This window comes from Amia ocellicauda, chromosome 14 (assembly GCF_036373705.1).
Source record: "Amia ocellicauda isolate fAmiCal2 chromosome 14, fAmiCal2.hap1, whole genome shotgun sequence".
Classification (NCBI taxonomy): domain Eukaryota; kingdom Metazoa; phylum Chordata; class Actinopteri; order Amiiformes; family Amiidae; genus Amia; species Amia ocellicauda.
The window spans coordinates 5,221,441-5,291,526 of NC_089863.1; the positions used below are offsets into that span (position 1 = coordinate 5,221,441).

The 70,086-nt window shown below is 48.8% G+C and overlaps 5 protein-coding genes across 11 annotated transcripts in view; 2 read left to right on the plus strand and 3 right to left on the minus strand.

Annotated features, from left to right (window-relative positions):
- Nucleotides 1–309: 309 nt before the first annotated feature.
- LOC136768084 (uncharacterized) lies at nt 310–17,890 on the minus strand. The gene is made up of 44 exons (XM_066722138.1): nt 17,840–17,890; nt 16,283–16,335; nt 16,004–16,093; nt 15,711–15,835; nt 15,403–15,546; nt 15,237–15,314; nt 14,994–15,164; nt 14,782–14,878; nt 14,326–14,549; nt 13,851–14,004; nt 13,546–13,754; nt 13,346–13,463; nt 13,070–13,251; nt 12,875–12,992; nt 12,526–12,695; nt 12,144–12,244; nt 11,917–12,047; nt 11,675–11,725; nt 11,200–11,389; nt 10,967–11,096; nt 10,676–10,760; nt 10,399–10,473; nt 10,196–10,310; nt 6,028–6,035; nt 5,821–5,938; nt 5,622–5,680; nt 5,395–5,484; nt 5,146–5,273; nt 4,744–4,887; nt 4,515–4,589; nt 4,091–4,261; nt 3,756–3,852; nt 3,433–3,656; nt 2,912–3,065; nt 2,371–2,579; nt 2,180–2,294; nt 1,810–2,015; nt 1,548–1,665; nt 1,277–1,446; nt 1,048–1,145; nt 843–958; nt 633–681; nt 519–557; nt 310–432 (listed from the first exon to the last, which is right to left on the minus strand). Exons 1-42 carry the CDS (start codon nt 17,860–17,862, stop codon nt 665–667), a joined length of 5,151 nt encoding a protein of 1,716 aa, XP_066578235.1. The 5' UTR covers nt 17,863–17,890; the 3' UTR covers nt 310–432; nt 519–557; nt 633–664.
- A 1,393-nt stretch (nt 17,891–19,283) lies between these two features.
- Nucleotides 19,284–23,022, plus strand: LOC136768408 (uncharacterized). Its single transcript, XM_066722610.1, has 8 exons — nt 19,284–19,425; nt 19,965–20,036; nt 20,373–20,444; nt 20,935–21,056; nt 21,538–21,595; nt 21,751–21,925; nt 22,448–22,645; nt 22,731–23,022. Exons 1-8 carry the CDS (start codon nt 19,411–19,413, stop codon nt 22,874–22,876), a joined length of 858 nt encoding a protein of 285 aa, XP_066578707.1. The 5' UTR covers nt 19,284–19,410; the 3' UTR covers nt 22,877–23,022.
- A 712-nt stretch (nt 23,023–23,734) lies between these two features.
- Nucleotides 23,735–29,965, minus strand: LOC136768411 (low density lipoprotein receptor adapter protein 1). Its single transcript, XM_066722615.1, has 3 exons — nt 29,659–29,965; nt 25,736–26,434; nt 23,735–25,550 (listed from the first exon to the last, which is right to left on the minus strand). The coding sequence occupies exons 2-3, from the start codon at nt 26,415–26,417 to the stop codon at nt 25,465–25,467; spliced, it is 768 nt and encodes a 255-aa protein (XP_066578712.1). The 5' UTR covers nt 26,418–26,434; nt 29,659–29,965; the 3' UTR covers nt 23,735–25,464.
- A 15,589-nt stretch (nt 29,966–45,554) lies between these two features.
- tnfsf12 (TNF superfamily member 12) lies at nt 45,555–52,510 on the plus strand. The gene is made up of 6 exons (XM_066722616.1): nt 45,555–46,097; nt 47,881–47,962; nt 49,068–49,112; nt 49,403–49,420; nt 49,567–49,694; nt 49,783–52,510. Exons 1-6 carry the CDS (start codon nt 45,924–45,926, stop codon nt 50,035–50,037), a joined length of 702 nt encoding a protein of 233 aa, XP_066578713.1. The 5' UTR covers nt 45,555–45,923; the 3' UTR covers nt 50,038–52,510.
- A 1,740-nt stretch (nt 52,511–54,250) lies between these two features.
- Nucleotides 54,251–70,086, minus strand: part of chd3 (chromodomain helicase DNA binding protein 3) — a 33,078-nt gene continuing 17,242 nt past the window's right edge. For 2 of the 7 annotated variants that reach the window (XM_066722547.1, XM_066722546.1), the window contains exons 26-40: nt 69,784–69,849; nt 69,170–69,255; nt 68,498–68,631; nt 67,768–67,912; nt 67,377–67,551; nt 67,089–67,231; nt 66,735–66,969; nt 66,539–66,643; nt 66,245–66,370; nt 65,790–65,898; nt 65,471–65,603; nt 64,943–65,138; nt 64,336–64,499; nt 63,902–64,028; nt 59,097–62,114 (exon numbers count right to left, since the gene is read on the minus strand). In XM_066722547.1, the coding sequence (XP_066578644.1) occupies nt 61,909–62,114; nt 63,902–64,028; nt 64,336–64,499; nt 64,943–65,138; nt 65,471–65,603; nt 65,790–65,898; nt 66,245–66,370; nt 66,539–66,643; nt 66,735–66,969; nt 67,089–67,231; nt 67,377–67,551; nt 67,768–67,912; nt 68,498–68,631; nt 69,170–69,255; nt 69,784–69,849 (2,150 nt within the window). In that variant the 3' untranslated portion in view covers nt 59,097–61,908. Of the gene's footprint in view, nt 56,284–59,096; nt 62,115–63,901; nt 64,029–64,335; nt 64,500–64,942; nt 65,139–65,470; nt 65,604–65,789; nt 65,899–66,244; nt 66,371–66,538; nt 66,644–66,734; nt 66,970–67,088; nt 67,232–67,376; nt 67,552–67,767; nt 67,913–68,497; nt 68,632–69,169; nt 69,256–69,783; nt 69,871–70,086 lie in introns of those variants that run through there. The other 5 variants (XM_066722545.1, XM_066722544.1, XM_066722550.1 and 2 more) reach the window with 4 other exon arrangements.

Sequence of the window (70,086 nt, forward strand, 5' to 3'; positions counted from 1 at the left end):
TTTACCATTAGCAAATATTGCAAATTGAATATTTAAGATAACTACATAAAACCAAAACTGCACATGGTAATGGAGGAGTGCTTATGCTACAGCTCAGTCACTCTGCTCAGTTGGCATATTGTCAGTTAATTTTTGGTAGTTATTTTAGAGGCCCTAAGGGACTACCCACTCCACCAGTCTAAACAAATCCAATACAAGAACAAAAGCAATTGCCAAAAAGCAGGCATTACTACCAGTTTACCCTGATCAAGCACAAGCAGTTATAGAATACACCAACCAACAAATCCCAATGAGACCAAGGCAACTGAATCAGTTCAAGTGTTCATCTTTATTGGAAAGCTTAACATCTTGTTTTAAGATTGAAGCAAGTAGGAAGACTCCCAGAAGAGCAATTGCACCCCCCCAGGATTGGCACATAGAGGACATCTGAACCTGCAAGCCAAGAGCAGAGGATTAGAGATGGCAAGTTGGTGGGAGGGTTTAATACATACAAGTCATAGGTTTAAACAGATACTTACAATCATCCTTCAGAGGGGAAGACTGGCTGGCCCCACTCCCTGAAAGATATGGTTTTGCAGGTTAGCATTAGTGGACTAAGTTGCATGCTTTGTGTAGTACAGAAGTGTGGTTACCTCTGAAGACAACATGGTGCGCTTGGGATGTCTCAGGTCCTCTTACGGGCTGGAAGGGAAGAATCAAGAATCAGGTAGACTGCCCATAGCCTTCCAGGATCAATGGTCCAGCAACCAACCAGGCCATAGCCTGCCTGACACCTGGAGGCAGCCAGGTCTTGGCTAAGCAGCAAGGAGGAGGCTTGGCTCCAGAGCCCACAGGCCCATTACCTCTTGTAGTCTTTAACATGGCACCAATTCCAGCACTGCGGGAAGTCACAGTGAAGCGCCGGTCAATAAACAGCCTGCCCGTACCATTGACGGGATAGGAGCAGCGCACAGTCAGCCTAGGGAGACCAGAACAAACCCGGGAACATTAGAACCTCCAGACAGGTATCCCCAGTCTCCCTAACCAGGGGAAAGACTAAGCCCTTACCTGTAGGTGGAGTCTCTGGTGATGATGGGAGCATTTCCAGGCAAGAACTGTCCATGGAATACAACTTCATTCTCATAGGTCAGGTAGTTGTTGGCAATCTGAAAAGGCCAGACAATTTGAAGATGGCACAGGATAAGGGCATGTGCATTTAAAAGTTCCCTTCAAATACATTTTTAGCATTAAGTAAAGTTACTCTAGGATTTAGCCAGAGGGGAAAGTCCAAGCTCACCCAAGCCTTGGTGCCACAGGTGGTCACACCAAAGGAGAAGAGGACCGTGGTAGCATTGAACTCTTGGGGTGTGCAGGCTTGGTCCAGGAGGGTGGTCCTCTCAGGGTTGACCATTGGAGTAGTGAGGGTCAACTGGGCCACAACAGTCATTACTCCATCTTGCGTGCACACTGCAAGAGAGCAAGTAAAGCTTTTGAGGTGGGGGCACAAAGGCACAGGATTCCAGCACCCCCCCACCAACAGGTCTCCCACACCCACTTTAGAGACCTACCAACAAGCTCTGGAGTGGCGAATGGGCAGCGCTTCATGGAGACTGCTACCACTTCAAGAGTCAAGGAATCCCTCACAGTCAGGGTGAAAGCAGCAACAATTTGATTCAGAGTGACATTCTGAGGAATAAATTAATGAAAATCAGATTCGGGATGTATCCTGCAGAGTCCCAAGTGCACCTGGTGAGCACAGTTTAGGGACAAGACTAGGCCAGTGAATAGACATACACAGAAGGCAACTGTGCTGCCCACTTCAGGCCTTACCTGATAAGTGTACCCAATAGCTTGCAGTGGGACCTCCAGGGTTAAGTGGTCAGTGTTGTTGGTCAAGATGTAACCACGACGGGCTGCCAAATCAGCAGTCAGCACCTCATCCTCAATGGTGAGCTGCCATAGGAAGCCCATTTCTTGGTGGGCCATACTGAAGGTGATGCTGTCCGCATTGCACAGGCCAGTCACCTGACTAGGGTCTGGAGGGACAAGAATAGGAAGTTCAGTTCTCGTCACTTGGCCAAGGTCCAGGCTTAAAGGCAGTAGAGCATGCTGTACTGCTGGAGACCAAAGGGTCCCAGCACAGGATTTTAGTTGTGCAGTCAGGGGGACATAAGCAGACAGTTACAGATCCGATACTTACAGTTTTGTATGTATGCCACAACAGAAGCCAAATAGTAATAGGGTTCATCCTCAGGCACGATGTTCAAAGTGTAGTTGATGGTCAGGAGGTACTGAATCACACCCCGGCCCACAGGCTGAGGAGAGAGCAGAGGTATTTAGCAGGGCTCACACCTCACCCATAGGAAGGCATTTTAGGAACACTCAACTTACAGTCTTGATCACAAGAGGGTTGAAGAAGGAGGTCTCCAGGATGTAAGCATGAGTGCCATTGGCATGGGGGACCTCAGTGATGTAGACACCTGCACCGGGGGCCTGGAGCATAGTCAGAGGGACTCCTTTGATCGCCACAGTGATCAGATCCACATCTGGGTTGAAGTTGCCAAGGTAGACAGTGAAGTTCCTGGTGCGCTCATCAGTTTCTAAAAAGGTAGAAGTGGGGCAAGGCAAGAGCAGATTGGGTCTTCACAATATAGATAGACCAGGAGAATCCCCAGTGGAATACCAAGCCCCTGAGGACTACAGCTAATAAGGAGCTCAGCTTCTGGCTTGGAAAGCAAGACGAGACTCAAGTTAGTGGCAGCAAGCGGAGACTGGAGATTTGCTCTGGTTCGAGAGCTAAAGACTTGAAACCAGGCAGAGGTACTTGGGTCACCAAGATCAAAGCAAGGTTCAACTGCACCCCATGAAGAGTGGCTTTGGAAGTACAAGGCACAAGAGTTTAGCATTAAAACAGATATGCAAAGCATCTTACGGTTAATGTGGAAGGGGGTCTGGGGAATGTAGGGTGTATAGACAATCCTACACAAGCGGTGCCTGGTCAGTGCATCACCACCATCGGAGAAGAGGTGCTCATAGTACAGGTCAATGCTGTAACGCTCACTGTATTGGTTGTCAATCACATGAACCTGCCAGAGGGAGAACAAGGGCTCAGTGGAAGTACAGTTCAAGCATTGCCCAGATAGCAACAAGTAGCAGACCCATTCAAAGATAGGTGTTCTGGTGGTGGTGCTGGGCATCACAGGTCCCCAGTGTTCAGTAGTGGGGCATGGCCCACATACAAACTGGAGTGTCCACCCCTGGAGAACAGAGCCAGCAGGGTTCAACCTTCAATAATACATTTCATTCCAGTCAAGTCATGAAAAACCTCACAAAAGCTCCCATACTTAACTGATAATGGGACATCTTCACATTTGGATGATTGGCCATGTAGTGTAACCTACAAGTACATTGCTGCCTGCAGGACTAGGGGTGGTCTCCAACCCCACCTCTTACCTCCCGATAGCCTCCTTCAGCATCAAAGGGGATCTCAACTTCTACCAGAGGGTCCAGGACTAGGAGCTGGTAGCCACGGAGGGCCATTTCTGCCGGGTCGAGCAACACCCCCTCCACTCCCATGAGGAGTGAGTGACTGACAAACAGATCGGGGAACTGCAGCAGGGGTGCCATGAGCTTGGGGGTTGTCCAGATCAGGTTGTTATTCTCAAAGGAACCAGGGTCTGAGGGGAGCAGGAGGGAAGGGGGTAAGATGGCAGCTTCCCCTCCTTCTGCATCAAAATATTCTACCACAATACATATAAAATAAAAGGACCATTTACTTGTGGTACAGGCTACTGTGGTGTTGAACAGCACTAGTGTCCATTGCTGCTTGTAGAAGATTGAGGCTTGGATGTACTGTACCTCAATACCATTGATCTGTAGGAACAGTCAGGGGAAAAAAAGGCACTTGAAACCCAGAGCATTAGGACACCAGGTCAATAGACTAACCTAGGGTTTAAGGAGCTGGAAGGCAAAAGCCCAGAGCCAGTATTAGAGGGAAACATCCACTAGAATAAGTTAAAACAGGCTAGCAAGTCATTTAGACAAACTAGTGGTCTTCTAGGGCAGTAGGAGTTCACACAAGTGTAGCATATCCCTTGTGAAGTGGTCTCACCTCGGTAGTCTCAGAGAGTTCCTTGTTAAAGGGGGCTCGAAACACAGCCCGGTTGATGGTAGGGCCAATAACATAGCCTTTGCTCCTGGCATAGGTGGCATTCATAATCACAGGGTCTTGCCCAGATTTCAGGAATACTACCTGCCAGTTGGGCTGTGCAGTCTGCAAGACCTGTGTGGAGAGGGCAGAAGATGAAGGCCCTGGATTTATATCCAAGGTGGGCTGGGTCATAAACTAAAGGCTAAGCAAAGTAGGTTTGGATTATTCTACTGCATACACACCATAAAATTAGAAGTTAAGTTAGAGAAGTAGTCCAAGCAAAGCAAGATACAAATGAGGGTGCCCAAGGAAGAGTTACTAGTTTCTTCAAGTAGAACAGGAACTTAGATGTTCCTCAAGATGCAATTTTTAGTCTGCCACTTACAATTACATAGGTGATGCCCCAGAAAGTGCTGGGCTTCCCCTGGGAGAAAACCGTCTCATTACTTCTCACAGAGACCTTGAAAGGAAATGCAGGGTGAGACAGGACTGTTTGGCACTTAAGGAGTTACAGATACCAGGTTATATAACTGCAACAGGGTCATGCATTTATTGTAGACAAAGCAGGGTGCGGTTTCAAGAAGCTCAATAACAGTCAGCCTTTACTTTGTTACCTCCATGTAGTTCTCCTCACACATGACCTCCCTTGCTTCCCAGGGAACAGTCAACAGGCAGTTCATGCTGTTGGGGTACTTGGTCTCTGTGCCAGAGGGGCTCAGCGTCACAAATTGGTAGTTCAGGGTGAAGTTTTTGTCTTGCTGTAGGGGAGGCAAGTGGGAAGAGAAGGGGCTTGAAGCTAGTGCACTTGGACACTGACAGTTATTTCACATTTATAGAACAGGAACACCAGACTGAAGACTTCTGGCTTAAAGTTAATTTGTTGCTGTCCAGCCAACAAGTTTGTGCTGCAATTACACCATTTGAGAATGGGATGAGGTATCCCAATATTGGGCCACAAGGGAGGATTTGAGCATGCGTCATTAATGATGTCAGCTTCATTGATGGAAGTGCCTTGCCTGGTTTTCCACATGACAGGCAAAAAAGGAGGCTCTGAAGATCACACGGTCAGTCACATTGAAGCTGCTGTAGGTGTAGCCACACTCTGAAGCATAGGCACCAACAATCTGGTGCACAGTCGATTGATCTGAAATGAGAAAAACCCATGGGAATTTACACTGCTCACCCACCTAGAGGGCATTTGGAGTGGGACAGAACTAAAAATGCATCAAGAGCTTAAAACGTAAGCAAAGGGAGTTGCAACTTACTGAACACATCAAAACGATAGCTACTGCCTGCAAAAAGCACATCCACCGAGATCCAGAAGTAGCGATCCCGACACTCAGTCTCAATAGCTCCTATACAGAGAGATTTATATGCAAATTAAGACCGATCTAGCACAATTGGCAATGCTGTCGGTCAGAGGCGAGCAAGCGTGAGGCTCTTTACATTTAATGGTACAGTTGGCACCAGCAGGGAGGCGCACAAACGTTACCTGGTGAGGCTAACGCGGCATTTGCACCTAAAGGCAGCACTGCAAACAGCAAGGCAACTCTGCATGGAGGACACAAAGGTGGTTCAGCAAAGAGGAAATTTCCCTCTGTGTTGGTAAACGCACTATGACATCACAAATGCGCCGGAGCTCAAGACAAACCCGACCAGCAACGACGTGAAAATGCAAAAAACAAACTCACCCTAACAGGAGCCCTGTATCCATAATCATTTTGCGGCGGCAGATCCACGATGAGAAGCCCATAAAGGAAAAGGGAAAAGGCAATTGCAAAGGAAATTGTGAACAAGAGGAAGGCGATCAAACTTGCGTGCCTCTCCGCACTCCGCGCGGGCGTTATAAGCGCGCGCGCAGCCAATGGCACGCCGGCACGCGCCCATTGTCCGCCCACCTGGACACCTGGAGAGCAATCAGGGAGAGACCCTCACCGGTCTGAGGAGGACACGGGTCTGCGGTAATTAGCGCTATTAACTCGATTTGACAGCTTCCTATTGGCTGCAAAATGCGCAAAGACGACGGCACATAATTGAGCCAAGATTGAGTCGTTAAAACCACAAACCAAACATGCAATTAATCAATTAACGGATTAGTGCTGTTTCCCGTTCCAAAGAATGCAGCATTATTGCTAGCCTGGCCAAAAACAGCCGTGTCAAAGTACTGCCCCCTACTTCTTTCTATGTCACGGTGGCTCAGCAGCTTGCATGTCCTTTCCCAGCTCCTGTGACGCGGGTTCAAGTCCAGCTGGAGGGGTCTGTCGATGCCGAGTGTATGTGCTTATGAATTTCTTTTACTTTTAACTTTAAAACGATTAAGTCAAGAGTGATGTGGATTTTGAAAGGCTGCTTTTTTAACTATTAGCTGGTGCCTATATATATTTTGACTTCTGTGCCCACATTGCACCTGCTTGTTTGGGTGTAAAAGAAAATACACTCTAGATATGTACAGATTTTATTTTTGTTCCTAGTTTTTGAACCTTTAGAAACACAGGCCACATGTAATAGGCTACTGTTCCCGATATGTGGTTATTTGTGTTATCATTATTTATTCCCTTAACCTTCACACAACTTCCTAACCTAGTAGTGATTAGATTACCAGGCATGCATGCATCACATTGGTATTATTATTACTCAATGAAAAGTGACTTCTTTATTCAAGGTCTTACACACAGTATAACACACTGTTATGTATGTTATAAGTTGTAAGATTGCTGTGTGGTGTGGAAACGGGGATTTGATCACAGCAGCCCGGGAGAGGAAGACCACGATTACCGACTGCAGAAAACCCAATATATCACTGTAAACATTGTAAACTATGTAATTTCAATAATAATAATAATAATAATAATAATACACAATGAAAGCGCTTGTACTGATTATAGACACTTAATAGCGCGTTTTTAAGTTTTAAAAGATTGCGACCCCCCGCCCTTTGCCATACAATGGTTTGATCCACTGCCTCCCCCCCCACCGCCCCCAACAGTGCCATATATTTAAAGACTGTATAAATGTACCAGAAAAAGTAAAATTCAATACTGAGATTATTTTAGATCGCACCATGCTCATTGCATTTACGAAAACTGCACCCATACACAGTGTTCAGTACCATTTCTTGGTATTGCTGGTTGTAAATACAAATCCTTGCATACATGCTGGACTGATAAGGAACACTGCTATAACTATTATTATTATTATATTGATTTAAACATTTGAACAAGTTGGGACAATCCTTCAGTTAACTACCTATCAATTATCCAGTAGTAGTAATTATGGTTCCTCAATATACATGTAATCTATTACAACGTAGGCTGTGTGTTACAGCACTACTTTTGGTGTCCCCCTCAGGAATTGCTCTTGAGACAATTGCCCCTCCAATGTTGATGTCAGATTGTCGCCGCTGCGCTGGTACATTAATAAACACAGCTGTATTTTCAGTTCTTTTCATTCCAGCCTATATATCTCGATACAATTTGAAACAGAGCAGATGCAGTCTTAATAAAAAGATGCCTTAGTGGTCAATGGGGGGCAGCATCAGTCCGTAGACGGGATTTCCGTTGAAGCCAGTATTTTGAAGTAGGATTTGAGAAACCTGCGATGCAGAATTTACACTGTAAGTCTGCTAGCAGCAGTGAGATGCAGGGGTATATGGTCATTCTTCCAATAGGGTGCCTTTTGTGTCCCTGTGCCATATTTTGGATAAAATAAATTAATTACTTTGAAAATAATCAGTTATCATAAAGGTTTAAGTAATTCCTATTCACAATAACTTGTAAAAACAAACTTAATAGCATTTAAAGTAAAACATCTGAAACAAATTAAAGGTAAAATCAGCATTCTGCAATATCCCTGTTCAAAGTCCTTTAAGGATATAAGCCACTAAATCCTAATGTATTATTACAAAATACAACTTACTGCATTGTTTTTCAACAATAAATCTGTAGAATAAATGTATATTTATTAATATAAATTTAACGATTTAGTACTGTCCCTGAATCCACTGTCAACCCTGTTACCGGAGATAAACCCCTGATCGTCAGCATTTGACAATATTAAAGGAGGAAGCAACTTCAGGTAGATGTCTAAGCAGTTTTTCATTATATATATATATATATATATATATATATATATATATATATATATGTATATTAAACTGATTTGTCTGGATTCATCAGGTACTTTATAAATGTCAACTATGAAAACAAATACATATCCAAAAATGTATAATTTTTAAACTCCAAAAAAGCCTTCATAAGAAGCGCACTATGTGCTTTACCACATGGGAAATAAAAGCCAAACTTTATTATGCAAGTCAACCCTGTTACGCAAAATATGGTTTCAAGGAATTCATGGCTTTTAATTTACAGGTTTTCTGCTGTTAAGCTTGGCAGAAGTGGTTTTCAGTTCACTTAAAATGTTGTTTCTGATAGAAAAGGTTTATTTCCCAAAATACAAACTGATTAAAAAAAAAATTCACGAGGTCCAAAAGGCACCCTATTGGACATATATACACACAGGCATGTATACATGTTTGTTTGCATGATTTAAGGATGTATACACACACATAGGTAGGCATGCATGTACTGTGTACTTGCCTTCCATATACACCGATCAGCCATAACATTATGACCACCTGCCTAATATTGTGTAGGTCCCCCTTTTGCCACCAAAACAGCCCTGACCCGTCGAGGCATGGACTCCACTAGACCTCTGAAGGTGTGCTGTGGTATCTGGCACCAAGACGTTCGCAGCAGATCCTTTAAGTCCTGTAAGTTGCGAGGTGGGGCCTCCATGGATCGGACTTGTTTGTCCAGCACATCCCACAGATGCTCGATTGGATTGAGATCTGGGGAATTTGGAGGCCAAATCAACACCTTGAACTCGTGATTCATCAGACCAGGCCACCTTCTTCCATTGCTCCGTGGTCCAGTTCAGATGCTCACGTGCCCATTGTAGGCGCTTTCGGCAGTGGACAGGGGTCAGCATGGGCACCCTGACTGGTCTGCGGCTACGCAGCCCCATACGCAACAAACTGCGATGCACTGTGTGTTCTGACACCTTTCTATCAGAACCAGCATTCACTTTTTCAGCAATTTGAGCTACAGTAGCTCGTCTGTTGGATCGGACCACACGGGCCAGCCTTCGTTCCCCACGTGCATCAATGAGCCTTGGCCGCCCATGACCCTGTCGCCGGTTCACCGCTTTTCCTTCCTTGGACCACTTTTGATAGGTACTGACCACTGCAGACAGGGAACACCCCACAAGAGCTGCAGTTTTGGAGATGCTCTGACCCAGTCGTCTAGCCATCACAATTTGGCCCTTGTCAAAGTCGCTCAGATCCTTAAGCTGCCCATTTTTCCTGCTTCTAACACATCAACTTTGAGGACAAAATGTTCACTTGCTGCCTAATATATCCCACCCACTGACAGGTGCCATGATAACGAGATTATCAGTGTTATTCACTTCACCTGTCAGTGGTCATAATGTTATGGCTGATCAGTGTATGTTCCCTGCCTTATCCCACTTCCAGGTCTTAAGCAATGTCTATCGTGTGTACAGATGTGATGTTTTTTACGGTTTACATGCATGTGTGTGGAAATACTTTGGCAATACTATAAATGCTGGTCATGCAAGTCAAACAAGTTAACCCCTTCAGCATCTTCCCTCGACACAATGAGACGCACAGATTTAGGTTTAAGGTTTTATTGGTGAGGGTCCACAGCTTGTTTTTAAGGTCCATCCTAACATCCACAGCACAAGATCCTTCACAGATCCCTCTGCAGCAGGAGGTAGGGCCACTCCAGCGCTCAAGGAGTAAAGAGGCCCGTGCAGCTATTGCCCGGGGCCCTCCTGGAATAAAAACATGGTGATTTGACATCTGATCCTGATAGGGATTCCAGTCAGTGCAGACCTCAGGACCTTGAGGAAGAGGATGAGACTCTTCCCCCCCCCACCCCCACACACCAGAACTGGAGTCACGCCAGCTTGGGTATCTTCTGGATCAGTTTATTGGCTGGTGCAGGGCAAAGCGTGGACAGGGGGCCGCAGAACAAGGTGGGTCAGAGCAGGGCCGGGCGTTTGGAGCGCCGGCGAAGGGCCAGGCCGCCCAAGGACAGAACCAGAACCCCACCGGCAGCCGCCACCACTCCCACCGCCAGCACCCGGGCAGGCAGCGGCTTCTCTACAGCAAAACACACAGGAAGGTGTTAAAAAACACACACCCACCCACAGAGCACCACACCGACACAGAGACCTGCTGTGGCTCCGACCTGCTATCCGGACTCTCTGGACCGGGCCTGCGGACACCAGCGCCACCGGCACAGGGGAAGGCAGGGAGCTGTGGCCTGGGTGGGAGAGAGAGAGGGAGAATGACCCGGTTGTCTTCTACCAATCACTGTCCTAGGAAGCGGAAAAACAGTGTCCTACACACTGCCCACCAGCCAGGAGACGCGCCTATGAAGACCAACAAAAAACTATCCCAAGATCCATCCAGGGCTGGAGTTTGACCCCCAACCCCCCCACCCGAGGACCAGAGGGAGTCCTCACCAGACGTCTTCTCTCCTGGGGTGCAGGTCTTGCTGCAGACATCAGCCGTGGAGTTACAGAGCAGCACCGAGCAGTGGAAATAGGCCTGGGAGACACAAGGAGGGGGTGGAAACTATTACATCCAAACCAGAGCATCTGAAAACACGAAAACCGCCCGACACCAGTGCAAGTATTCTGGGAAGGAACTATAAAAAAAGATTGGATTTCCCGAATTAAAAACACTGAATTAAAAATTCGGCAGGGGTTGAGAGTGACTTGATCAAAGTACACGGTCCGGTGGCACGCTCTCACCTGTCCCCACGTGCAGTGCTCCTCCACAGGCCCCAGAGCGGTGATCTCGAGTCTCTGGAGGAGCCCAGCATCCAATCGGGTTGGCGCCGGAGGGAAAGTCACCCTATAGGCGTCGCTAGAGACCAGGCAGCTGCAGTTCAGATGAATAAATGAACGAATGAAAGCTCTGAATTTATTAACAACCTCCCAACCCCTGGACTGCTGGCAGATGCCGGGCGGTGGCATGCAGTTACCCATCAGACAGCAGGTCCTTGCGCAGGCGGTCCTGGGCGTCTGGGGTCGGCGTGGCCCAGCAGTCCCACAGCCGAAGGAGCAGCAGAGCCAGGGAGGGCGGGGGGTCCACGAGCCCCAGCTCCAGGAACAGGGACTCCCGCTGGGCCAGGCGGACGGGGAAGGCGTAGTGGAAGGAGGAGAAGGTCCGATCTGCGGAATCAAGAATAAACCAAGGAGCTTTTCCAGATCAGCAGGGACACACGCACCCGGGGACACAAATGGAAATTGGGCTTCAAGGCATTCAAGACGGAAAACAGGAGACACTTCTTCACACAGAGAGGCATCACAATCTGAACAAACTCCCCAGCGATGTGGCTGAAGCTGAAAGTTTGGGAACAATCATTGGGAACGATTGGGCGAATGGCCTCCTCTCATTTGTACACTTTATGTTCTAACTGAAATGGCCAAATCACTGCAGTGGTGCCAGGGCGGTACCTGTGGCAAAGCGGGCTCTCGTGTTCAGGACGCTCCTGGGTTTCCTCTGACCTGGAATGAGAAGTTGAGACATTTGTGGTTTTTGCCCCTCCCACCTCCAGATCCCCACAGAAGTGACTTTTCCAAAAGGAACAAGACAGCCTGAACCGGATTCATGATTACGAAGCTCTTTGGAATGTCTGGCCACGGAAGGCACTGTATAAACACCTTAATAAGGTCTGGCGAGCAGCTGGAGCCCCTACCTCTGGCAAAGTGGTGGTGGGAGTCCAAGAGAGACTTGCCCCACCTGGTCACCTGGGGCGAGGGGGTGGAGGACCTGTGGGCGGCCAGGGTTCGAGTGGCATTGGCTGGGTAGCGACAGCGAATTGTCAGCCTGTTTAAAAAATGGGGGGAATTTTTTTTTTTTTTTTTTTAACGCACACACACACGCACACCATATTTAGTGTTCAGAGACCCCCGGCAGACTCACCTGTACTCCGAATCACGCGTGATCTTGGGGTCTGGGCTTGGGGAGAGCTTCTGTCTGTAAAGCACTTCATTCTCGTACACAAGGAAGTCCTTCTCCACCTGCTGATGAATCAAGACGGGCGTTTGATGCCCCTTTTAACAACCAGGATAGCAAGTGTGTGCGCGTGTCTGGTGTGCATCGTGTGCGTTTTGTGCCTAATGTCGGCACGGTCATCCAAAAAAAAAGTACAATAAGGATGTGATCGGTCAGCAGAGATGCAATGGAGAGGGGCCCTTTGCCGACCAGGCTTCAGGTAAATGAGGTAGGACGGGACCCCACAAATAAGCGACTCCAGCCACAGCCAGCGAACAGAACTGCTCTATGACGAAGCAGGGCCCCTCACCGCTCGGATGGTCCCGCAGGTGTCCACGCCGAATCTGAAGAGCGCCCGACTGCTGTCCGTCTCGCTGGGCTGGCAGGCCCGGTCCAGCAGGGTGGTCCGCCGGGGGTCGAGGGGAGGAAGGGAGTCCGAGAGGTCCGCCACCACGACCATGACCCCGTCCGACTTGCACACTGGCCCGAGAGAGAAGAGCAGGACAGTGACATGGGGAGTGCTTTAATTTGGTTTTAATCCAAAGCTTTTCAAACTGACTTTACTGGCGCTTCTTGCTGGTTGCATTGCCTGGTGTTCTTGTAATTTGCTTGTTTACGTTTAAATAAATAAAATAAAAAGCAGGTCTGCGGTCTCATACCCAGCAGCTCTCGGACTGGGAATGTGCAGCGCTGGACGAACGTCTCCTCCACCTGCTGGCTGCCCACGTCCACCAGGGTCGCCTCGACCTTAGTGCTCACTCCTTTCAGACTGAGGTCCTAGAGGACAGAGACCGCATTATAAAGGCCCAGCTGTGAAGTTTTCCCAGAAGGCAGTGCAGGAGGAACGTCCTTACCTCGTACATCATGCCCGGCCCGTACAGTGGGACTTCCGCGCTCCTGTAGCGCCCCCCGCTGGCCTGGTCCCAGTCCAGCCTCCGGCCCCCAATATAAGCCTCCCACTGAGACGCCAGGCTCCCGTTGTACAGGAGGATTCGGATCCCCGCTGTCAGACACTGTCCTTCAAAATGGGGGAGCACTGGAGGAGGCGAACCGGAGACCCCCCCTAGTGAGATCCTGACAAACTGGCTTTACAGTCCAGCACATTACAACTCGGCCGGCGAGTTACTCACCAACCTCCTTCTTGTCACACACCAGGGTGCTGGGGTAGTAGAAGACCTCGTTCTGGGGGACAATGATCAGGGTGAAGGTCAGCGTCAGGGTGTACCTCCTGACCCCTCCTCCGATGTACTAGATGTACGAGAGAGTGGGAGAGAGAAAGTGAGTGGGAAAGAGTGAGAGGCTTAAAATGAACAAGAGATGCCATCCCCACCTGCTGCAACACCAGAGGGTCTCTGAAGGGCACAACGAGGCGGAAGGCCCGGGTGCCATTGGGCAAGGTCGTGACGGCGACCTCAAAGCCCCGATCGCGGGACTGGCGGAGGGAGAGCACCACTCCAGAGAATGTCAAGTTGGCGAGGAAGACGTCGGGGGGGAAGTTGCCCAGGATCTGAGTGAATTTGTTCTGGGACGGGTCGGTTGCTAGACAGAGAGACAGATGGTATCAAGAAGTTTAAAAAGATGAAAGCACCGAGGCGAAAAACTCTTGAGGTAACCATCTCGTCTCACCCCACCTACCGTTGGTGAGGGTGGGGTAGAGGGGCACGTAGGGGGTGGCCAGGGGTCTGAAGCACCTATGGCGTGTCATCTCCCACCGGTCATCCTGCCACAGGTGCTCGAACAGCAGGTCAAGGGAGTACATACTGTGGTAGCGGTTGTCTATGACACGACTCTGGAGACGCAGACAGAGAGACACCGAGACACAGAGAGACACTCAATGCCAGGCATGGGTAGTGGAGCACAGAGCACGAGCAAAGGTGATGAGAGGGACTCCCAGACTAAATCATTCGTTTACATCAGTGGTTCTCAAACCTGGTCCTGGAGGAGCCCCTACCCTGCTGGTTTTATGATCCAACCGAGCTCTCAATTACTTAATTAAACCCTTAATTGCAACAACAAAAAACAAGGTCAACCATCTTGGGTCTTCTTGGATCAACATCAAGATTTTAAAGCACAAGTGTCCAGTGCTAGTAGAACAGGAGCGTCTCCTCACCGTCAGATACCCCCCCTCCGCCCCCAGGGGCACGCTGACCCGGAACAGCCTGTCCCGGAGGACCAGCTCGTACCCCCGGCGCCGGACGATGTCGTTGACCAGCAGCTGCCCCTCCACGCCGACCCGTGCACCACCCTCGAAGAAGCGCTGGGGGTCCCGGATCAGCGGGGACAGCAGCTGCGGAGACACCCAGGTCAGGCGGGCGCCGTCGAAAGTGGCTTCGTCTGAGAGCGCGAGAGAAGAGAAGACGAAGCAAGAGCATTTGAACCTCCTATTGGGGACGCCTGCATCGGCATGGTGCCATATTCATCAGACAGTAGAAGAGACAGTTTCACAGCTTGAGCCCCGACCCCAGCCATCGCCCCATGTGGCTCGCTGGCTTTAAAGGAAGGTAGGGTAATCAAAAACACACTGAAACCAGCAGTCCACGCAAATTAGGAAACACGTTCGTCTTACCTTTGGGACACGCTAGAGTGGCGTCCAGCATCAGCAGCATCCACTGTTGCTGGTAAAACACAGTGACACGCACGGTCTCCACTGCGACACCCATCTCCTGAGAGGAGAGAAGGTGAAGGGTCAGGTGGACCAAGAGAAGGAAACCTGGTTGTGTACATTTTGTGGGGAACTGAAATGGCTCGATGGAGGCGTGCCCGGGGGGTGGGGCTGACCTGGTAGGTCTCTGCCAGGCTGGTGGAGTAGGGGCAGCGCAGGACAACCCGGGCACTGGTGGAGTTGAGGAAGTAGCCCAGGGCCCGGGCCTCGGACACACCCAGGGACAACTCGGGGCGCCCGGACACGTGGAACACCAGTCGCCACTCCACCATCTCCGACTGCTGAACCTGTGGGGACAGGGACACCGAGGGAGAATTTAAATCTCACTGGATGACGGCCCATCAGGGTTCTACACTTACGATAGGGAAGACAGCCGCCCAGTCCGCTTTGCCCAGACCCTGGTACGAGGGGACCGGGGTGTCCTTCTTCACAGACACCTGTCGTGACAAAGCAAGGCATTGTGGGAACGGCGGCAAAGAAGCTGTAACAATGGAGGGTCCCCAACTCGCACCCCAGGGCGCGTACCTCCATGTAGTTCTCCTCGCAGACGATCTCGCGAGGCCTCCAGGACTCCTCGGGGCGGCAGGCCATGGAGAAGGGGTAGGAGGTCTCCTGGCCCTGCCGGTCCACGTTCACGAACCACAGCAGCAGCCGGAACACGCGGTCGTCCTGAAACGGAGCCGCGGGGGACTTTTAGCCGCGTGGCGAAGTTCATCCCCGATTGTAGGCGACCCGGGACAGCAGACATGAGTCCCGGCGACCGACATTTGAACACTCTTGAACGCCGTCTCGAACGGGAGAACGCAAGCTTTCAAGATGTATAAAACGCTCACCTCATTGTCCACGTGGCAGGCGAAGAAGGACGCCCGGAACACCAGGTTGCCTGGCGTGTCGAACACCACGGTGAAGCCGCACTCAGCGCCCCCGTCCTCGGTCACTGTGTGGACGCCGTCGTGGTCTGAGAGGGGAGCAGGCAGTGGGGGGGTACGAGATTTGTATTGGCTTTATATGGCCTTGACTCGCTACAAAACACCAGGGGGGGGAAGGGACTATATACCCTTCAGGGCCCAGTACTCGAGCCATTGGGCTTCAGAGCGAGTGCGAGACTCATTTCCTCCAAGCTCACCCTCAACGTCGAAACCGAACATCTCCCCGACAAAAGTGGACTTCACCGTCAGCCAGAAATATCGATCCCGGCACTCCGTCCTGAAGGTGCCTACAGGGAGTCGGGAGAGGATGGGATTAGGCTTTTTTTAAATCTACACATGAGGAGCAGATCTGAGTCATTTGAGTTTGTGTCTTTGCAGAGGCTGGCCATGAAATCCTCACACACACAGTCACACGGATGCAGAAGCTGAAATTAGAAACGCGCACACACACTTCAAACAAAAATGTCTCCACTCACCCGGCGGAGCGTTGCCCTCTATGTCAGTAGGTAGGAAATACAGCAATAATAATCTGCAACAGAAGGGTGTTTTGGGGATTAAAGTGCCAATTTGTTTACGTTCTCGAACAGTAATCATGTCTTATTTTGACACGTTTATGTATAGGTATGGATACTTGCATGAAACATGTTATCCTTCCAGTAAAAGCACCTTACACATAATAAACTGTAGGGAGGGTGACGTATGCATGTTAACTTTAATTTGCATTTCATTCAATACAGAAAGTGTTGATAATAGTGAAACCCCTTGATGAATGTTCAGGAACTGCTTTCAGTTCAATGCATTTGACCAATTATTAAACCTAATAGGCTATGCATAATAATTTAATCTTGCATGGTTAAATGATCCCGGAGATTGCTTGTTCCTCTGTGATGTACCAATTTCCAGCTGCACAGCTACAGGATTGTGGGGGTCTTCTGTGCATTTAGCAAACCAAATCCAAACAGCAGTTTTTGGAAACATTTGTTTTACGTTTCAGTTATATTGCACAACACTGTGCTGTAAAGATGGCCTATATGTTCAAAATACATTGTCTGAATGTAATCTGGTCCAATGCCTGCCGACAGGACACTGGCAATTGAGGGGCTTTTAATGACGGTTTCGAATTTAGTTATATCCAACAACTTTTAATTAAGTAATGGGCACAACTCTAATGTTTTAATTTAGATAGGCTAGTATGAGGGGCATGTGAAGTGTGGTTTAGTAAGGAGGAGACCCAACTCCTCAGTGTGGGTGCAACAACAAATCGTGTTACTGCAGCACAGCGACCCCTTCACAACTCCACACCTTCACCCCATTACCCCTTTATTGGGTGCCACTAACCTGCAACATTTCTACAATGTCTCTAGTATTATTATTTTTCTTGACAGTTTTCAAATATGACAATTGAACCAGACAACTAAAAAGTGGCATACAACATCCGTTTTATGGTTTATTTAAAAATTGACATTCAAATGTTGTTTTGCTATTCATTTAAAATGCGATACTCTTACAAAACCATTGCAAAAATCAATACACTGCAAACGTCACTGTGTACACGCATGCATCCTTAAACACTACATTTTGTTTAAAATGGGGGAAAAGCACAGCATCAATAATCCTAAACTGTGTAATTTGTTTGTCTGAAAGAGTTGTTTAAGATCATTTAAAATAAAGATTATGCTTTGAAAATATTTGTCTAGCCTTCAATTCACCGCAATTGTAGAATGACCATTGCATAAATAAAGATTATAGATGTAGGCAAACGCCTGGATTAAGCCGTACCGGACTTGACCGACACACACAGCGAATAATTGTGGCCTGACTCGTGTGAAAATAAATAAATAAACACACAATTAAATACGATTAAGAAGACAACCCTACTCTACACATTATTTTCACAGTCAACAAGAGTAACTACCGTCAGTAAAAGCAGCGCAGACTATGACAGTGAGGCTCTTTAATTACTTAATTGCTTAATTAATAATTGATCAGTTTCCCCCTTGGTGTTTCTATCTCAACCTCAACCAAGCACTTACCGGAACAGTTGCGTGTAAGCCATGCTATTACTTTATGAGCGGTCAGACGAGGTCACCCACACTGACTACAAACGCAGGAAAGGCGCTATAGAGCCGGACAGCTGCCTGGAAGCCACGCCTTTAAACACACCGTCCGTCATGACGCTCAGCGGTCATGTGACCTCGCACCTCGTCGCGTCTGGACTCAATTAAGCGAAACACCGCGAGAGTTCACCCAGGCGTGAAGTGCTTACTCAGCAAAGTGACTGACACATATATTCACTTATTTTGTTGAACTGGGTGATAGGATTTAAGCTGACACATAATAATTGTAATTGTAGTAATAATAATAATAATAATAATAATAATAATAATAATAATAATAATAATATATCGGTAATGTAAAAAACGTATTTTACAGTGCTCTCATTGTAAATAAAAACGCTTTGTATTTAGGTGATGATAATAATACCATATTGGTAACGAACTCGGTGGCTGAAGTTGGTCTCCATTGCAATAAACCGCAAATCACTGCTGCTGCCTCTAGAGGAGACTCAGTCCTGCTCCAGCTGCAGTACCGCACTAAGGGCAACAAAATGTGCAAAATCACAAGGTATTGACTACTTTTGTAACTGAACTACTCATAACTCGATTCATAACCACTGATTGTTTTGTTTTACATATTAAATAGTTACGTTTTTGTTTTTGATATTGACAAAATGTAATTAATTCATAATGCTCTGGTGTACATTGACACCACAGCTAACAAAAAACATAATTAAAATAAGAACCAGTGTACAAATTGTCGGTTGAAAGGTTGTATTAAATACTATGAAATAACTGATAATATATTGAAAGCTCTACAGGATTTTTTACCCAACTGGAATTGCAATGCAATATTATATTAAAAATATGGAGTTATAATGTAATTGCGCTGTATGTAGCCTATAGCATATTAGTATATGCCAATATAGTATATTAGTATACTATACCGAACCTCCGCCTGTGCATTACACACGCTATTCAAATAATTCAGACTAAAGCATTAAATGTTTCGTCTAGATAATGTTGTTGGGTCTCGTTTGGGGAAATACAGTGCAATGGGAAATGCAATTTAGCTTAAGCTGTATATTTGTGTGCCATAAATAAGTCTTTAGTTTAAATTATTAGTTTATAATTAATAAAATCGTTTTTTACTAAGGTGGTGGTGATGATGATGATAATAATAATATATCGGTAATGTAATAAACGTATTTTACAGTGTTCTCATTGTATCTATACACGTTTTTAAATTCTCATTATAACAAGGGATCTGGAGCATTGTATAGGTGTCGCTGCATGAGCTCCAGTGCGTTTATGCTGTACTGTGTAACATGCAGACGCTCCCTTGTGTGAGCAGACGGGCTCAGAGGCAGACGGGCGGGGGGAGGCGGGGACGGGGTGTGCGGGATGCGGGATGCGGGATGCGGGATGCGGCGCAGGAGAGCGCGATTCGGGGGAGAGCACGGCGCACAGAGCGCTGATGCACTGGAGCTCCGGGAGCAGGGTGTAGTCCTGCACTTTCTCTGCGCCGGGTAGGACTGACTGCGGGAATGAGCTCCGCCAATGTAGGTCTTTGATTCCATGTTTATTAAAATAAAATAAAAAAAGAGATATACACAAAAATGATTGTATTGGGATTGCATGGGCTCTGTGCACTAGACTAGAGCATTGGCTGCTTAGCTTGTATTTTTATGGTTACATCTGGATATTAGGGTATTATTTGTAGGCATTAATTAATGAATTAATTGAAGCCGCCGGTGACAGTGTTGCTAAACAGACTCCGCTACGATGGAGGAAATGCATGGGGTTGCCAGGGTAACTAGTGTGGGCGACGCTGGTACACTGCTGGTGGTAATTCATATTATTACTGATAGTGGAAGTGTTGTAGCACACATTTTTATAATACTGCATAATAGCCGATGTAGATGAAACGCTTTAATTGCATTGTTAATTGTGTCTTCGCTGATATTCCTCTCGCTGGTGTAATTGGCTCTGTGAACTGACTGAGCGCATCGCTATTCAATACATCGGAGTATTACGTCATACCCGTCAGAATGCGAGCAGGCTGCGAACTGACGTCACTGTGTGTTTTGCTCTGGGGTAGAAGCGGGAGTGGGAGCAGAAGAGGAGGCTGCAGCAGTTCCTGGGGGACCTGGCCTTGCTCGGCTCCCTGCAGGTCAGTCCTGCCCCCTTTCAGTGTGCCCCTATCCCCTCCACCTCCACCTCCATCGGCCCCCGGCCCCAGACATGGCTGTCACCCAACACAGAGGCAGAGACCGCCCTAGTCGAGCCCCCTGTCAGACAGACTTGCAGATCATGGCTGGGGCCCAAACCTGTGTGCGTTTCCCATTTCCATTGTTGGGCTGTGTGTGGTGATGATATTGTTTAGTTCATAGTGTTATGAAATGTTTAAATTTTGTGACAGTAGTACATCACCCTGTGTGTAAGACTGATTTGAAATAAATGTGTGTGTGTGTGTGTGTGTGTGTGTGTGGTTTTTTTTTCACTGCAGGGCTTTCGCTATTTCCAGCCCTGGCTGCGAGGCAGGGAGGAGCTGCTCCTGACAGTGGTGAATGAGGACCTGGTGGGTGCCCTGTGGACAGTTGACCCGGTGGACAATCGACCCAGTGGACAGTTGATCCAGTGGACTGTTGACCCAGTGTATAGTTGATCCAGTGGACTGTTGGCCCAGTGGATAGTTGACCTTGTGGACAGTAGACCCTGTGGACAGTAGACCCTGTGGACAGTTGACCCAGTGGTCAGTAGACCCAGTGGACAATTGAGGAAATGCATGCACAGCACACACCCACAGCCTACACACACACACAGTATGTCACACACAGCCTACACACACACAAACAATGCACAGTATACACACAGTTTACCCACACACATATCCTACACACACACAACCTATGCATGCACACACATACAGTACACAAACACAGCAGTACATACAAAGAGTGAGTATACACACATGTGAGTGACATATCCCACACACATCGGGCTATGCTGGGTCGGCTCAGGGGTGTACAGTGTCAGTGCAGCGCTGAGTGTGGCCCCTGTCCCCGCAGGGCTGGCGGTCCCCGGGGGTCCCAGGCTCCGAGGCCTCCTCGCTCAGCTCCAGCTCCAGCTCCAGCAGCGAGGGCGCGGAGGGGCAGGCGTGGGGAGAGGAGCAGATGCTGCTGTCCAACAGGTGGACCCCGCCAACATGAACTGCACTACACTGTACTGGACTACACTACACTACACTGCACTGCACTACACTGTACTGGACTACACTACACTACACTACACTGCACTGCACTACACTGTACTGGACTACACTACACTACACTACACTACACTACACTACACTACACTACACTGTACTGGACTGGACTACACTGCACTACACTGTACTGGACTACACTACACTACACTACACTACACTGCACTACACTGTACTACACTGTACTGGACTACACTACACTGTACTGGACTTCAACACACTGTACTGGACTACTCTACACTGTACTGGACTACTCTACACTGTACTGAACACTACTGTACTACACAACAACACACTTCAATACACTTTTATACTCTACACTGCACGGTTCTGGACTCCACTGAACTATGTCTGTTGGTCAGACATGTTCCTGCTCTCAACTCCCTCTCTTCTCTCGTCTCTCCAGGATCAGTGAGGGGTATCTTCTCCCAGCATCCCCCAGTGACCGAGAGATTGCAGTCCCAGTGAGTCAGCGAGCGCACTCTCTCTCTCTCTTTCTCTCACTGTTATCCGGACCAAAATGTGACCCTGATTTGAACACTTAAATCCACTATAATAGCAAACGTAGCGTCCTTCATCAGACTTACACTTTGTAAACAGCGTTAATCTACCTCCACAGGAGATGAGCTGCACACTCTTCCTATTGGCCGGCTACGCCAAGTACGGCCGCCCCTACGCCTGGATCCGGTCCAATCACGAGCGGCTGGTGAGCATCGGCGGCACCGATTCGCTGGTGCGAGACACACCCCTGAAGCTGAGGTCCATCTCCGACTGGACAGCGCAGGGCAACCTGGGTACGGAGTAGAGAGAGAGAGAGAGAGAGAGAGAGAGAGGGATTGAGCGAGAGAAAGGGATTGGGGAGAGAGAGGGGAACAGGAAGAGAGAGAGGGGAAGGGAGGGGGGATAGGGAAAGAGATGGGGAGAGCTCAAGAAAGAGGGAGGGAGAGGGAGGGGGAGGTAGAGGGAAAGATGGAGAGAGGGAGGGGGAGGGAAAGAAAGAGGGATTGAGGGAGAGAGAAGGGCACAGGGAGAGAGAGAGGGAGGGGAAGGGAGAGAGGGGGAGAGAGAAAGAGAGGGGGAAACCACAAGAAAGAGAGGGAGGGAGAAAGAGCAAGAATGAGAGAGGGAGGGGGAGGGATAGAAGAGGGGGGAGATCAAGAAAGAGGAAGGGATAGAGATCAAGAAAGAGGGAGAGGGAGGAAAAGCAAGAAAGGGAGAGAGGAAGAAAGAGGGGGAGGGAGATAGAGCAAGAAAGAGAGAGGGAGGGGGAGAGAGATTTCACCCATTCATCCTCTCTTCCTCCCCCTCTCCCCCAGGGACGAGTGTGTGGGACATCATGAGCGAGCTGGTGGCCCTGTGCACCTCCCCGCCCCCCATCAACCCCTTCTCCGTGGACCTGCGCTTCCTGGGCCGCCTGCCCCTCCCCGAGCGCTTCCTGGTGTCGGGGGCCCTTGTGCACTTCCTGGAGAAGGTCGCCGTGTACGGCAACCCGGAGGAGCCCTACTACAACAAGGGTGAGTGAGTGAGTGAGAGAGGGGGGCGAGAGAGAGAGAGTGTGAGGGTGTGTGTTGTAACAAACTCTTCTCCCTCTCTACAAAGTGGTCGAGGATCTGGACGCTCTCCGCCGGCTCCACGTGCGCGCTCTCTGGGACGTCCAGCGGACTGGGCCCGGCCACCCCAACCGGGAGGAGCCAGAGGACGGAGGAGGAGACGGAGACGGAGCGGACGAGCCCAGGACCTCGTAAACCTCTCCGGGCGGTGCCTTTTTCGACGGGCTCGGCCTTTCGAACCGGGGGAAAGGGGAGGCCGAAACCCGCGACGCGTTGAACGCCCCACTCCCAGGACAATCCCATTCGAACATGCAGAATAAAAAACAACCACACTAACAAGAGATGGACTCGGATTCTTCTGCAGTCTCCTGTGTGTGTGTGTGTGTGTGTGTGTGTGTGTGTGTGTGTGTGTGTGTGTGTGTGTGTGTGTGTGTGTTGCACGGACTTCCAAATTAAACCATTTTTAATTTCCACAACAGACCTTTGCTTTGTAGATGCAGAATTCACTGCCTGTGCCCCGTTCCCACGCAAGGCTTTCGTTTACACCAACACTGATCAGACCAAAAAAAGCAGACAAAAATGTAACTTCTTGGCTCTCTTTGCCATTATGTAACTTTCTTCCCCACAGAGCAGCACATTTGCACTTGGCCTCTTAAAGGGATACATTCTTACCAAAGATGGTTAATCAAGGGCGGTTCTGTATGCAGATCACAAGCACTAACTACTGGCTCCTGATGTTGTGTTGGGAGTTTGTCCATGTCTCCATCTGCTTTGTGCACCCACGTGTACAAGAACATAAGAAAGTTTACAATCGAGAGGGGGCCATTCGCCCCATCGTGCTCGTTTGGTGTTCATTAATATCTAAGTGATCCAAGGATCCTATCCAGTCTGTTTTTAAATGTTCAGCTTCTACCACATCGCTGGGGAGTTTGTTCCAGATTGTGACGCCTCTCACGCCTGTGTGCATGTGTATAAACATTTAAATCCCAATCCACCTCCCTGCTTCTGACCCTTGGACTTGGACTTTAACACAGGGGTACACAGACACCAAGACATCGTTGAAAAAGGCTTTAATACTCCATAAAATATACACAGAAACACGCATATAAAAAATACATCAACATTAAAAAACAAAACAAACTCATCACTATGCATTGCTCTTCCCAAAAGGATAGGAATCGTGAGATTTGCACTTCAGGGTAATAGTTGAAGACGTCTAAATACAATAAATAAAACGAACAGCTTTGATCGACAGATAAAAGCCGAGTCCACGAATCCCCTGCAGTTAGACTCTCCCGCCACCAGAGGGAAAACACTCACAGAGCACCGATCTCTGGCCCGGGAGAGTTAAAGCGGGACAAACACATTAGAGACACGAGACGGGTCCCGTTTGACCAGTGAAAGCCAGGGCCTGGATTCATGAATGGGGATTTAAATCTAGTTTGTCCATCAACTTCAAATGCCCAGATTCACACAAACACACGCTTTCAATGGTTCACATAATAATAATAAGGTATTTAAATTGATGGAGGGTGTAGTGGGTCTCGACAGATCCAGGGCTGCAGTAAGGGGTTATCCTGTTGCACGTCTATGGCACGTATTATTGGAGGACACCGACCATGAGAAGGGAACCGAAAAACCCAGGCGGACGTTAAACTACTTTGTCACGCATCAATAAATACAAATCTTACTGCACTGACTGGCTCCTGTGAGAAAAACACTTATCAGTTACATTCTTTTACACGCTCAAAAAGCGGAAAAAGGTGCATTGCATCGCTGCTTTGGATTCCTGCCCCAGGGCTGGAAAACACGCTTTGCTCTCAATGTTACGCACAAGGGGGTGTCGGGCAGCAGGATCCAGCACAGCCTGCAGCAGACCGTGGGGTTTGGCCTCCAGCCGTGGGGGTCTCGCCAGGCGCTGGGGCGGGTGACGGCTAAGCAAAGCCGCTACAGTGGAGCGGTGTGTGAGTGGGGATTAAAAATAAATAAATACAAAAACTCCAAAACAAAAGGAGACAAGCTTCTGTGGAATGCGTCTCTGAAACTGGAACGCCCGGTCATTCCACACCGGTATTGTAACGCACTGTGGGCGGGAGACAGTCGGGTTACACAACAACACGATCCGTCTCGGCGTGTCTGTCCTCGGTCACACCGGCCGGGTTCAAAATTAAACATTAAAAAGACACCGCCCCCTTCACTATTCGCCAGAGCGAGGAGTTTGTTTTTGCGCCCTTTGACCCCCCAGTCGACAGCAGTTCAAACGGCTCGGTGACTGAAATCTTTCTGTCCATGAAGCAGCCCTGGTCCCGCAGAGACAGTAAAGTCCAGTATAGTACAGTACAGCAAGGGGGGGGTGTAGAGTTCTGTGAATTTCTGGTCCAGCCCCCCACCTTTGGCACATGCATGTCCACTACTCTCCATTAAAACACAGATAAAGCTGCTCCGGCTTCAGATTCATATACCCCCTCAAAATAATAAAGCATCATAAAAATACATTAAGTCTTTAAAAATAAAGTGTCCAGCACAGTCTCAGCTCTGGCAATGTGGAGAGCCGCAGCACAGTCTTACAGTCTGGGGTGAAGGCTGGGGGCAGATGGCGTCTTTCTGCCCCCACCGCAGTTTTATACCCAAGCAATCTTGTCAGGCAGTTGTTCAATGTCAAAGTCCCCCTCTACTCCCCAACCACTCCCTCCCTCCGTCTCTGTCCATCCGTCTCTCTTCATGTGGTCACACTGAGGTCAGTCCTGGCCCGTCCAGCGTCCAGTCTCGGGAGGGAGGCGGTCTCAGACCCAAGAGCGGCGGTCCCCCGCGGTCAGTCTCCTAGACATGGTCTTCAGGGGGCTGTGGGTCGTCCTCTTCTTCCAGCGGACTGGAGTCAAGACAGAGAGGAGGGAATGAGACACGAGACACGAGACACGAGACACGAGACACGAGACACGAGACACGAGACACGAGACACGAGACACGAGACACGAGACACGAGACACGAGACACGAGACACGAGACACGAGACACAGATCTGGGGTCCTTTTTATACCCTTTTTCCTCGCTCACCTTTGCCGAAGTTTGCCGGCAGCGTGACCGAGCTCCTCGGCTCGGGGGGCGGACACCCGGGACAGCCCTCTCCCTCCAGCTCTTCTCCCGGGGCGGTGGTGGGTGGGGCCGGCGGCTGCTGCAGATCGCACAGCGCCCTCTGGAAGGAGCGCGCCAGGCAGGCGGTCATCTCCCGCGCCCGCTCCGCCCGGCTGCACCAGAACACGCGGCACTGCAGCTGCTGCGCCCGCTGCTTGCAGATGTACAGGAAGACATTGGGGTGGGCCGAGTCGGCGGCGCAGTAGGCGATGTCCTGCAGGTAGGTCTTGGTGAGCTGGCGGCCCGTGGCGATCTCCTTGACCTCCACATAGCGCGGCCGCACCACCAGCGCGTGGTCCTTGCCCAGCTTGCGCGGCGGCGCCCCCTCCAGCAGCCGCCCGATGGCCGCCTCGGCCTGCTCGGGCTCCAGGGAGTAGATCTTCTCCGTGCCCAGGTAGTGCACTTTGAACAGGGGGTCCCCGTGGGACAGGCTCTCGGTGCGGTCGCGGCTGAACTTGCGGCGCAGCGCGGCCGGGGAGTCGCGCAGGGTGCGCATCAGCTGGAGGGGGCCCAGCGCCATGGGGCGGGGGGCAAAGGGTCTGCCGTGCGAGGGGGCGCAAGTCTCCGCCTGCGGGGGGTGCAGCTCCGTCGGCTGGTGTCTCATTCACGGGGTCCGCACGGCTGGAACGAGGAGGAGAGGCACGTGTGAATAAAGACAGATTCAAATACAATAAAAGTAAAAACACATGTTCAACCTTCAAGTTGAGTCAAGGAACGTCTACCAGGTTGAGCCGTACCGAGAGCACGTTGTTCTATCTGTTCTCCAGCTCAGCTCAGTAGGACACTCAAGGGTGGAGCATTAACCATCCCACCACCACGACGGCTCCCTGGACACTGACTCAGCCGACCCCCGGTGTCCTATTAATGCGTCAGGTTTTGTTTAGGTTTTTTCCCCCCTCAAAAGACGGTGGAGAGACAAAACAATAAATAACCCGACCTCAGCCCAGAGTTCACCCAGCTACACCAGCCTGCCTCCCCGTCAACGACTGCCTGGAGCTCCAGCGCCACATTTACCGCCACCTGGCCGGAAAGTCTTTGTGTGGCGGCGGGCGACGTCAGCACGATTTCACAGAACCGGGCCAGCGAGCTCCAGCAGTTGCAAACTATACAAAACAGATGCGCCAGATACAGTCTGAGCTTCCCACACGAGGCAGCATTTCCAGTCTGTAACCCCCCCCCCAGTGTGTAGACTGCGGAAGACACACCTTTTTATCGTCCGTGTTTGGCAGGAAGTGCCTTTAGCGGCGGTTTGCCCTTTGTTTTCTACCTCTGGTAGGCAGAGCCATTATTATTCAATCTGCTCCCTCTCTCTCACAATGGTCTGCGGCATTTCAAGTATTTTCTGAGGCATTGTGTAAGGAAGGAAACGTGCCGGCTAAAATAAGAACGGCTTAAAAGTTTTTCACAGTAGAGGGAGAGAGAGACACACAGGAGAAAATGTGCTCCTGGCAAAGCAACAGAGCTCAACATCTGGTCTTGTAACATTTTTGAGGGGGTTGACGTCAGTTCAAGCGGAATTTGCAACTGCAAGACGGTTCACTGCAGTGCAAACGGGACGACACACTCGCGCCGAACTGAGCTAAATTGGCCCGATTGAAACGTCTGGACGTTGGCGCACACAAAGCACACGCACACAGTCTATTGACCCCAGGATACACAAGCGTTTCAGCAACACAGGGACAGGTTTGTACAATTGTGCTTGTGCTGGGACGGGATTGAGGGTCCCCAGGACTGGAGATGGGGGGGCAACGGAATAAGTCAACTATATTAGGTTCAGTGGCACCAGATTTTCAACCTTATTTTTTTTATTGATATTAAGGACACCTCACTTCAGTCAATACACTAGTGAATGAGGGCGAGTTGTCCTTGGGATTGTGGTGTGACAGAGCAAGGAGGAGGGGAGACCAGGCTGGTCGAAAAGAGGCGCCCGAAGGTCCGAAGCCAAGAACACCCAATGTGCTTCAAGCAGCAGGTGTCCAGCACCATCATCATAGCAGCAAAAACATTAACAATAACAATAGGAACAACAGGGCTTTCCCTCGCCGTTAAGGACACGAGCTCACCGACGCCCGCTGCCATTCTCGGCCACAGAGCCGTTCTAACAGGTGGCCAAACGAGGGTGCATCGTTAGCACCTTGTGACTCAATTGTGCCCTGGCACCAGCTGTGGGGGGCTTCACTCCAGTCTCCTATTGGGAATTTCATCCGCCTGCTATTGTGATGCAAAGCCGCACTGGGCGAAGGTGTGATCTCGGTGAAACTGCTTCAGACCGGGCTGGATGGGTTTGGATTTGTGAGGTCAAAGCGCTAGGGTTTGGGGAGGCAGCTTGAACAACCTGAAATGGACCGCCAAAAGAAGTACACCAAATATTGGAAAGTGGAGTTCCTTTGTTTCATCGTTGCAGCTGGCAGTCCATCTGGAAATGACTATGACATCACAGAGTGGGCAGGCATTGATGTGCAGCTCCTAACTGTAAATAAGGGACCAATACGGGCTCTGTACAGCAGCAGGGGTCAACAGAGTGGACAATGTCCGTCTCCTTCCCCTCCGTACAGCAGCGAGGGTCAATGGAAGTCTCCCATGCATGACACTGACCTTACAACAGACAATGCGGCACAACGACTGCGGTTCAGTCCCCGCAGCAGTGGGACATTTACACAAGAAAGATGTCACCCAAAAGCATAATCCTCTGACACATCATCAGGAGTGAAGTTTCACATACACTATTTCAAGCGCTTCGATGTCGTCATAAACCTCATTGTCGATTTCAGATCCACTTTTTAATTATTGTTCCTGTCCCGTCTCGCTGCTGGCCTGCGAAAAGTCCCGTTTGCCATCACAGGGTCAGATAAACGTCACCTGCCGTTGCACGTAGAGCCCACAAGGTGGCAGGGCTTTAAGAAAAATAAAGTGCATTATCATAACCACAGAGATGGAATTGTGGCCGAGTCTGTGCCAGGGACGTGGAGGACAGACTAGGGCAAGTTATTTTAAGACGTACAGTTCCGGGCAGATCTGTTCTGAAAAGCGTCGAAATCTCAGCACTTTTTTAATTTCCTGCGAGTGAGCGTGCATGGAGAAGTACGAGAGGTCACGGCCCAGGTGTCTGGTGGCTCCATCCATGGTGAGGAGACTGACCAGACATTCTCTTGCAGCGAGCGTGATCTCAAACCGCTTTACAACCAGCCCCGGTGCAACTGTGAAGGCGGCATGAGGAACAATCGATTTGCCGCTGGGCTTCACCAGCTTCAAGACCAGTTTATGCCTGTTTTGTAGTGAGAGGAGAAGTCAGTGAGAACAGATAACGCTTCTCCGATTTCATTTCATATCAAAAGCGCATCCAATTTTACCGGCAATACACGTCACAGCTGCAATTGGAGACGGCCGTTTGCAAATAAAGTGGAGCTGCGATTTTCCAGATTATAAACACTTGCCGTTAGCATTTTGAGGATGTGTATCAATATAAAAGCGAAAACGCATGCACGTACACACACGCAAGTTACGTTTGAAGAATGTTATACAATTGTTTAAAAAGCGGAAGATAAGCCGTGTCCAGGTGCAGGATGTCACATTATACCTGCCGCCGTCTCAGATGCTCAGATAAAGACGAACATTTATTATGACATTCGTGCATTTCTGAGAAAACACGCGTTTCCAAGGCCGACTTCCAATGGTTACAATATATCTCATTGTTATTACACACAATAGCCTATTTATACAGCGGCCGGGTCGCTGTGCACAGAAGCACCCGAACACCCAGCTCAACAACTCGGTCAGAATCAATGCTGAAACACAGAGCACAGCGAATGCATTTCGTTTCAAAGTCATTTTAAACGACCCCTTACCTCGGCGGTCAGTCTCAGAGCACTCGGTCCCGCGTCCGTGTCCGCTTTGAAACGCAGACACCCTCCAAAAAATACTAGAATTTAATGCATCCAAAACCCCGACGGGAAGAGCGACGGCAAGGGCACGCAGATCCTGGCGGTGGGAGAGCAATGCTGAGCAGCGGGCAGTCGGTGGCTCCGGCTCCGGCACAGGGTGGGCTGCTTCTCGGCGTCTGGGGGGTTTAGCCGCTGTCCCCGGCGCATGTGTCTGTCTGGCTGCGTGTTTGCGCACTGAGGCGCCGGCCGCGCTGCACGCTTTTTGTTGGTGCGCGCACCCGGAAAAGAGAGAGAGAGAGAGAGAGAGAGAGAGAGAGAGTGCGCGCGCCCGTTGCCCCCCCCCCTGGGCCACGGGGTCCCGAGGAGGGCTCGCGCAGATCGGTATCAGGTGCGCGGGAGCCTCGAGGGCCCGCCTGTCAATCAAGCCCAACGGGAAGAGCGCATCTACCGGGCGTAGGACCCTCTGGACTATTTTGCTGTGCTCAGCCAAACCAGATCGCGCAGGCCGTGGTGGGACACGTAGTAGAACGACAATCGCGTTTGACTCCTGCAAAGTGGGTAAAAATGTGAGCCGAGCACAAGGAAGCATCCCATTTGGCCCAACCATCCATCCATTTGTGAAACCACTTACCCTGGTGAGGGGTGCGGGGAAGCTGGAGCTGATCCCGGCAGGCATAGGGCGCTAGGCAGGAATACACCCAGGACAGGACACACACAGGGCAATTTAGCGTGGCCAATCAACCTAACCTGCATGGCTTTGGAAGGTGGGAGGACTGCACAGAGAAAACCCACGCGGACATGGGGAGAACATGCAAACTCCACACAGAGCCAGGACTTGAATCTGGGAGCCCTGGAGCTGTGAGGCAGCACCACCGTGCCACCCTATATCGCACAACCGGTGGGGAATAATATAGCTGCTGTGCGTCGCGTGGGAGTTCAAAGAGTCCCCGTTAGTTTGTAAACAGAACAGCAGCATTCAAAAAGGGGATTGAGGTGTTCTTGTGCTCCAGCACGACACAAGTGTTTTTGCACTCTAGGGCATGATCACAGTGTTCTGAAATGCACGGCACACATTTACAGTCAATAAACGCGCATCCGTGTGGAAGCTGCCCTGGGTGTCCGGGTCATGGACAGTGCAGCAGCGCAGGTTGGACACGAGGGACTGTTTCCCGGCATCTCCAGACCTTCACACCGGCCTGTTCTAGCCACAGAAGCGGCTTTGGCCCCCGATTCCCACTCTAAGCCCCTGTTCCAAAAGGGAGAGGGAAAGAACAAATCGCACGTCACAGAGCGTGTACATTTCCATATAAAGATGTATGTGTAACAGACTTTTTTTTATGTGTCCTTCATCATTGGGGGGCAGAGTGCTACATACACAGCCCTTGTTCCCCCAAAACACCACATCCCATTCAGGCTGCCCTCTCTCTCCCCCTGCCTGCCCCTGTGGGTGTTTATGTCCGAGTGCCCGCCGAGGCTCCCAGTTCACCGTTATCAGATGGATATCACTAACCGCCCGGCGCAGCCTGTGGGAAAGGGACTGGTGGGTATTTATAGCGCTAATAGTCAGGGTGATTCTGCTCACGATGTCATATGAAAGAGATTACAATAAACGGTTGCATGTGTGTGTGTGTGTGTGTGTGTGTGTGTGTGTGTGTGTGTGTGAGGAACTGAGACCCGCTTTCTGTAACGGACATGTTTTCTTTGGGTTGGAACCAAACTGAGGCGGTCTGGCCGCCTGGCTGGCTGAGCTCCCTCTCCTGAGACATGGTGGCACTGGTGGTCATGACTACATTGCTTGGCAAACGCCTCCCCTCCGCCTGTTGCCAGCCAGACTGCGCGGAGAACTTCCCAGGGGGCTTCCAGGGACCTGTTAACTCTCTGAAGACCATGGCAGTCCTCTGAGGGATTGACCGAGCCGGGGAAGCAGCCAAACGGAGTTAGGCTGATCTGGATGCAGGATTTTGACTGCGGTGTTGCCGGTTTTGACTTCACGACCACACAATCTTTCTTCTTCTACTTCTTCTCATAGATGGGACGATTTGAGAGAAAGTTGCTGTCCCACAGTTACACAGCAGCTGAGAGAAAGTCAAGTCACGCCGATTCATGATTGTTGTTATACAACTGTTTTATTTTGTCTCTCTCTTCGTTCTGGCCCACGAAGAATCCGGTGCTTCGGCATTCCTCGCATCCCAAACCAGATAGCTTGGGCCCCGGCTGGCCTGAGCCTGTTTTGGGAAGTGGGGGAAGGAGCGACAGATCTGTGTGGCTGGGACGTCTTGTGCTGTGCCGGGAGGTCACTTCCTGGGACGGAGGGGCGTGGGCAACCTCTGTAATTTATACGTGCACAACGTGGACAACAGAGACACAACACAGGCTGTCCCCAGTCAAACCACAGCGTGACCTCGGCACACAACATGGCAAACACACCAACCCGAGAAAGAAAGCGACGTGACAATGATGCTGTCTGTTTTTCTTTCCGGGCAGGTGTCCTTGCCCAGGGCAGCCCAACTGCCACCAGTCTTCCCAAGCGTTAGAAGACACAGTGTGACAATCGGCTCAAGGCCAAGCAGTACGAGCTACAACAAGTACACAACACGGTGTTGAGTTTCATCCCCGCAGTGTTCGGAGGCGGAGAGCGGCTGAAATGTAACAAGATATCCTGTCCCCTTCTCTCTCTCTCTCTCTCTCTCTCTCTGCGTGTTTATTATAGTAATGCAGTGGTGGGAATTAATGGTGTGTTCTTTATGGGTGTGGTTGGTTTTACTGGTGTTTGACTGGTGCTGTTGATGGTTTTATGGCTTGGTCATATATCGGTATTTATGAATCAATGTATTTTTATGTTATTTTTGGATGCTTCTTTTTTGTATTTGTTATTCTTAATCTCTGTAGTTTTTCTAGGCATTATTATTTTGTGTTTATTTATTGATTGATTTATTGGCCGCTGACTGGTCTTTATTCATTGCTGCCTATTTGCACTGTAAACTTTTGTATTTTATTTTGGTGTATTGCTTGAAAAAGTTCAAATTAAGAGAATTGCAAGTCTCTCACTCTGCCTCTCTCTCTCTCTCTCTCTCTCTTTCCCTCTTTCTCTCCCCCCGCCCCAACATTCTTCCCTCATGAGAAAATGGGTGACTACTCAGAGTTACGTCCCAAAAAAGAAAAGAAAAAAAGAAAAAGAGAGCTGCAATATATTCTCTCTCTCTCTCTCTCTCTCTCTCTCTCTCCCTAAGCCTAATTATTTAAACTGAGAAGGAGGCACTTTTCAGATTGTATTTTTTCCTCTTTCTCGTCCACAGCGTCTGTGCAGCGCTGTCTGTGTCCTCTGTGCAAAAAGGCACCTTGAGCCGGATACTCAGACACTGGCTTTGTTTGTCACCCACAACAGACACACTAACTCACGGGGAAACACACACGGACACACTCAGATACGTGCAGACATACAGGCACACACAGGGACACACACAGACTAATACGGACACATACAGCAACAAATGGACCCCTAAAGATACATACACTTGAATACTTACACACACACACATTTTCACCATAGAATCATTGCCATTTTAATGTGCCCGGGGACAGGGACAAGGACAGGGAATGGGGACGGGCGAGGGGTCAACACTCAGCTGGGGGGCTGCTGTTTCAAATCAGTTTCCCAGGGTGCTTTGCAGAGGCAGTTACACGGTTAATAAATAAAGTACTTTTGGAAAAGGTAGATAAATGTGCCCAATAAGGGGCACTACGCACTATGACCACATCAGGAATGTGCGGCTGAGAAAGGGCAGGCCCTCTCCCACACAAAGCCTCCCTGCTCCCGCACACAGTGTCTGCCTCCCAGGACACTCTGCTACCCGGCTGGACTCCATGGGGAGTAAGAAAAAAAAACAGTAAACATGTTTTGTCAGTGTACTGCAGCTCCAGGTTGAACACACACACATGTCCCTGTTCGCAGGTATGTTTACCTGCCGTTTGTACGCCTCAGAGGAATTCCACAATGTCATCACCACCAGATCAGACCAGCTTTTCTGGGCAACACAAACACACAATCTCTGGCAGATTCTCCTCCAAGGCACCAAAAAAGGAGTTGCGCGACAGGGATTTAAATTACACTCAGCGTGCTTTACTGAAGGGTATGGGCCAAAGGGCGATGGAGGGCGTTGTTAGTTGTTAAACTGTCAACGTGCTTTGGATCTGATATGACAATAAGGTAGAATATAAACATGCATACATTCATTCTTTCATAGGTGCATGTGTGTTGTGTTCAGTCACATCGCTCTTTCCCCTCTGTCTCTCTTTTAAATAAGTCGTTTTCAAAAACAACCCCTCGTTCAGTTTGTATTGCTGTTGTTTTTCTATATGTTTTCCAAATAGGGGTCAGGCCGAGGCCCCGCCCCGCTGACAGGGGCCCCTATCGCAGTGTGGCTCCTCGGGCCCCCACCGCAGGCTGTTCAGACCTCCAGCCCCAACCCCCTCCGGCACCTGAACCTGCCTTTCCGGCGGGGTGTGTTGAATTTATTATGAATATCTGAGTTAAAAATGTTTCAGGCATGCATTATTATTATTATTAATGCATAATAATAATAATAATAATAATAATAATAATAATAATAATAATAATAATAATAATAATAATGCTTTTTGAGTTCAGCCCTGTCTCGCACTGAACTGTTCGAGGGCCAGGTTTTGCTGCCGGCATGTGCGGGGTCATTAGGGTGTGTTTGAAAGCTTTTTAAGCCTGATTAATGATTTTGCTTAAGTCGCCTATTGTCTTCTCCTTGATTTATGTTTTTGTCACATGTATAACGAACCACCCAAGAAAGAAAGAAATAAAGGCAGGAATACACGTTTGCCAGACACCCATAGGAGAGTGTGCATGTGCCTAAGTGGAAACGTGAACTGTATCCGTCTCTATTGCATTGTTAAATTCAAAGTGTATTGTTCAATTCAAATCATCATTATCATCGTGAATAATGAATAACAAATGAATAATTATTAACACGTGTCTTTAGGTGAGGCGCCTTTGACATTCAGATGACTCAAAAAACGGCCATATCGGTTTATAGGCCAATAAAACAATTAACTAAAGTCCTTGGCGCTACGTCACTTTTCACTATTATGACGTCTCCATATTCGTTGGCATGATTCGCAGCTGGGGGGCGAGAGGAGGCCCGTGTTTGTGCAGGGACAACACCATGTGTCTTTTGAACCCAGACTTGTGTTGAAAAGACACATGAAAGTGTTTAATTGAACACATTAGAGAGCGCAGATGTAGGAGGTGCCAAATATTCACACGGGGAGGGTTAGCTGACTGTGGTTTTACATAATGACCTAATACAACGATAATAACACACACACACACACACTTGGGAGCCAGTTCTTCACACTACAGGCTGGTGGAGGTGCACTGTGCACAGCCTGTCCAATCCCCCGGTGCCTGACGTCCAGCGCACATCTTCGCCCTTCGGACAGTCCCGGCTGCCCACGCGTGTCTGGGGGGGATGGTGTGGGGGGTTGGTGTGTGATCTCGTTTCGTTTTCTTCTTTTGGACATTGTACTTTGGACACGGTGACGTAGCCCGCAATGCCAAATAAGGCCACAGCCGATCTATCGCGGCTGCGGATGACTGTCTGCGCCGGGGGGGGACCGTTATATAAAAATAATGATTTCGGGGAGTTGCGTCACCCCGGCTGAGTAATTTCCTGCAGATCTGGGGTAGTTGAGGCGATCGCTGCGGTTTCCTATGCTGGTTGAGGGGGGAGAGCGTTTATTTCTTCCTGCCTTCCAGCGCACAGCACCGTGCATTGTGCCAGAGCCAGACCGCGTCCTGCAGAGATGCGCCAGCATTTATTTATTAGGCTATGTTTCCTACCCGTTAATACAATTCATATTGGTAGTACACTGTAAAATAGTGCTGAAATACCTAGTACGATCATTATTTCTACTACTACTGCTACAACCACAACAAAAACACAATAATAATAATAATAATAATAATAATAATAATAATAATAATAATAATAGACTAATTGTCTTGAGCGACTGCCAATCACCGGCCTGGAGTGAAACTCTTTGAACCCCACCGCATACACCAGACAATATCTGTCCTGGGATTTCCAGGTTTACTATTTAATAGTGATTATTCTTTAATTGACAATTGTCCCAAAACACACACACACACACACACACACAGCCTCCCTGTCTCTCACACACATATACAAATACACACACTCTCTTTCCCAGCTGTCTCACACGCAGATACACACACTCTACACTTTCTGATCCTGTGTGAGTTAACGAGATGTCTCAATATGAGCCATTGCCTCGGGAATACGAGTCTGTTTCCTGTCTGTTTCGTATCTATTCTTATGTGGCGTCTAATAATAACCGATTGGTAAAAAAAAAAAATCGGCATTACGATTACATTACTGGCGACACAGGGGCTTTAAATACTCTTTCAATTAATCAATTAAACATCGGACTGCACGGGGACTGGAGCGGGAGAACACAAATTAAAACGTGCAAATGTGATTAGGTGTATTTAATCAAAGTGAAAAACGTACAGTGGACTGAGACAGGTAAAAACTGTACAAAACCATTCACAAGCAATGGCTGGAAACCAGAATACACCAGAATACACAGAGGGGCTATATATATATATATATATATATATATATATATATACACTCACCTAAAGGATTATTAGGAACACCATACTAATACTGTGTTTGACCCCCTTTCACCTTCAGAACTGCCTTAATTCTACGTGGCATTGATTCAACAAGGTGCTGAAAGCATTCTTTAGAAATGTTGGCCCATATTGATAGGATAGCATCTTGCAGTTGATGGAGATTTGTGGGATGCACATCCAGGGCACGAAGCTCCCGTTCCACCACATCCCAAAGATGCTCTATTGGGTTGAGATCTGGTGACTGTGGGGGCCAGTTTAGTACAGTGAACTCATTGTCATGTTCAAGAAACCAATTTGAAATGATTGGACCTTTGTGACATGGTGCATTATCCTGCTGGAAGTAGCCATCAGAGGATGGGTACATGGTGGTCATAAAGGGATGGACATGGTCAGAAACAATGCTCAGGTAGGCCGTGGCATTTAAACGATGCCCAATTGGCACTAAGGGGCCTAAAGTGTGCCAAGAAAACATCCCCCACACCATTACACCACCACCACCAGCCTGCACAGTGGTAACAAGGCATGATGGATCCATGTTCTCATTCTGTTTACGCCAAATTCTGACTCTACCATCTGAATGTCTCAACAGAAATCGAGACTCATCAGACCAGGCAACATTTTTCCAGTCTTCAACTGTCCAATTTTGGTGAGCTTGTGCAAATTGTAGCCTCTTTTTCCTATTTGTAGTGGAGATGAGTGGTACCCGGTGGGGTCTTCTGCTGTTGTAGCCCATCCGCCTCAAGGTTGTACGTGTTGTGGCTTCACAAATGCTTTGCTGCATACCTCGGTTGTAACGAGTGGTTATTTCAGTCAAAGTTGCTCTTCTATCAGCTTGAATCAGTCGGCCCATTCTCCTCTGACCTCTAGCATCAACAAGGCATTTTCGCCCACAGGACTGCCGCATACTGGATGTTTTTCCCTTTTCACACCATTCTTTGTAAACCCTAGAAATGGTTGTGCGTGAAAATCCCAGTAACTGAGCAGATTGTGAAATACTCAGACCGGCCCGTCTGGCACCAACAACCATGCCACGCTCAAAATTGCTTAAATCACCTTTCTTTCCCAATCAGACATTCAGTTTGGAGTTCAGGAGATTGTCTTGACCAGGACCACACCCCTAAATGCATTGAAGCAACTGCCATGTGATTGGTTGGTTAGATAATTGCATTAATGAGAAATTGAACAGGTGTTATATATATATATATATATATATATATATATATATATATATATATATATATATATATATATATATATATATATATATATATTAATGTCCTCAAGGAGCCATCGTACAGACTACCATTAGATAGGCTGTTAATGATTATTATTATAATAATAATAATAATAATAATAATAATAATAATAATAATAATAATAATAATAATAATAATGAGTATTTAAACCTAGCAGAAAGACTAATTAAATCACATGTACGTGCACAAATAACGAAAGTGCTAGAATTCTACCCAAAATGGCTGTTAATATATAGCTCCTAGACATTACATCACTACTTGTGAATCACCCAATTCTCCCAGAAGAAAGTTTCAAAACGAATAGACCAAGTGCACAAAACCAGCGGCGTTTAACACATCTGTTACAAAGCCTTTGGGGGGAAACGCAGGCTTTGACTGAGACCACAGCACAGCCCCGGGCTAAAGAGCTCAAAAGTGCCTCCAGAAAACGACCGATGGGGGGAGGAAGGCCACGGCAGGGTGGGAGAGGAGAGGAGAGGAGAGGAGAGGAGAGGAGAGGACAGGGAGGAGTGTGTGCGCATGTGCGAGGGAGAGAGAGTGCGTGTGTGGTTGGCTTTCATTGGGAAAAAAGATTCACGACTTATTATTCACTCTTCCCGGCAAGACACGGTCCGTCTACGTAGGCTCCAGTCAGCGGAGGGTAGACTTAATAAGATTGAATACAGACTGAAGAGTGAGTGTGTCTGCTGTGTCACTCCAACTCGAACAGCCAGTGACAGCGGGCGTCTTGCGCCCCCGCATCATTGTGACGTCACTGACAGAGTTTCCGAAGCCCCCGCTCAGTGTCCGTGGCGCCCCCCGTTACGGGCTCCTCTCTGAGCGGGTTTCACTTGAATCGCAGATCACTGTTGTCTGTGGAAGTGCGATGCCATGTGTCTCCTGCCATTCTGGAGTTGGACTGATATCTGACTTCCCATAACAGGCCCCTGTAGTAGGAGCTGGTGGTGTTGGTACAGTTTTTTCAATGGATTTGGCACATTTTCCAAAACAAACTTAACATTCTCAAAACTCAATCCTCACATCACAACACTCTCGATCAAAATGACTAACTCATGTTTCAAATGCAAATAAATCCAACAATGAATAAACAATTGTCACCAAAACAAAAGGCAGTCAAAATGCCAAGACATATTGTCAAATGACACTCTGAAAGTGTGATAGCTGCCCACTACAATACTGTCAAATTACTAACATTTTGTGATGTAGCCAGCTGAATAGTATCGCTGTCAAAACATCATGGCAGACACTGTAATTTAAACAAAACATTTATTTATACATTTCTCAATACTGTATGTAGCAACCTTTAGAGCAAACAGAACATACAAAAGCTTGCACAGCACAGAACAGAAAAATACAACAGCACACTTATGCACATTAGGAACTACAGTATATGTAAAATAAAAAAAATAAAAGATGCTGCAAGTTATGACAGTCTCATGGGTCATGTATGACATTGTCCCAAACTTTTCCATGTCCTCTGTACCCCCCTCTCCTGCCTGTTCCATATTCCACAATTGTACAATTCAGTCTCACTCTCGCAGTATCAATGTGTTTGAGTGGCACCTGTAAGCTAAATCTGACAACATGTGCAATTGGTTGCAAAATTTAATATTTCCTCATCTAGTCTAAGCCAACCCATCTGACAACTATTACAACACCACCTAACTGCTCTTTATCTAATATATGTTTGACAAGTTATTGTGACTGCGACAATGAACATGTGTATAATTCCATGTAAGAGTAATATCATTAATCAGAAATGAGTGTAAACTATTTTGATCAGCAAGGCTTACTCACTGCATTTTGCGTGAGCAAATGACCTAATGGTGTGGAGTATTTCATACACTGTTTGACAAAGTTTGATTGTCATTCGACGATTGTGCCAAAGCGATTGAGAAACACTGTAATGCACAAACCTGGGCCGTAACTCATTTGACATGCGCAGAGCAGCCACCAGACCAGTGACTCCTGGCATACATATGGGATATACACAACAGACACACACAAAACAGACAGACACACACACACACACACAACAGGTAGACACACATAAACACACACAACAGACAGACACACATACACACACACATACAACAGACACACACACACACACACACACAACAGATAGAGACATTCACACATGCACAACAGACAGACACAGACACACAACACACACACACACACACACACACACACACACCAGACAGACACAGACACACACACACACACACACAACAGATAGAGACATTCACACATGCACAACAGACAGACACACACACACAACACACACACACACACACCAGACAGACACAGACACACATACACACACACAGACACATATATACACACACAACAGACAGACACACACACACACACACACCAGACAGACACATATATACACACACAACAGACAGACACACATACACAGCAAAAGCATAAAAACAAACGCACACATGTCCTGAGAAACGATGGCTCTGGATGTGTGTGTAGTATGGTAATGCGCCTGGGGTAGTAGTTGTGATGTTTTAATCTAGGACACACACCACATGACAATGATACAATGCACTGAGTGTATTACAGCACATTGTGGTGCTTTACACATCAGGGCGAGGTTGAAAATGATCCCAGGACTTCCTGAGCAGCCTTCAGTAATAATCATGGAAGGAGCACAGAAATAATAATGACAAACACACACTGTATTACTGCGAATGGAAAGTTCAGCCGGTGACGTCATCCAGTCCTCTAGTTTAGGTTTTTGTCTATTTTTAGGCATTTCAGTGTGAAAGGCAGCGTTGAAAATGTGGCTTCAATTAAATCTCATGCACTGAAACGGCCCTTTTTGTGATTAACAAGGTGTTACATACGTGGAACAGAGGGGCAGTGAAGCCGGCGTACGTCACAGCGTGCCCCAGGCGCGGCCCCCCACAGGTCCCTGGGGACGGGTCTATTTTTAACCCCACTGGAGGCTCGGGGACACAGCAGGCTATTATTGAGGCGGCCGGGCGATCAAAAGCAGGCTTCCTACCCACCCACCCCACCCGCCGTCACACACCAAAGCGCTTGTGAACTCAGTTGGAGGGGCTATTTATAGAAACCCTGACCCACCCAGGCTGGGCAGTGTCTGCTCTTTTGGGTGTGTTGATTTCACACAGACACACTTTCTCTGGGTCATGTTTTATAGTTATCGGTCGGGTTAGAGAGTGTAACATCCTGGGGCGGCCACGGTTTAGGAGGCCATTCGACCCATCGTGCTCGTTTGGTGACCATTAATAACTAAGTGATCAAGGATCCTATCCAGTCTGTTTTTGAATGTTCCCAAATTGTCTCTTCAGCCACATCGCTGGGGAGTTTGTTCAGATTGTGACGCCTCTCTGTGTGAAGAAGTGTCTCCTGTTTTCTGTCTTGAATGCCTTGAAGCCCAATTTCCATTTGTGTCCCCGGGTGCGTGTGTCCCTGCTGATCTGGAAAAGCTCCTCTGGTTTGATGTGGTCGATGCCCTTCATGATTTTGAAGAGTCTCCTCTGTTCCAGGGTGAAAAGGTTCAGTTCCCTCAGTCTCTCCGGGTTTGACATTCCCTTCAATCTGACTTTGGTCCAACCTACTGTGGTTTCCTGAGGGTGATGCTTTCATCTCGGCAGGGAGGAAGCAACGGGAGACCCCCCCACAATACTGAAACCTTGTTGTACTGGGGGACCAACTCAAGACTCGATTCAACTCGATTCACACTTGTTTTACGAGGTAGATAAGACGTGTAGATTTATACTGAAACCCTCTTGGGGGGCAGTAGGGGGGTGGGGGGTTGAGTTTTGGAGGTGGAGGGAGTCCTTTGGTGTGTTGGGGGATGCGAACAAACCTCAAGAAAACCCCCTGGGTAAGGATATCTGTTAATAAATAAATAATAAAAACCTCTCAATCTGGGATCTGTCCGCCTCCTGACCGCCGCTGTCCACCGGTTTGCAACGCAGAAGGAAGGAATGGTGTCCGGTTGCCATTTCCCCACAGCGGGAAGCGCGACCAATCACAGAAGCTCCTCTGCCAACACCCCGCCCACACACCCATCACAGCAGCTCACCTGTGAACAGATTTTCTGCAAGGAGTCCTGGCCTGCACAGACTGGACCCCAATCTCCTTCACTCTGTCACTGCTCCTGCCAAAGGTACCCGTACAGCGGTTTCATCCTTAGTGTCGACTCAAGACCTGGTCAGTAGCTGCCAGACCCACACTCTGTACATGCTCTTGTATATTTGTAGTCTGGCTCTCCCTCAAACATTGAAACCACTGTATCTACAATGGCAGTCTGCTGTTCAGTGTTGAAGACTCTTTCTGGGCCAACAGAGCGTGGTTGTCTTTCTGTTCTATAAATGGATATCATTAAAAAGTCAAGGAAGATGACGGAAAACTCCTTACGTGTATATCATGTAGTGCTGTAATGCAGTGCAGTAATCTGTGGCCGCTTACCTGTTCCCATTCCTGAATACTGATTGCTGATTGAACAACTGAGCAATGAGGATTTGCACATGTGCAGTAGAGATTCACACTAGTGGCGTATACCAACTCCGTCAACTACAGCGTGCATGAAGTGTTAGTCTTTGCTAGCATATTCATGTACAAGTTTGACTGATATTTTTTAAATGCTCCCTATTGAGTCATGCATCGTTAGCTAGCTCATATATGGTCATTTACTATGTAGTCGTAATGATTTGTGCTGAAAGAAGAGTCGTTTCCTGAAATCTGAAAGCACATTGTAATTGCATTAACAGCCATTTGCTCAAATGACATGTTTCCCCTGTGCCACGTCATTTTCCTCTCCCTTCAAGGCAGGTAGATCCACATCATTTCACACACTGGTTCTTAAGTCTAATAGCCAGACATTTACTGAAGTTTTTTTTTTTTATCTTTTTGTCATTCCGATTTTATGTGGCATTTTGTCGGTAAATATATAAAAACAAAATGGGTCTGTCAGACATATGACATATTTTGGTAAACCGTTCTGTAAAACCATTGGGAGTGTTTTCACAATTAAACAACAAAAATCAATCTGACTCTAATCAATGTGTTGGACAATTTTTGTTCTATTTAATGAGGTTCTGCCTCATTTGCATATCAAAATCATTTAGTTTTTTTAACTTGCAATTTAAAAAATTGTTGTATTTATGTATACTTTCAACTGGTAAAGTTTCATTGTGATATGAGTAAAGGAAAGCAAAAGCCTGTGGTGTCCGGTCTTAAAGCAACAATAAATGACTGACTGTTTGACAGAAATGTGTTCTGTTTTGCTCGTTTAGGTTATGGTGTTGGTCATGTGGACCACAGTTTCATTCACATTGACTTAGCAAACGAGAAAAACTGTTTTATTATTAATATTATTATTGCTGTTGTTGTTGTTGTTGTTGTAGTGGTGCTGTATTGTGGTAAAAACAAAGTAAAATGCAGTTTGGTGTCCTGTGGTAAAATCACAGTGATGTGTAGTGTACTGCTGTTTACCTCGGCTGAAGATCCCATAGGAACCAGCACTGTTTTACTGACATTAAAATGCAACAGAAACCACACAAATTATCTGACTGACTGACTGACACACTGACTGACAGACTGACTGACACACTGACTGACTGACTGACTGACTGACTGACTGACACACTGACTGACTGACTGACTGACTGACACACTGACTGACTGACTGACTGACTGACTGACTGACTGACTGACACACTGACTGACTGACTGACTGACTGACTGACTGACACACTGACTGACTGACTGACTGACTGACTGACTGACACTGACTGACTGACTGACTGACTGACACACTGACTGACTGACTGACTGACTGACTGACTGACACTGACTGACTGACTGACTGACTGATACACTGACAGACTGACTGACACTGACTGACTGACTGACACACTGACTGACTGACTGACTGACTGACACTGACTGACTGACTGACACACTGACTGACTGACACTGACTGACTGACTGACTGACACACTGACTGACTGATTGACTGACTGACTGACACACTGACTGACTGACACACTGACTGACACACTGACTGACTGACTGAGTGACTGACTGACTGACTGACTGATACACTGACTGACTGACTGACTGACTGACTGACACACTGACTGACTGACTGACTGAGTGACTGACTGACTGACTGACTGATACACTGACTGACTGACTGACTGACTGACTGACACACTGACTGACTGACTGACTGAGTGACTGACTGACTGACTGACTGATACACTAACTGAGACACTGACTGAGTGACTGACTGACTGACTGACTGATTGACTGACACACTGACTGACTGACTGACTGACACACTGACTGACTGACTGAGTGACTGACTGACTGACTGACTGATACACTAACTGAGACACTGACTGAGTGACTGACTGACACACTGACTGACTGACTGAGTGAGTGACTGACTGACTGACTGATTGACTGACACACTGACTGACTGACTGACTGACACACTGACTGACTGACTGAGTGACTGACTGACTGACTGACTGATTGACTGACACACTGACTGACTGATTTGCAAGTCACCATGGATAAAGGCAATAAATACATAAATGACAACATTATTATTATTATTATTATTATTATTATTTATTTATTTATTTATTTCTTGGCAGACGCCCTTATCCAGGGCAACATAGTGCAATACAAAGTGGAAGAATACAGTTCAGTACAAGGCATTACAAGTTCAAAAGCAATTCAAAGCATAATAGATTGTACAAATTCCAATTTACAGAAGAAAATACAGTAAGTGAGGTCATACATCCTGGACGGTAAAAGCTAAGGCTGTCAAGATGTAGGGTCACAGTCAGGGGCTACGGGAAAGGGAGCCAGGAGGAAAACAATAATACAAGTATTAGTAACACAAGAAGCACGATAAAAACTGTAAAGTGTTATCTTACAGGAGAATAAAGGGTCTAAAAGATGTGTCTTGAGTAAGTGCAGGAAGGAGGTCAAGGACGCGGCTGTTTTGACTTCAGTGGGAAGGTCGATCCACATCAACAACACTAATAATACAAATAAGAGTAATATTAGGAAGTACAGTATTAGAATAATGAAAATCCTCTATCCTTACACGAGATAGTATCAGATTGTAACACACACACGCCATTACTGCTGATTAACTATGTGTCAATGCTGCTACGTATAAACGTTACACTGACATTGACTCGTCAACTCTAACCTACATGGATACACGACTATAATCGGGAGTCGAGCGCCACCTGGCGGCAGCTGTTATAGCGGACCTCAAATCCACCTACCGGCCAAAACCCTGCCAGGGCCGGGACAGATACGCTCTTATCTGTTTGTTTATCGTGTAAATAGGAAACGGGTTTTAACGTCGCATTGCAGACGAGAGAGAGAATGAAAACAAAGAACAAAGAATGTAAACAGGCTATATGTAAAAGGATCAACGTTTCCCATCACGTTGTCACTGTTTTGGCAACGTTTTGTTCTGGTGCAGGTCAAGGATAAACACATGCGACTATTTATCCCAACTGCGTTTTTACAAACAGACAGGAGGAGATGACCGCTTCACATGCTTTACAATAGGAATCCATCAAACAGTGCCCAATTAATATAGCGCCTTTTGCTAAATGAATGGCCAACAAGAGTGTACAGGGGTCAACCTATACATTGATTGAGTAGAGGAGGGTGAAGTGATGAAGAACAGAGTGTGTGACAGTGTGTGTGTGAGAGAGAAAGAGAGAGGGAGGGAGGGAGGGAGGGTGGATGTGTGTGTGTTTGTGTGTGTGAGAGAGAGCGCAACTGCGACTGGAGAGGGAGACAGAGAGAGGTGTTTTTCTCTCTCTCTCCACTTGACTTAAAGCAGTCGGCAAAGTGACAGGATCCTTCTGAAGGGAGAGAGAGAGAGAGAGAGAGAGAGAGAGAGAGAGAGAGAGAGAGAGAGAGAGAATAAGCGGAAATCTCCCCCCACACTGTCTCAGAAGTGCGCATGCCTTTGCCGCTGCAGAAGCAACTGAACTTTCCTTGTGTCTGGATTATTCTCACCTTAGAAAAACAAACCAGAGACACTTTTGAGTGCACTTTCCGCCTGACTGTTCCTGTCGGTGTGTCATTGGGGTCTGTGCTGTTGCGGTGGGGGGGCGCATGCATTCCTGAACAAACCCAGCAGCGACAGACACTTTAAATCTGCACAACGCCAGGGCACTGACACGAGAAAATGTGCCGCTGCACCCCATATATACAGACTTGGAGATGTTAAGGGACCAGCGAGGGACAACATGCAAGCCGTCCTGCAGCGGAGAAGGAGACAGTACAGATCCGCCTTCTGGGGAGTCGTGGCCGTAGCTGCCCTGACGCTGGCCGGCCTGAGCGTCGTCCTGTCGGCGTGGTCCTGGGCACATAGCCGGGACCTGTCCCGGTCCTTCCAGACCCTGCAGGGGCAGTTCGCGCAGGTAGATCTCTCTCTCTCTCTCTGTAGTTTCACAGCAGCGCACTGTGGTGTTACTACTAGCAGTAGCAGCAGTGGCAGTTGTTTATTTACTTGTAGTAGTGTTGGAGTAGTAGCAGTGAAGTCGTGGCATTGTTGTTTATTCATAGTAGTGTTCGAGTAGTAGTAGTGAAGTATTGGCACTGTTGTTTATTCGTAGAAGTGTGAGAGTAGTAGCAGTGAAGTAGTGGTGCTGTGGTTTATTGGTAGTAGTGTTGGAGTAGTAGCACTGTTGATTCGTAGTACGTTTGGACTAGTGCGCAGATTCAGCACAAGACGTATTTTGATGTTGAAAGACTGAAGACTAAGTTTGGAGACCCGGATATTTATGAATGAATTCATTGATATTAATAATAATCATAAGAGAGGGCGGGTGATGTGGAGCTGCTTCCACCTGTATAGCGGAGCCGTGGGAATGGCATGGGAAATTATACCCATATTACGTAAGGGCCACACCCACCTGGTGCATATCACCTAAGGGCCACACCATATAGAGATAGTGACAGCGTTTCTGGCTGCTTCAATCCATCGCCATCGCGTTATGATTTTGTTTAAATTTCTTTGTTTAAAACATTATTTTCACAGATGTATCTTAAATCCATTTTTTTCTCTCTGCAGATTCATGAAATAATGAATCCCTTTTCCCACAAATATATATTTATTTTGAAAAATAAATGTTTGACCACATCCTAAAGCTGGGTTTTGCAACTTTATAAACATATAAACATATTTTGCGATTCCAGTTAAATATTTGTTTGTTTATTTAACTAATCCAGAGTTAGGATTTGGTTCTATATGTAGTGAAACAGTACATTTATTTTCCCAAAACAGAGATTTTACATTTATTTCAGAATGGTCAATGTATATTTCAAATTGAAATATTTATAAATGTGTAAAAACAAAAAAGGCTTAATCATTAAATGTTTGGCATTTGGCACCCTGTCATTTGAACTTTGTCCCAGTGGCGGCCTGCAGCAGCCGACTCACTGCAGACACATCCAGTGCGTGTGTCCGAGCAGACCACCGCTCACTAACAGGTGGTCTTGTTGCAACAGCGACACACGTGTCCGCGCTGGCGTCACGAGCGGCTCGGAGGACAGGAGTGGGGCTGCACCTGCCTGTGGGTCACAGGTCAGACCCACTTTCTCAGTGCCCACCGCCATTGCAGCTTTAGCGGACCCCTCGCTCTCTCTCTCTCTCTCTCTGCGTTGTCTGTATCTCTTTCCCTGTCTGTTTCTCTGTCTTCTGTCTGTCTCTCTCTCTCTCTTTGCGCCACAGGTGGTGTTCCAAGCACGAGGAAGAAGATTAAGATCTGTCAGCTACAACTATAAACAACAAACCGGTTTCTGGGGGGGGTTGTGGTTGTGTGGTTGTGTGGTTGTGTGTGTGTGTGTGTGTGTGGGTGGCTTGGGGAGTCTGACCTATAAAAATGATCATAATAATAACAATAACGATGATAATATGACTTGATGATGGCAGAATCACTGTCTGCAGGTGTAGGTGTTTATATTGGCCTCCATGGCTTGGCTCTGCATCCCTCCCACTCTCTCTCTCTCTCTCTCTCTCTCTCTCTCTCTCTCTCTCTCTCTCTCAGGTTTATTGGCATGACAACTTGCCTTCGGTGTTGCCAAAGCACTGACAGACACGTCCGGTGTTCAGGAACAGAACAATGGGAACAGTTTTACACTACAACATTTATTTAACGTCTCTCTCTCTCTCTCTCCCTCCTCCCCTCTCTCTCTCTTCAGGTGAATGCACAGCGGGAAGCCGTGGTGCAGCTGCTCTTGGAGAAAAGTGAATTACTGGGAAGCCATCGAGTCAAGAGGAAAGGTATCGGTATGGAGAGAGAGGGAGGGAGAGGGGGAGAGAGGGAGAGATGAACACACAGAGGCACAGAGTGAGGGGGAGTGAGAGGGATGGATGTATGGATGCATGTCAGACTGACCTCCTAGTGGTCCCATTGGGGGAGGCATGTTGACAAGCAGCCCCTGTAGGTATATTTTACAGACTCGGATACTCCTGGAGAGCAGTCTCAGAAACGCACAACTCTCCCACCGCTCTGACACCAGTCTCGGGTGCAGCGAGGGTCCCGGCAGCGCCCCGCAGCCCTGGACGAGGGGCCCCCCACTGGAATCTCTACCGTATCTAAAGTATCACAGACTCCAGATTGATTTGGGATGCTTTTACTCCACTGAATATCAAATCAAATCGTTTAATTGATGATTATTTCTACTATTATGATTATCGTTAGTAGTAGCAGCAGGATATAGTTGAAGTTATTTAGATGTCATGCGTTCACGGACGTCCCCTTTTTCCCGAATCTGTGCCGGTGAAAGAAAGAGAAGTTGGCACAGGAAGCCGAGGCCATGCTTCTGCTTTGCCACCACAGGAAGAGACAAAAAAACGGACAAATATGTAAAAAAAAAGAAGAAGAAGGGGGCGGGGGGGGTTCCTAGCCCGCAGTCAGTTTGTCGACCTGGAGTGACTCCCAACGCTTTCACAACTTCCCCTCGGCGTCCCGCTCTCCCTCCGCTTATCTGAGATATTCGCTTTTCAAGAGGGGCATCTGTGTCCATCCATCCCCCCCACAGTACGGTATGCGGCCACACACGGAGACACTTGGCCCAGCGTTGGTCAGTGTGGGGTTTTGTGGCTTTGAGGATATTTTCAGTTTTTGGCGAGGACTTCAGAGAAAGCGTCCCCCCCTCCATTCCTCACAGCCTCCCTTTGCTCTCTTGATATCAAACCGCAATCCCTATCAGGGCCCCCGTACCTCTGCCCCGATTAGGAGGCCAGTTGAAGTGGTCTGGTTTCCTGTCACAGCAAAGGAGCAAAACACACACACTGACACACACACGCACACTGACACACACACGAATTATTTATACAAATGTATTTTTTTCCTTGTCTTTCTTTCTTTGCTGTCGATCCCAAGCACGAGCTAAGAACGGCCACAACAGAGTCGCGTCTCACTTTGAGAGTAAGTGCCCTGTGTGCCCAGTTGTGTGTGTATGTGTGTATCTCTGTCTCAGCACAAACACACGTACACACAATTACACACGCTCACAGACACAGGTAGGCTCACATACATGTGCACACAAACACAGACACTGTCTTGTCTGTCTCTCTTTCTGTCTGTCTGTCTAGGCTTACTCACACCTTATATGGTAGTATGATTCTTTGTGAGGTGTGTTTGTCATTCAAGTATTAATGGTATTGCTTTTGTGATTGAATTTGTGATGTTGATTTTTTGTAATTTTATTTTTACAGTCAAGTCCAAACAAGAGGGTGAGTACATTTTTATTACTATTGCATGTGTTGATACCTAGACTGTATGTTCCATTTTTGCCACGTGTGTGCATGCTCTGTGCCGTGTGTGTGTTGTGTGATGTCTGTGCTTGTCTGCATGCGTTCAGCTGTGTGTATCATTGCAGCTGATGATAAAGGGGTGATCAAGGGCTGGGTGGAGCAGGACCTGAATGTCACCAGCGCTGTGCACTACGACGCCACCACCGGCACCTTCACCCTGGAGAAGTCTGGGCTGTACTTCGTCTACTGCCAGGTGAGCAGAGAGGAGGAGATCCGATACAAGCAGTCTGGACAGAAACGCAGGGCGATTCATGAACTTCTCCCTCTCTTCCCCCCTGCAGGTGCACTTCAACGAAAGCAAGGCTCCCTTCGTGAAGCTGGAGGTGCGCCGGGGGCAGGAAATCCTGCTGCGCTGCCTGGAGGGGTACAGCACGGCCCCGCCCTCAGGCTCGCACCCCTTTCACTTCCTGAAGCCCTGCCAAGTGTCCGGCCTGCTGCGGCTGGCAAAGGGCGTGGAGCTGAGGACCAACACGGGGGACCGCTTCTCCCTGCACAACAACGGCAACCACTACTTCGGCCTGTTCAAGGTGCAGTGAGGGACGTTAACTCCTTCCCCGCCACCCCCACACCCCTCCCCGGACACGGGGGAGAGAGTGCAGAGCACAGACTTCAGATGTGTGTCGGTCACTTCCTGTATGGCAGCACGTGCCTGGCCCTGCCCCCTGGACCCAAGGAGCATCATCGGCTGCTCTGATTGGCCGCTCTGGAGTACATTATTTTTATTTTGGAGTCTACCCCCCTCCCTGACCCCCACCACACAACCTTTAATGGGAGAATTGGTCTGAGTCCAGTTGAACAACATACCCCCCAAAAAAATCCCCAAATGCCCATTTGTCCACATCTGTGTAAAAACCGGCGAATCAGGAAACTCTGGGACATGATTGGGCACACCCACTCCTCAAGGGATACAGCATTTTTTTAAAGACGCACACAGGTAGCCACATAAACACGTATACACAATTACACACATGCACACAGGCAGGCCCACACACACACACGATCACAAAGACACAGATAGGCCCACACACGTGTACACACAATTACACACGCACAAAGACACAGGTAGGCCCACACATGAGTAACACATACATACACACGCACGGCAATCGCACTAAACCGAAAAAACAATCTGACTGTGAACACATTTGAAGGAGTCCGACACGTCTGTATACAAGAAATCAAAGCCGCAGCCCACAGAGACAAAGGGTGTGCGTCCCTCTCGTCCGGGTGCCCAGGGCGCACCAGCGGGTCTGGGGTCGAGCGGAGACTGAGCAGCACCAGCCCAGACCCCCTTGAACTCAGATTCCTCTCGCACCAGATCTCGGTCACCGCCCCCCATCGTCACCGTCTCGCTGCTGGAACGGCATTGGGGTTCGAGTATATAGGTCGTACCAAAGACCCTGTTGATTTACTGATATTGTGACTTTGTCCCCTGAAACGGGTACGGTTGCCGGCTCCAACTCACTGTCACACTGGACAAAGCGTGGGCCACAGATCGGACACACTGTGGCCCCGTATACCGGGCCTACGAACGGCAGATGGACGGACCCACCGCCAGACGACACGAGATAGGGTGTCTGCACGCCTTCACTGTACCGAGCTCTCGCACTCACGCATATGTAGACAGTATATTTTTTATTATCGCTTGGCAATGTAACCAAAAGTCCCCAAGGATACAGCAAGAAAAACTCCCCAAAACGCCCGTTGTGAGGACCTGAGGGCTGAACTCCTCCGTGTGGAGCTGAACTGCGGAACAGGACTGGAGTGTCTGAAATCTGTGGCTGTTCAAAACGGGGATGAAAGCACGAAGAGGCGGACGCGTCCGGCGGAGGTGACGGAGGACGATTCTTGGTGGGTTACTAGTGAATCTCGTGCATGTGGATTATGCAGTTTTCTTTCTTTTATTTCCAGAGCTTAAGAGGGTGCCCTGCAAACCTATCGATGTAATATACGAAAAAATCATGCACAATCCAGACAGAAATTGAGTACACTTATGAATGGCTGAATAATCGCACCTCTCCGCTACGCAATTCCTTAAAAAAGATCCAATCCCCGTGTTCGGCCATTTTCAGGTCCCGACTCGAAGGCGTGGTCGGAGTTACAGAGAGAGGGTCTGTACGGCACCCTGGAACACAACAGCTGGTCTGGTGTCTGCAATGGGAGACCGTGACAGCCACAAAGCCTGCTCTGCTACAGCGCATGATCTCTGTCTGTCTGTCTGTCTGTCTTTCCGCAATCGTGAAACCATATCCACTCTTTCTCCCTCCAAGGATGGTTGTGTCCTGCTGCGCCGCAAGGCAGTCTGGGTAACCGCTGCAGTTCACAGCTCTTGAAGAAAAAAAAATGGATAAGGCCAAGTGTGAATGATATTAATACAAATAATAACAGATCTGTGAATAGAGGACCAGTGCTTGACTCAGCCTCATATGCCACTGCGTCACTGGTGGCGGTCGTGTTGTTTTCTTGTTCACGAGACAGAAATGTAAAATAGCCTTTTGCTGACTTGTTTCCTGGCTCTGAACACGAGGAATGTTCGGTCTATTTTTGACGGTCGCTTTGGAAACGCAGGAGTTTGGGGTTACTGGCGGACTCCGTATGAGCCTCGCCATTGGCTCCAGGATGTGTTCCAAGGCTTGCGACTGGCCAGTGCCCGGCCAATAGCGGTTAGGAAGCATATTGTTCAAGGTTCAGTATGCGTGTGTGTGTATATATATATATACATATGTACACACACACAAATATATGAGAGTATTGCAAGCCACACAAGGAATGGAAGCACTTCAAGACTGCCAGCTAACAACCAAGGCGCTATATTAATAAGCTGTATTAACGAGGGGGTGGGGTACGTCGAAGGGATTGTTATTCTACTGTAACTCTGTTGATGTTTTTGGTTTCATTTGATTGTTTTTTTTCCTCATACCACTTTTTTATTTTCCCCACCTGATTGTTATTGGTCATAGCTATATTTTTTATAAACCCTCCAAGTAATAAAACAATCTGGAGAAACTGTGTGTGTGTATGTGCTGATTGGTTTGCTGTGCAGTTCCAGTGTCGGACACAATAGTTCCCAGCATGCACAGCTCCCCAGGCTGACTTCCTGTTCCACTGTTATTATTCAAAGAAAGTGTTTTGCTTGACTTGACTGGGGTGTCTGACCCACAAGACCAAACCTGTCCGGTCTCTTACAGCCACGGTGACATCAACACATGCCATTGACATTCAAGGGGGGGGGGCATTATGAAATCTGTCCAATTTCTACCCGAGTAATGAAATCTTCTGAGCTTCGGAAGACAATTAAACAAACAAACGCTACACCTTCTTCATACTAGCAAGGGGGCGGAATGATTTGGTTGTTTTTTGTGTTTTTTGTTGATGCTTGTTTTCTTGAAACACTGTGCAGCTGGCCAGCAGGGGGCAGTCCGTACAAACTGGCTGGACTGTCTGTACAGCACGGGTGCCCCCCCCCCAGTCCTGGTCCTGACTGACAGACTGATACACTGACTGGAATGAACCCACCCCCAATTGCAAAATCTCATCTGCATCTCTTTCTCATGCACCCCACTGCCTCTCTGCCGGACTTTCACTTCCCCTCAATGTGATTGCGTGTGACACCTGACCCAATGCTTCCCGTTCTGTAGCCTCAGATAAAACCTTGACAGACTTTTTAAAACGCCCGTCCCTTTAAGGAGATTTTTTTTATTAATGAAAAACAATGTGACCTAAACCTCCGTGGCTCTGGCCTCTAGCAACAACCTGCTACAATGAATCTTCCTCCTTAGACAAACAACAAACCAGAACAAAGACACAAACTCACGAGAGTCGTATAGAGGCTTAAATCCGATCCCCGTGCTGATCAGTTCAATGTCAGTGTCGAGTCACTGTGACACGCAAGGTCAGTCATTGATTAATCATCACCTCACTGTGATCGATCCCAGCTCTGATGTCTCTTTATTTTATTAATTTCTTTATTTTTAAATCTGATGTGGGGGTCATAGAGACACCTCCCCCCTCCCCCCCCTAAAAAAAAAAGCATCCACGTTTTTTTTCTTAGCTTTTTTTTATTACAAACAAAAACAAAACAAAAAAAACAAGAAAACGCAACGAAAGACGGCGGTCTGGGCGGCCTCGACGCCACACATCGATCACCGCGGAACACTGACGACAACACTGGTGATTTTCCCATTAATGTAGACCTGGGGTGTCAGACTGCAGTCCTGGGGGGCCGCAGTGTCTGCTTGCTTTTGTTCCAACAGGAGCTCAAAATTAATTAATGTAATTATTGACGCAGGTTGGCTGGGTGTCATATTTAATTTATTGTAGACAATATCTTACAATTGATTGATGACTCAAAACACTGAATCTACAGAATGTCAGAGTCTGGAGAGAAGTGTTCAATTCATCCAGTTAATTGATTAATTAGACCAATTAATGGAATAAAACCCAGCAGACACTGCGGCCCCCCAGGACTGGAGTCTGACACCCCTGATGTAGACAATCGGAGGCCCTCACACTACTGGACTGCGTCCGTCCCGTCCTGTCCCGCCACATTGAGCCCCAAACTGCTACATCGAGCTTGTCACTGAGCCCCTCCGGTCGCTCAACACATGTAGCCAAGTTCAGTTTAGCACGAAACAATTCTGGCGTCTGCCCCCCCAACTGCCCTCCGTCTTCATCAACACAACTGTTTTCTGAATTTGGGGAGAAAACTAAAATCGCTGCCAGGGAGAGGGAATAGCTGCTGTGTCACAATTTAAACTTTTTCACAGGGTTTTTCTTTTAATCATCATTGATCAGAGACAAATTGGTAAATAGGTCTCGTTGTCTGTCATCTCTTTATGCATTTGATATCCTTTTTATTTTTTTAAGCTGTAGATATTTTATTTTGTTGCCAGTACTGGTGTGAAAGAAAATTATATTGTGTTTTTTTTTTCATTTTGTCTTTTTTGGTAGAAGCTTTTTTTATTTTTTTAATAATAACTGACATCAACAACAACGACAATAATAACATTAATAATATTATAATTATAATAAAAAAACACAAATAACAAAAGTTTAAATAGGCAAGGAATATCACAGAATTCGTAACCAACAAATGAACAAAAAAGCAAAAGCAAATATAGAAATGGGGGAGAGGGAGAGAGACTGAATGGCATCAGAGTTGAATACTGTGTTTGTTCTGTGTACAAAGGTGCTTAATCAAGTGTCTGGCATGAGTCACCCACGGGAAAAACTGGGGCCACCAATCAGCAATCTCTTGTTGGTGACGTCACCGATCTGCCGGCCAATCGGGGAACGATGCACGTTCGCCCCACAATCCTCTTCTCCCTCCCAGACCCTTTTCGAAGCTGCCGCCCCCTGCCGCTCTACGATAGGGCCCTATGCAAAGTGTCTGTCGGCAGCTCGGGAAAATTGTACCAAAAGTCATCTCCCTGTGGAGAATATTCACCGCACTCTGACCAGCTGTCTGTGGATATTCATACGTATATTTACAGTGTACATTCGCAATTATTATGCGTCGGGATCCTTTGCGGAATTGACTTGGTTCTCATGTCAGTCCTGAAGCAAGTTTTTTTTTTTCTTAAGTTATGTGCACGATCTATGTGTATTTTTCAATATAAGTTTATGTATTTAGCAATTTCCAGGGCTAGACAGAATGTGCAGGAAACGTGTCCAAATTGTGCCGAATGTCTTACGCAAATTCAGCGGAAAAAATCGGCATTACAGAATATACGGAATATATCATTCTTCTACAAAGACGTACAGATTGCGAGTGAGGTTTCAAGTCTTCGTCTGTAGAGCACTGATGGAAGGAACATAAAAGTAATCCCCGTCTTTATAGTTGCATGGAAATGATTGAGCAATCTCTTACTGTGCAGCGGACATGATTTTTTTTTTCGCCGGAGTCGTCTTCGCTATGCTCCCTTTTCCCAATCGCTTTGACACTGTAGTTTTGCGCCACGAGGTTTGATCGTTTGACGCCTCGGACACACGAGAGCTGGACCTCAGATCGAGGCGGGGAAACGCAGTCCGGATGTTTTCGGCGTACGCTACGACGACGTGGAAACGAGGTAGAATCTGTACCGTTTTATGGGTTAGTTTAATCGTGATTACATGATGCGATTATGCATGCAATTATGATATTACATTTGTTATGGTCATGGCGTGACCGATAATACTTTCATGCTGTGCGTCATTCTGCGCTAACTCTACTTCTGAAGGATTTCCTGTGGGTTTTCGTCTCAAATCCGGCCCTAGCTATTACCCAGATTTCATCGTCTGCTTCCCGTAAAACACAGAGAGCTGGTTTCCACGGCCCCAGAGGTAAGAATAGGGGTCCCCTCTGTCCTCTGACGTGGGGCGAGTGAACAGGCTGACCAGTGAGCGCTCTACGCTTATGTGTGTGTTGTTGTACGGTATGGGTGTGTGGCGTTCTTTCTGGAGGGCTTTTGGGACGGCTGTGAATCTGCTGTCCTGTCTGAGATTGTGTGGTCATTGCCGAGATGGACAGAATGCAGAGGGGGAATGGAGGGAAAGAGGAGACGGGGAAGGGGCTATGAAAGAGTGGACCTCGTCTGTGCGTGCGTGTGTTTGTGTGGGTGTGTATTGTGTGTGTATGAGGATACAGTGTGAGTGTGTGTTTGTGTGTGGGGGGTGGGGGAGGGTACAGTGGCATTGGGTTCAGTCATCGATGCAGATCACCTCTCCGCTCCTCATCTCCCTCCTCTCCTGCAGGATATCGGCCTCCCTCTCTCTCTTCACCGACACTGGGGGGCCATTCAGCACTGATAGAGCGAGAGAGAGAGAGGAGACAGTGTTAGCTCACCACACACCACCAGCACCAAACACCCCTCATCACTACCCTGTCCCCCCAGTGACCAGGACTCGCAGGGTCTCGACACATCTGGCTACACAACACAATTTGGCTCAGGATCAATCTCCGGAACTTTTCTTTTTCTGCGTCTGTCACTCAATCTCCCCTATCCCCCCTTCCGTGCCTCTAGCTTCCCTTCCCTGCTCCCCCATCCCGTCTGCTTTTCACTTGACGTTTGTGGGAAAGAATTCCTGAATACATTTTATTCTCATACAGAGAGAGAGAGAGAGAGAGAGAGAGAGAGGCAGGAGGCTGTGCTTAAATTGTTCAACATGGTCCTCAGTACTGGTTACTTCCCTGACATCTGGAAGCAGGGGCTGATCACCCCAATCTATAAGAATGGAGACAAATTCGACCCTAACAACTACCGGGGCATCTGTGTTAGCAGTAACCTGGGGAAGGTGTTCTGCAGTATCATCAACGCCCGGATACTGGCCTTCCTTACCGAGCACAGTGTCCTGAGTAAGAGTCAGATTGGCTTCCTCCCAAATCACCGCACTACAGATCATATTTACACCCTACACACCCTCATAGACAAACACGTCCACCAAAAAAGTAAAGGCAAAATCTTTGCCTGTTTCATTGATTTCAAAAAGGCATTCGACTCCATTTGGCACAAGGGACTTTATTACAGAATTCTTCAAAGCGGTGTAGGGGGTAAAGTCTATGATATTATAAAATCAATGTACACCGAAAACAAATGTGCAGTAAAAATTGGCAACAAAAGAACAGAATTCTTCACTCAGGGGCGGGGAGTGAGGCAGGGCTGCAGTCTGAGCCCAACACTGTTCAACATCTACATCAATGAGTTGGCAACGGTGTTGGAGCAGTCTGATGCCCCTGGCCTCACCCTAAATGACACAGAAGTCAAATTCCTGCTCTATGCAGATGACCTAGTCCTGCTGTCGCCCACAGAGCAGGGGCTTCAGCAAAACCTGGCACTGCTAGAGCAGTACTGTCAGTCCTGGGCCCTGGCAGTAAACATGAAGAAGACAAAGATCATGATTTTCCAAAAAAAGGCCAGACCTCAGGGAAACAAATACCACTTCACGCTAGATAACACTACCCTAGAACACACCTCACACTACACCTACCTGGGCCTGACTATTAGTGCGTCAGGGGGCTTTAACCTGGCAGTGAAGACGCTCAAAGACAAAGCAAGAAGAGCATTCTATGCAATCAGAAGAAGATTCTATAAAATTACTATTCCAGTCAAAATCTGGCTCAAACTAATTGACAGTGTGATCCAGCCCATTGCGCTGTACGGTAGTGAAGTATGGGGTCCACTCAGTCCACAGGACTACACTAGGTGGGATAAACATCCAATAGAGACCCTGCATGCTGAACTCTATAAAAACATACTGCAGGTGCACAGGAACACACCAAACCACGCATGCAGGGCAGAATTAGGCCGCTTCCCAACCCTCATTAATATAAAGAAAAGAGCACTGAAATTCTGGATGCACCTGAAGAAAAGTGAGTCAGACTCACTCCAGTACAAGGCCCTCCAAACCCAAGAGCTCAGCCCTGAAAAGAGTCCACTGAGTCAGCTGGCCCTGAAGCTCACGGCACTGACCCCCGCTAATACTGCGAACAGAGACCAGCTTCAGGTCAGCACTGCTTACCTGCCCCCAATCAGTCAACCAAATCATAAAGATAACCAAAACCTCCTATCTGGAACATTGGAACAATGAAACCAAATCCCAAAGTCAACTGGATTGCTATCGGGCCCTAAACAGAGAATACACCCTGGCAGAGTCTCTCTTCACTGTCAGAGATACGAAGCAGAGACGGATCCTGACCCAGTACAGGCTCAGTGCCCACAGCCTGGCCAGAGAGACGGGCCGACACAGGCAGAGCTGGCTGCCCAGAGAGGAGCGGCGCTGTGGTCACTGCGAGACAGGAGAGGTCGAGACAGAGATGCACTTCCTCCTCCACTGCAATAAATATGCCAAATTAAGGGACACATTCTTTAATAAATTCATAAATATTACAAAATCATTCTCTGAATTGATAAATGAAAAAAAAATAGCTATCCTCCTGGGGGAGGGACATACAGCCCCCCTGGCCGCCCAATATGTAGCCGCCTGCCACAGCCTGAGGGGCTCACTGTGAAAACATACATGAGCACCAGCTGTGACCTGATAACTATAAATAAAGTAAATGTACATGTCTATTAAGATTTTATTTATAAATTATAATGTTACTGTTTCATTTTCATTTTTTTCTTACCTTTTATTATTTTTCAATGTATGTATATAATATCAACTGCTTTGGCAACACTAAGAAACTGTTTGTCATGCCAGTAAAGCACCCTTGAATTGAATTGAATTGAATTGAATTGAATTGAATTGAGAGAGAGAGGGAGGGAGAGGTAAAAAGGCAAGGCACAGAGACTTCAGGGAAAAGTAGAGAAAGAGGAAGAAGGGGAAGGAGAGAAATCAAGGAGGGAGATGGAGAGAGAGGAGGCAGTCATAGATGGGCGAAAGAGAGAGGGAGAGAGGGGTGGGGCTGGGAGGAAGAGTGACAGAAAAACAAATTTAAGGGAGGAGAGGGAGACCATACAGACACACTGACAGAGGGGAGAGAGAAAGAGAGAGAGAATCTGACTACACCTCCACAGAGGACCCTTCAAGTAGGTGTCCCAAGAGGTGCCTGGCAGAAAATACAATATCATCAATATCAACATCATGATGTAATAAAAAGGCAAGATTCCTCAAAAAGAACAGTTGTGGCAGCCTTTTTAATGACGCTAGCTTATTACATGTACATTCAGTTAATACAAAAGAATAAAACCAATACAAATTCCTCAAGTTTTTTTTGTCGTTTTATGATTTTTTTAATACAAACTGGCTGTATTGACCAGGGTTCTCCAGCTACCGATGAAACGGGGAGGAGAGGGAGAGGGGGAGAGCGAGGGAGAGAGAGATGCGGAGAGAGAGGGGGCGGGGGAGGGAATGAGAGGAAGAGGGAGGGAGAGGGAGAACACCACACCACACTTCCACCCCAGCCTTTAAAAGAACAGCTTACAGGACGGCTTTCTGCCCCTAGGTGTCTATTTACTTCTGGTCCACCCCCACCCAATCCAAAACCCCAAAACACATCCTACATCTTTTGATTCCCAGCGATCAGATTCCACACCATTAGAAACAGTGAGACAGAGAGGATGCGAGATAATGGGCATCATTAAAAGAACAACAACAATAATAATAAAAACAGTCACAATAATAACTGGTGCTTTGTGGATATTCCTACTTCCCCACTTATACAGTTAGCCAGGTGAGCGTTACATCCTACAGAGGTCACCTGAATCCAATGGGACTGGCCACTCAACCCTACGTAAAGCGATTGTTGGCTGGACAGTTGAGTGCCAAGGAAGTCTGCGGGTGCCTGCCTACAGATCGATGACCCAAGATGGAAAACAGGAGACACTTCTTCACACAGAGAGGCGTCACAATCTGAACAAACTCCCCAGCGATGTGGCTGAAGAGACAATTTGGGAACATTAAAAATCAGACTGGATAGGATCCTCGGATCACGTTATTAATGGACACCAAACGAGCACGATGGGGTGAAAGGCCTCCTCTCCTTTGTATACTTTCTTATGTTCTTCTTAACAGAGTGGGCAAGACTCACTCATTCCCGTTTCCCACTACGTTTCAAATGCTGACCATGAAATAAATAAAGAAACGTTGCTGGGAGGTTTCAGAAGCTTTTCTCTAGATTTCGCCAGGAAAGAACGACAACGTCGGGGGCGTTTCGGGGTCTTGCAATATGAGTTACTGCAGCATCAATTATTAGTGGTTGTGTGGGCAAGGGGGTTAACAGATTGGATGGGGGTTACCCAGCCCAGGGAGGTGTTTACCCCATGTGCACAATGCCCTACTACACCATGGGAAAGCCAGCCATATCTGCCAGGGCATGAGCTTTGGTCCCAGCTGGTTCTCTCTCTTTCTCTCTCTCTCTCTCTCTCTCTCTCACCGGCACAAGTGATCAAATGAAATAAAAAACGGAAAACAAACTAACAAACAACAGGTGGACATCGGGGAATCCCCATTGCAGTTCTTTAGCTACAGTACGCTCTGCCACTCCGCCTGGTCCAATACCTGCATGTGTTGCATTATGCGCTCTGTGCTGTGCCGAGTGTCGCATTATGTGCTCTTTGCCGCGTGTTGCGTTGTGCTCAGTCCTGTGCTGAGCGTTTGCGTTGTGTGATCTGTAAGGAGTGTTGCGTTCTGTGTGTTTGCGTTGCGATATACTGTGTGTTGCACGTTGCGTGCTCAGTGCTGTGCAGGGCGCTTGCGTCGAGTCATGTCGTGCTGTGTGTTTGCGTTGTGTCATGCTAAGCTGTGTGTTGCACGTTGTGTCCTCAGTGCTGTGCTGTGTGTTGCGTTGTGTCCTGCTATGCGGTGTCTACTCTCTCCTTGCATCCGGCCCTGACACAACAACCCCGTGTCCCTCTTTGGTCCCTGGATAAGAAGACTAAACAATCACAACAGAAAAGCCCTCCTCTCCCCAGGATGTTTACTAAAGCGCCTCCCAGTAGGAATACCCAGAGTGCACCAGGCTCAGACTGGACTCGAGTGGGCTGGACTGACAGGACGCAACTGAAGGCCAAATCACTGTGGCACGACGACCACTACTCTCGATGCTAGTGTCATGGTTTTAGTTTGTTTTACAGCTCCTCAACCAATCAGGACGTGCGTATGAAACCTCGGCCCTAAAGATGGCCGACCAGGAACCAGGAAACAGTGGGAGGCGGAGTAATATTGACAGGGATTGTAAAGACGGGTGGAGGACGGACAGCGCTCTTTGGGGCGGACCCATTCAGTGAGTGTGTGTGTGTGTGTGTACATGGGTTATATGTTCCTACACACACACACATACAGAGACACCCACACAGACACTGACACACAGAGACAGAAACACACACACCCAGCTGCCAAGTGGTCCTTTCGTGTCTTTTTAGCTTCTTGTCATTTTTGGGATCTGTGCAATTTGTCCAAAACATCCCTCTCCCTCTCAGACCAATCAGTCCAGGGTCGTTTCATCTTTCGGGGATGGTGGTGGTGGTGGTGGTGGTGGGGGGGGAGGCAGACGTTTCCAAAGAGAGGATGGGGGTACAGTCCTCTTCCAGGGTTTGTGAGCGACCAACAAAAAAACCCAGACATAAAAACAAAAAAACAGAGAGACAGAGAGATGGAGAGAAAGGAATGTGGACTTCGTTGCGGGGGAGGGGGACAAAAATACAAAAAACAAATACAAACCCCGCCCCCCCCCAGTCTTCATCCAGGACAGCTTCCCAAAACTGGCTTTTACAAACTATGTCACTTTGTTTCGGGTCTCCATCCTCAGGGCGATCGGTTGGGCGTGGGGGTGGGATGGGACACAGGAGAGAAGGGGACACAGATCAGTCTTAAACAGGGAGGGAGGGGTCACAGATCGCTCTGAGTTGGGGGGGTGGGAGAGTGGGGGGGGTTGTTGTTGAGTCGGTGTCGGTGAGGCGGTGGTGGTGGTGGTGGTGGGGGGGGCGATCTCACGGTTTCTTGGGCCGGCCGTTGCGCGGTAAGTTCTCGACCGTGTTGCTCAGCCGGTACTTGACAATGATGCTGTGAACGGTGGACTTGGGCATCCGCAGCTCCTGCCCGATTGACCCTTCCGACTTGCCGTCCTTCCACAGATCCACCACGCGTTGGCGCTGCAGGATATCATATTCCTTGGTCTTCAGGCAGGCGCTGGCTTCTGTGGGGCAGATAAGTCACACTTGTATACGGGCAAGGGCACAAGGGCAGGTGAGAGCAAGGTTTAAAAAAAAAAAAAAAAAAAAAAAAACATTTGTCAAAAAAAAGTCCCCCCTCCCACAAAAAAATAGGCCACATCCACCCGTCACAGAGTTTAAATTTCTGTTTTCCTTGGCTTGCTTTCTTATTTGTTGTTTTTTGTTTGTTTGAAATCCCAATCCTGGATTTCGAGACTTCCTCTGCCGGCAGGATGTGGTTTTTGCCGTCGTTTGAGTTGTTGTTTTCTCTGTTTCGTTTGGTCTCTTTCCCTTCTTCTATTTCTCTTTTTTTTTTTCCTCCTCTTCCAGACTCAAGCCGGGTTAAGAGTTCCCAAGGTGAAGGGGGGGCGTTGTTGTGCAGGTGAATAAAATCAGACACACATAAAATCTCTCACAAACACACACACACACACACACTCCACTACAGAGCAATTCAGAGCGGCCAGTCCGGCTCGGCCCCCTTCTCTGGGTTGTGGGAGGTGACCGATGACCCCCAGAGAAAACCCAGGCAACTACGGGCGAGAGCTGGCCCAGGCAGCGGTGCTGACCCGGACGGGCTCGAAACGAATGAGAATCCAGTCAAAATGAGCAATGGAGTCTTGTGTCCCGCTGGAGGTGGCACCGGTACCCGCCTCTGTGCCCACTGTGGGTCCAGGCTGGGGTACCTGGGCACAACTGGAAAGGATTGGCATACCCTCGATTCCGTCCCCCCTCCCACCATTAACGTATCCGGTTGAGTCAAATGTGAGCTGGAGACAGAGAGTCACACAATAGTGTCCTACAGCTCCCAGAAAATCCCCAGAAGAGAGAGAGAGAGAGAGAGAGAGAAAGAGCAGAAGGACACGGAGAAAGAAAGAAGGGGCGAAAAACAGCAAATTGTGACCAATGGGCTTCAGAGTGGTGTGCAACATTGTTGCTCCCTTCTGACCCATTTCTTGTGAGGATTTCAGTCACTGTGTGAGTGTGTGTGTGTGTGTGTGAGAGAGTGAGAGAGAGTACCCAGGACAGAGGCAAACAAGAGACAGACCAGAGGACAGAGAGAATGAAACAAAATCAAATAATGCTTCGAGCCAAACTGCCAAAATGACTGGGCGGCCAGACCACTGTTTGTGCTGTCCCCTCTGTACCACCCGGGACAGGACACCGCTGTCCCCTCTGTACCACCCGGGACAGGACACCGCTGTCCCTGCCCGCTGCTGCATGGCTGCACAACCCCAAATCCAGGCACGTTTCGCTTGTTCTAACTAAACCATTCGTGCTGTGACGGGAACAAGATTTTTTTTTTAATCAAACTAGCAATCAACTAAAATATTGTCTGATATCAGAAGACACCTCTTACCTAGATTTACAACCTCGGGTCAACAAATTAACCTCACTGTTCTCTCTGCCAGGAACCCTCAGGTTCGAGGGGCTGATTACTGATCAATACTGACTCCCTGAAAAACAAAAATCTACAAATCTATTTATTTTTGAAGTTAAATAATTATTTAATCTAACTGGCAAACCTGAAACCGAAGTCTATTACCTGATTTAATGATTATTCATTTTATTTTAATTAAAGTTTTCCCATTTCGTTGCGACTGTCAATTTGTTTTCTCGTCATTTACGAATGCAGAATCCTATGCAGAGGCACCTAAAAATGGAGAAACCCAAAAGTATACTGTATACAGATAGAGGGAGAGAGACAGAGAGAGGGAGAGAGTGAGAGAGCAAGGGAAGCACCAAGCCCAAAACATTGTGGGTAACTGACCTGATATGAACGACCCGGGGGGCATCTGGGCGTAGTTGGCGCCCCCCAAGGGCACTGCGGCCGAGGGGGCGGGGGTGAAGGGGGCCCCGAAATTTGGCGGAGTGGCGTAGGGGCCTGGAGGGATGGGCTGTGTTGGGGGGAGAGAGAGAGAAAGAATGAGAGATTGTAACGCATGGTAGTAATGCTGCTCGGGACATGTAAACTTCGCAGTCTCTCTCTCTAGGGCCCAAGGAGTAGTCGTGCATCCCTGACATCAGTGTGTGTCGGCTAGGGTACGTCCCTCTCAGTTTGTGGGTCGAGTGGACGTATCTTCCACTGTCCACCTGTGAATGGGGGGAAGTGTGTGGGTCCCTCAGTGTCCAGTTGCGTGTCCCTAAGTCTCCCCTCTGCATGTGCCCCAGCGCCACCCAGTGCACGTCCCCCCCAGCTCTCACCGGGGGGACGTGGGTCTCGGTGCCCTTGCTGGCCAGCCGGCTCAGGATGCTCCTCTCGGACATCTGCAGGCGGGCGGCGATGGGGGGGATGCGGGACAGGGTGGCGGGCAGCCGGGTCACGTCCGCCTTCATGTCGCTCAGCAGCTCCTCCAGCTGGTTCAGCACTGCAACAGCAGCTGGGGTCACACTGGCGCTCGCCGCTGAACACACACTCTGGAGTACACACACACGCACACGCACACACACGCACACACACACTGGGGTACAGACACACAATGACAATCGGGGCCAAACACACACAGTGGAGTACACACACACTGGGGCTCAGTGCCGAATACACACACTGGGAGTACTCACACACTGGTATACACACACTAGCACTCACTGCTGAACACACACACTGGAGTACACACACACTGGCACTTGCCGCCGAACACATACACTATAGTACACACACAAACACACACTGGGGTTCAGTGCCAAACACACATACACTGGGACTCGCCACTGAACACACACACTGGGGCAGGGGGCCTAACACACACACACACACACACACACACACTAGCACTACACAGTCCCAGCGCAGTGTTAGGGTGGGGCTCACCCTTGTGCAGTACGGCGTTGGCCGGCTTGTTGCCCGCCAGTGACTCCTTGGACAGGTGCTGGTGGCTCTCGGCCAGGCACTCCACCTCGGCGAAGCGCACGTTCAGGGCCATGGCGGGGTGGGAGGGGTCCTGTGTCATGTTCAGGTACGCGGCCCGGCGCAGCTGCTCCTCGATCACCAGAGCCTGCTCCAGCAACTGAGAGGGACGGGCGGGAGAGGGGTTAACACTGATATACCTGCTCTAACAAATGACCGAGAAACAGGAGTGTGGAGGAGGGGGGGTGAGGGAGTGAGAGAGAGATGTGGGGACACAGAGGCAGCAAGCCGGTGAGAAACAGGAAGTGAACCATAGGAGACAGGCAATAACAGGAAGAGAACTTCACACTCATCAAAACACAGAGAAAGAGTCAACGTCAGCAGTTTTGACACATAGAAACTCACTCACACACACACACACAAGAGAGAGAGGCAAGTAGTTACATAAACACTGTTGGACTGGGTTGGTAGTGGGGGGGATTAATAATTTACCTTGAACCTCCTGGCCAGGAACTTGTTCTTCATCTCCAGGAAGTTGCCCTTGTTGGCCTCGGTCTTGAAGGGCTCGTTTACGATGGCAAACTGCGGGTCGTTCTGGACGTCCTGCCAGCGGGCGTAGCCGTGACTCGGGCCGGTCAAGGAGCAACACACCGGGCAGTGTGACACACAGAGAGAGAGAGAGATAGAAAGAGAGATGCAGAAAGAGGGAGAAGCAGAGAGAGAGTGAGACAGTCTAGGACTAGGGCTAATCTTAACCCTCTTCCCACATTCATACTAAGCATCAGTGACCGATCCGGTCCGTGAAGGATACAGCACGATGCCGGCCAGCAGCCAGTAGTCGTGGCGCCGGTGCCAGATCTCGTTCATCTTCCCCGAGGACACGGCCGCCCTCTCCTCATTCTGCCACAGCGTGTGGAGCTCTGTGGTGTCAGCAGAGGTCAGGAGAGGTCAGGAGAGGGGTGCGGGGACACAGAGGGACGGCCACACTCAGACTTACACACAGAGACAGAGAGACAAACAGGAGACACTTCTTCACACAGAGAGGCGTCACAATCTGAACAAACTCCCCAGCGATGTGGCTGAAGAGACAATTTGGGAACATTCAAAAACAGACTGGATAGGATCCTTGGATCACTTCGTTATTAATGGACACCAAACGAGCACGAAGGGGCGAATGGCCTCCTCTCGATTGTAAACTTTCTTAAGACACAGAGCAAGATGTACAGACACACACACACAGACCAGACACAGGCAATCACACGTTACCGGTGAAGCCGCCGTCGGCGATGTTGAACATGAATCGCGGCCGCTCGCTCCGCCCGTTGCCTTTCGCGACATCCTCCTTCGGCCCCTTGGAATCTTTCCCGGCATCCTTCTCCACTTTCACTTCCTCTGCGGAAAGAGAGAGAGAGTTTGAGAGAGAGAAAGTGAGAGTCAAAGACAGAGAAAGAGAGACAGAGTGTTTGAGAGATGGGGGAAGGGGGAGAGAGAGATTTTGAGAGCGAGAGAGATGGAGAGAGAGAAAGGCACAATTATACAGACAGAGGGACAAACAGGTACCTTTCTTGACCTCTGAGGCCTGCGTCTCCATCCCGTCCTGGGCGTCCGCTGTTCCCGTGCCGCCCCTCCCCTCCTCGCTTTTCTCATCCTCCGCCTTGTCTGCATCTGGCCAACGACAACAGGGCTGTTACCTTTCTGCGCCCCCCTCCCTCTACCACACAGTGAGGGCTTTCGCTCTTTGGTCGCGTTGCCGTACCTGGTCTCTCCTCCTTGACAGAGGGTGGCGCTGTGCCGGGAGTGGGCGGGGCAACGTCTGCCGAGCTCTCCGGCTCTCCGCCCTCCTCCAGCTTCTTGTCCTTTGTGGGGGGCGGGGCCTCCGATGGGTCAGGAGGCGTGTCTCTGCGTGCCTCCTCTTCGGACCCCCGGTCCTCGGTATCATGTTTCTCGCCGGGGGGTGGAGCCTGGGAGCCGTCCTCCGCCGCTATCGGAGGCTAGAGGAGATGACACGGGTTGACCGCACGGAGTATGAGCAAGCATGATGTCTGAATCAAAACAACACAAAAGGGAAGTGTACAGGGGACGCATTTGACCAGCGCACACAGAGCCTCACCACGGTGTCCGTACTGTCTCGGCACGGGTCCTCCCTCTCTTTCTCCCCGTCCTTCTCCTTCTCTCGCTCCGGCTGGCTCTCGGCCTCCTCCTTGTCTCCCTCCTTGCCATTCTTTTCGCTCTTCTCCGCCGGCGCCGGGGTAGCTGCCAGGGAGAGGGGGCCAGTCAGAAGCATGGTAATAAACATAATACATTTTGAGTAAGTACACTGGCAGTAGAGTGTGTGTAGAGTGCGTGTAAGTACACTGGCAGTAGAGTGTGTGGACAGTGTGCAGTAGGGAACAGGTACCCGGTTTGGAGGTGCAGGGTGTGTTGGTGCAGCTGGGGTCGGGCGTGGCCGTGGGGGTGGCCGAGGGCGTGGTCATCTTGGTGGGGGGGGGCGGGGAGGACGACTCGCACCCCACCAGGGAGGGCCGCAGCTCCGGCAGGCTCCAGCGCCCATTAATGTGCTCGAACTCCTGCACCTGCACAGACACACACACAGACGCACCTCACTGTCCTGTCCCATTGTAGGCCCAAACATCAGCCTGAACCCCAGCCCTGGACAACCCCAGAATGTCAAGCGAGGCCCCTGCGAATCCACACTCGATTCAGCCAGCTTGGTGGCCCCAACCTTAAGGAAAGCCTTAGCAAGTGTAGTAGTGCCCCCCTACCCCACCAGACCCCAGACTCCTCCTCACCTTCTTCTTGACCAGAGACATGACCCCGATGCGCGTCAGCACCGGCTGGCGGCACAGCCCCTCCCGCGGCACCCCATCGGCAAATGTCTCCGAGCCGTCGGCCACCGGCTCGCACAGGTGCCGCATGAACAGGGACACATAGGCCCTGGACAGAGAGAGAGGGACCAGAAAGAGGGACCGGAAAAGAGGGACCAGAGAAAAGGACCAGAAATAGGGACCAGAGAAAGGGACCGGAAAAGAGGGACCAGAGAAAGGTACCGGAAAAGAGGGACCAGAGAAAGGTACCGGAAAAGGGATGGGAAAAGAGGGACCAGAGAAAGGTACCAGAAAAGAGGGACCAGAGAAAGGCACCGGAAAAGGGATGGGAAAAGAGGGACCAGAGAAAGGTACCAGAAAAGAGGGACCAGAGAAAGGCACCGGAAAAGGGATGGGAAAAGAGGGACCAGAGAAAGGGACCAAGAGAGGGACCAGAAAGAGGGACCGAGAGAGGGACCAAAGAAGGGATTGGAAAAGAGGGACCGGAAAAAAGGGACCAGAGAGAGCGACCAGAGAGGTTGAGCGAGATGAAGAGGTGAGAGAGAGAGAAAGGGATAGAGAGGGAGAGTGGAGAGATTAACACATGATCAACACCCAGCTGTCCCAGAGTGGGGGTGGAGGTTGTCTACCAGTCTATCAGGTCCATCAGTCTATCAGTCCCTCTGACCAGACTGTGGGTGGATGGCTCACTCACTTGAACTCCTTCTCGCTCTTGCCCCGCAGGTCCCTGACCAGCCACTGGCAGGAGAAGGCGTCCTGGGCGGGCATGCCCCAGCGCATCACCGCGTTCAGGAAGGCCTTGCGCTGGCGGGTGTTGAAGCCAAGCACCTGGGGGAAGGAGGCACCAGTAAACAGACATGCGCAGAGGAAGGGAGAGGAAGAGAGAGGGAGAGAGGTGGAGAGGAGAGAGACAGAAGCCCTCTTAAAACCCTCTGCAGTATGTGAGTCTCTGCTGTTGCCAAGCCCGGTGCCATCAGATTTGCCTTGAGAAATTCACGGTCTGGGGATGAAGGGAGGAGGGGAGGAAGGGGACTGTACTGAGGGGCAGGGTGGCAGGGGGGGACGCCACATTCCCGAGGCCCCCGCTCGCGTACTTAGCTGCCCTCAGAGTTGCCTGTCCGTGCGGATGAGGGAGAGGGGCCGGGATCTCGGGACACCCCCTCCAGGAAAACACACGGCCGTCCCTGGGTCAGGGCGGTTGGGGGGATGGTTGGGGGACAGGGGGTGGGAACTCATCTGAGTAAGGCTGTCATCACCTGGCCATGCAGACTCACTCCGTCCACGTCCTGTGTTGCTATAGAGGCTGCAGGAAACCGTGCTTTTCGGGACACACTGTGCAGAGTGTAAGGGCAGCGGGGGTAATTACCTCGATGTTGCCCCCCACTCTGGCCAGCAGGGGTGGGAGCGGCTTGTCCTTTTCATTGCGGAGCTGCCGGCGCGACTGGCGGCGACCTTTGACCCCAGGCAGATATATAGAGAGAGAGAGAGAGAGATTACATATCAGTTTAAAAACAACCAGCTCAGGTGACTTCAAACCAGTTCTGATAAAATCGGTTAAATTCAAATCCATTCTATGGCTCTCTGTTCATGTGTTATATATGCTTGTATCATTCTGTATCTATTGTGTTTGCTTGTTTTGTTTAGTCCCCCCCTACATCATTATTTTTCCTGTTGCTATTTCAAGACAGAAAACAGGAGACACTTCTTCACACAGAATCGTCACAATCTGGAACAAACTCCCCAGTGATGTGGCTGAAGCGACAATTTGGGAACATTTAAAAATAGACTGGATAGGATGGGGCAAATGGCCTCCTCTCGTTTGTAAACTCTCTTATGTTCTTATACTGATCATTTGTATCTCCTGCTGTAAATTCTTTGACATGCCAAAAAAGCAACTGGAATTTAATTGAGGGTGGGACGGGCAAATCGGCCAATCGGAGAGGCCGCTGCCGGAGCCCTACCCAATAGGAGGCCTCTTACCCTCGGGCCTCTCATCGAAGTCCTCGTCCTCCTCCTCGGAGCCCACGGAGTACTCCGATTGGTTATCTGAAATACCATCATGCCAATCTGAAACAGCACATAGTGCACAGTCAATAGGCCAGGCCCACCGGCGGCACTGCGCTGAGCAGGGCAACAACAGCAGGCAGGGCAGGAGGCTGTGCCCCCGATCCTGCAACATATATACACACACACACACACACACACACACACACACTCTCACACTAACTCACTCACTCTCTCACACTCACACAAACTCTCACACCCACACTCTCATTCACTCAC

Coding starts and splice junctions, on each gene's coding strand:
- LOC136768084 (XM_066722138.1), bottom strand. CDS start 17,862: ATGGCTTACACGCAACTGTTCCG. Junction 13,755..13,850: donor CTACCCCACCCTCACCAACG/GTAGGTGGGGTG, acceptor CTCTCTGTCTAG/CAACCGACCCGTCCCAGAAC. Junction 4,262..4,514: donor GGGGCATCACCTATGTAATT/GTAAGTGGCAGA, acceptor CTCTCCACACAG/GTCTTGCAGACTGCACAGCC.
- LOC136768408 (XM_066722610.1), top strand. Junction 21,057..21,537: donor CAGATGCTGCTGTCCAACAG/GTGGACCCCGCC, acceptor TCGTCTCTCCAG/GATCAGTGAGGGGTATCTTC. Junction 21,596..21,750: donor ACCGAGAGATTGCAGTCCCA/GTGAGTCAGCGA, acceptor CTACCTCCACAG/GAGATGAGCTGCACACTCTT.
- LOC136768411 (XM_066722615.1), bottom strand. CDS start 26,417: ATGAGACACCAGCCGACGGAGCTGCACCCCCCGCAGGCGGAGACTTGC. Junction 25,551..25,735: donor GCCGGCAAACTTCGGCAAAG/GTGAGCGAGGAA, acceptor TCTTGACTCCAG/TCCGCTGGAAGAAGAGGACG.
- tnfsf12 (XM_066722616.1), top strand. CDS start 45,924: ATGCAAGCCGTCCTGCAGCGGAGAAGGAGACAGTACAGATCCGCCTTC. Junction 46,098..47,880: donor TGCAGGGGCAGTTCGCGCAG/GTAGATCTCTCT, acceptor CTCTCTCTTCAG/GTGAATGCACAGCGGGAAGC. Junction 49,695..49,782: donor TGTACTTCGTCTACTGCCAG/GTGAGCAGAGAG, acceptor TCCCCCCTGCAG/GTGCACTTCAACGAAAGCAA.